Source organism: Lactuca virosa, chromosome 2 (assembly GCF_052849685.1).
Source record: "Lactuca virosa cultivar CGN04683 chromosome 2, Lactuca_virosa_CGN04683_v6, whole genome shotgun sequence".
NCBI lineage: Eukaryota > Viridiplantae > Streptophyta > Magnoliopsida > Asterales > Asteraceae > Lactuca > Lactuca virosa.
The window spans coordinates 261,208,497-261,280,585 of record NC_136427.1 but is presented as its reverse complement, the minus strand read 5'-3'; positions in this window follow the sequence as shown (position 1 = coordinate 261,280,585).

Genomic DNA, 72,089 nt, shown 5'->3' with positions numbered 1-72,089 from the left:
CTTTTATAAATTTTATTGAAATCCTTTTTAAATCGAATTATACAACTAGTAAAGGTGTCCCTCTAGGAAGTTAGGTTAAGATTTTCAAAACAACATTACCATGAGCCCCTATAATCGACGATGTGGACCGATAAATAAACCCAACACGACGCTTCATCGGATGTCGAAAAATAATACTTTTATAATTAAGAAAGTTATCCTGTCGGGATTGTAGCTAGCAATCGCAGGTGGGGGTGTCAGCCCCATATAGAACTATAAATTTCTTTCTAGCTCTCACAAGATTAATGATTATAGGCTCGGGGTTTAGCCGAATTTAATCAGGCTATTGGTTGAATAATAATAGGTCACTAACACGTGTTTGCCTAATATTAAGTATGATTATCGTTTTATCATTTCTTTACTTAATCTTTCTTTGATATTATAATTATTCATATATATATGCTTAATCCTATATATAATAATTATCTTTTATAGATTATCTTTGATAGGCTATGGTACAGGTAAATACATTTCCTATCCTTACGTTTTCTTCCACAACTATCACATTATATATATATATATATATATATATATATATATATATATATATATATAAAAGATAATTATAATGAGTAATAGGATATTAGGGCAGAGTAACGGCAAAATACAATGCCTATCCTAAAACTTGTCTAACATTACTTCTAGGTACTATGTTATCCTATCATTTCCTAGTATTTCGGGTAGCATAACGATTAGGCATAATATCATTGCTTAAAACTAGACAAAGTTTCTACCGGTAATTTATCGTATCGTTTCATGTTATACGTATAAACTACTAATATATTTTGACCAAGCTGTTTGATAAGCATGTATTCCCCCCCCCCCCCTCCCCCCCGGTAAAATTTGTTAAAACCGTAAAAGTGGGGCGGTGAACTCACACTTCGCCGTGTGATACCGCTGGTGTAGGTTGATTCGGGCATGAGACTCTAGGGCACCTCTGGATTACAAAAACTCAAGAGAAAGTGAGAGAAAGTCGAAGTTGGAGGGATGCAAAATGAGGCTGCAGAACCTGTTATTTATAGATGAGGTTTTGACGTGCGCGCGATGCAAATATTTGTGTGCGTCGCATATGATCATCGTGGCTCCATTAGGGTTTCGCCACATGTAACTCACTCCTTGGGCAACATCACTCATAATCAGATCGAATACGGTGTCAGGTGCATGCCGCGTGATGACGCATACCGTGCGTGTACCAAATGGATTTTGAAAAAATCCATATCTTATGCATACGAGCTCCAATCTTAACCATTTTTATATCTATGTGATGATCTCAACTAGTACTACAAATTTCCTTTAGGTTGTATTGGCTAGTTTTGACATTCATCTTTTGGCTAATGGAGGTAAAAATAAATGATTTTACAAAAATCATATCTCTCTCATACGGATCCCATTTTTAGCGTTTTTTTTCCTAAAGTTCCTATCTCGAGGAGTACTACAATTCTCCTTTTTATAACTTTATTCAAAACTTAACCAATCTCTATGTACCTTATTGACATCATAATAATTATTTACGCGACTGATTTTACTTTTTACAAAAATCAAAACTCCTCCAATCGGAGTCATATTTTTACGAATTTTATATCCTTGGAATCACATCGACGAGTACTTTCCAAATGTATAACCATTTTGAAAGACAGTACAACTTTTTGGATGCTTATTTTTTAGTCTAAGCGTCGAATTATCTCTAAATATAATAGCACATTTGATTATATTTACTCATAAAATCAAACCTTACAATGTTAAGGTATTACATTTATCTATCCCAACTATTTCCTAACGGTGGTTGGTGACAAAATTTTATTGGTTGTTACATACTATAAGCCCAAAACCAAACAAGGAACATGAAGTAAGGCTAAATCAAACATTCTAAGGCTCCTATTTATGTATAATCATGATGCATACACTTAGCAACTACAACAATAATGTCAATTTCACATAGCACAAACAAACAATCTCCTAGTGTATCAGGCATCGCAAATCAGGTAATTCCATCATGCAATCTCCAAAGATCCCCTAGCCTATATACCAACATGTAATTCTATCACAAAACATATCAACGAATATTTCTGGGGGATAACTTTCTCTTGATCTCCGGATGATTGTACACATCGCATCCTTCCATTTTATTTTACTTTTAATAAAATGTTGCAAAAATCTTTTGCGGATGCATAGTTTGAGTCTGGAATCACACGAGTGTTCATCTAGATCCCTCAAAGCAGGGCTTTGGTACCAACTTGTAACATCCCAAAAATCAAATAAATTTTTTTGATTTTTATAAAAGAGATAAAACTATATTTCCATCAAACTCAATTACCCAAAAGCATAGTTTTACAACCATATTAAAATCAGAGTATCTCTCAAAAACTTGACAATAACTAGATGATGTGTATAATCATGCCTTCGTGTTCCCCCGATCCTCTGAAGTACCTAAAACATTTAAATCTAAAAATGTAAGTCAAAGCTTAGTAATTTCCTCAACATACCCCACACAACAATACGCATACAATGCATACACACACGAGCCTATAGTATGACTGGATCGCCTTGCAAGGCCTACAGTACACCTGGACCATTCTCCTTGGGCCTACAGTAATTGGACCGCCTCACAAGGCCTACAATACACCTGGACCACCCGGGTATCTTGGCCTACAGTACAAAGCAGGGTCGCCTTAAGCCAACCACAACATGTCGACATACGCAAATAAACAATAACCAACAACAATGTAATTATAACAGATCTAGCAAAATAATAGATCACTATAGCGTAACAACATCCTACACACAAGGATACATATTTAAGTGAAACATCCCAAAAATATAGACCAAAAATTTCTTTTTTAAATCATTTATAATAAAACCATGATTCATCCATCATCATAAAGAAAACCATAAATCATGTATCTCAAAACATCGTGTCAATATACTGTATCAAATCATATAAAAATATCAGAGTCTAAACATCCCAGGCTGTAGCTGTGGTGTGTGCCATGCGATCATCCCGAGCCCTTCCCCTTGCTAGTGGAAGTACCTAAAACCAAAACTGAAAACTGTAAGCACGAAGCTTAGTGAGTTCCCCAAACTACCACATACCATACAAATACCATGCAACTAGGAGATACGGGCCCCGTCCACTCTCATGGAGATTCGGGCCCCGCCAACACTCCGCTGTCTGGAGATTCGGGCCCCGCCCACACTTTGCTGTCTAGGAGATTTGGGCCCTGCCCACACTCCTGTTGGATAAGGTGTCTAAGTCCATAACTATATTTGGTATATACTTGACCCGAGAGTAGCATGGTCCATTTGGGGTGCACTTCACCGGGACAATTTGTAGGATGGATTTTGAGAAGAGGATAATTATGATTTATTAATTTATTATAAGTTATAATATATTAATATGAAATCATATTATTTAATTAGTATTGATCAAGAATTAATTTGGAATTAATTTTGTGATCAAAAAGAGACTAATCAAATATATAGGGATTGATTGTGTAAATCATTCATTCTTATAAAGTGGGCTAATGATCCATGATTCCTTATGTTGGGCTAAACCCATGTGGTGACCCATGGATACTCCATGGAGGTTAAAACCCATGGAGCATGAGGAATGTGGAAACTCATGCACATTAGGGTTTGCATGGTGTAACCCTAATGTAACCACACTATATAAGAAGCCCTTTGGTTCATGAAATCGGCACCTAGAGTTCTTGTAAGAGTGCTAGCTTATTTTGAGTGTATATTATCTCCTCTCAAGTTCTCCCATTTTTTGGTGGTGATTTGTGATTCCACTTGAGGCATTCACATTATTGGTGCTAGGCACTTAAGGCTTCAAGGTTTCAACTACACCAAAAGGTATGTCATCTAACTAGAATTTTGTAGTATAGTTACTCCATTGTATGCTAGTTAGGATGATGCTTTGGAATTTTGAATGTTTGCATGTATATTAGAGAAAACATAGATCCAAATCAACTAGGGTTGCATGTACACCATAGGAGTGTTAGAATGCTCAAAACCCATCAGTGGTATCAGAGCATAGGATTGTTTTCCAATATACTTGATGCTACTTGCTTAGAAATGCTTCAAAAATAGAATTTCTGCTGTCTGGACAGTGGACTCACCGAGTCCCTTCACAATTCTGACCAACTCGCCGAGTTAGTTCATGCACTCAACGAGTTGGTGCTCCAGAGTGCAAATTTTCGAGTTTTAAGGATGGAATTGGACTAGGATCATTATCTTAAACTATTTTTGAGCTTATAAACCTGTTTTTGATGTGGTAATGATCCTACTAATCCAATTTAAAAGATAAATGTCAAAAGTTTCATGTTTTGTATTAGTTTACACGTTAGGCTAATTACATGAAATTTGTTTTGGTTTGAATTGTCTTGTTCATATGAGTTTGATTGAATCTTCTATGAATTATTTGATTATTGTGTTAGTTAAATAATGTTTTAAATGATTTTAATGGACTCCTTAACTTGTCCTCAAGTTATGGATGTTATAGAACATGAAAGGTTTTTCTAATAAAGATGTCATTAAACTCATATATTATGGACTTGAAGAGTTTTGACAAGTTTCAAAACTTGCCCTCAAGTTTTGGAATTTGTAAAGTCTCACTAAATGAAACTTTAATTCCAAACCTTAGAATTTTAAAAGATTAAATTCAACCCTTATACTATCATAATATTATACGTTTAATATTTATATATATGTATAAGACAAGTCGGTTTGACCGTTAGTAGGCGCCATTCACGAAGTCGGTCTATAAGGGGGTATAAGGTTACTGCCTATAAAATGGCAGTTTAATGGGTGTCCACTCTCACCCACCGCTTCCTTGACTGGTGGAGGATCGTTAGCCGAACGGGTAGGACAAAGACTATAATTCTCATTAAAAGTATAATGATAGTAATAAAGTAACTAAACCTTTTATAAATTCCCAATCTTCGTTACTTTAGGAAAATGTGAAATTGATGCTAATCTATGAAATTACACTTTGCACCTTACCAAGTCATTGATGGAGCGTGTGTGGTTAACCGACACATTAACTTGGACTAGTAAGGGTGGCAAAGGGTAACTTAATGTTTATCATAAGGTCAATGGAGCGTGTGTGGTTTACCGGCACATTGATTAAGGTGATAATTGACATTAAGAGTACAAAGTACATTTGCATGGTTATTCACACCTTGTTTGTGATCCTCGGTATCCCAGTCACAAACCTGAAGGGCATAATCGAGATTTAAACGTGCCATTGAATTTTTCATTGAATCTCAAAGGATCTAGGAGTTTCAAATCCAATTAAAACTTAATTAACAAATTTTGTTTTCATGGTGGAAATTGGTAAATCGTCATTTACCTACCTTCAAATATTTTGCAAGTTGGATTACGGTATCCCTCTTCTAAATTGTAAAATATTGTGTTGGGTCCTAGCCTTAATATTTCATTTTGGGTGTTATATTAAGGAATCTTTATCTAATCTAAACTTTGTTTTTCTTTCCTTTCAGATGTCTTCCAACACTGCTTCTGGCTCAAACCCTACCGACTCCTTCTCTCTCATGAACCTTTGTGGGAGAGTCATCTTTGATAGGACTAATTTCAGTGATTGGATTAGGAACATCAGGATGGTCACTCGCTACGAGGACAAAGAATATGTCCTCATCAAGGAACTCAAGAAAATCGATGAGTCTACTGCTACTCCTCAGGAGATTGTTGATTTCAAAGCACATGAGAAAGATGCCACCAAGGTAGCTTGTATCATGCTTGCCACCATGTCTCCTGAACTCCAAAAGTCCTATGAGGACTTCTACCCTTTTTGAGATGCACCAGGACCTGATGGAAAGATACCATCAGAGTGCTCGTCAAGAGTGGTATGAAATCATTTGCTCCATGATTACAACAAAGATGAAGGATGGTGAACCCATCACGGGCCACTTGCAGAAAATGCAAAGGTTTGTGGACCGTCTGCTCAAATTGAATGTGAACTTTGATGAGGAGCTGGCTATAGATATTATTCTACACTCCTTACCTCCATGTTATGATCAGTTCCGCATGACTTATCATATGAACAAGGAGGAAGTCACTCTGAGCAAGCTTCAGAGTCTTTTGAGGACTGCCGAAAGTGGTCTTAAAGGTAAATCTGTTGTAACCACTCCTATTGCTAATGCCCATGTTCTGGCAATTGGGCAAGGTAAGGGAAAGAAGAGGAAGGCTCCTTCCAAGAGCCGCAAGGGAAAGTCTCTTGGTGGATCCTCTTCAAGTGGAACCAAAGGAGGTTCTGCTACTCCCTCGGCCATCCCAAAAGAAGTAGAGTGTTTCTATTGCCATGAAAAGGGGAACTGGAAGTGAAGCCGCCCCAAGTACTTGCAGGATGTTAAGGATGGGAAGGTTAAACCCACCCATGCAGGTATTTACACTATTCTATCTAAAAACTCATCACATTCGAACTCTTGGGTTCTTGACACAGGTTGTGGAATTCACATTTGTTCTGATGTGCATGGCCTAAAAAGAAGTAAGGATGTGGAACACGGGAAGATAAACTTGATCATGGGGAATAGGAAGGTTTCACCTGTCACCAAGATTGGAGTTTACTCTTTATTTCTTATTAGTGGGTTAGAAATAGATCTGAATAATTGTTGCTACTCGTCTGAAATGGCGAGAAATGTTATTTCCTTTCATGGTTTGTACAAACAAGGGTTTAGTTTTTCATTTGATAATGAATGTGGTGCTATTAATGCTTATTATAATGGTGTTTTTTATTTTAAAGCATTACCTTGTAATGGTGTATATGAAACAGTGATGGTTGTAGACAACTTAGGAAATAATGTGTTGCACATTGAATCTTCCAATGAATTGGATAAGGCATCCTTGTAGCATTTTCATCTTGGACATGTCAACAAGAAGCGCATAGGCCAACCCCAGAAGGCTGGAGTTTTGGAGCCATTCGACTTAAGGTCGGATGACACTTGTGAGTCTTGTTTGCTTGGAAAAATGACTAAGTCACCCTTCACTGGTTCTTGTGAAAGGGGTGAAGGTTTATTGGATCTCATACACACCGATGTGTGTGGGCCCTTCAGAATCGCCACAAGGGATGCTAACCGTTTCTATGTGACTTTTACTGATGATTACAGCAGATATGGCTATATCTACTTAATCAAGCATAAGTCATAAACCTTTGAGAAATTCAAAGAGTTTAAGCAAGAAGTGGAGAATCAGCTGGGCAGGAAGATAAACATTATCCGATCCGATCGAGGTGGTGAGTATCTTAGTATCGAATTCTTGGACTATCTTAAGGAGTGTGGAATTGTTTCACAGTTGACGCCACCTAGGACACCACAGCTTAATGGTGTGGCTGAGACGTGCAACCGAACCTTGTTAGACATGGTTTGTTCCATGATGAGTCGAGCTTCGTTACCAATCTCATTCTCGGGGTATGCCTTGGAGACTGCCTCCCATATCCTTAACCGAGTCCCAACTAAAAGGTTGCCAAAACACCTCACGCGATGTGGACAGTGAATGTTCCCTCATTAGCACACATCAAGGTTTGGGGTTGTGAGGCTTTTGTGAGGCGCGAGACTCACAACAATCTCAAACCTCGGAGTGAGCGGTGTATTTTCATCGGCTACCCACAAAAGTCTTTTGGTTATCTCTTCTACAGACCGAGTGACAATGTTGTCTTCGTTGCAAGAAGAGGAGTCTTCCGTGAGAGAGAACTCATAGGCCAAGGAGATAGTGGGAGGCAAATTGATCTTGAAGAACTTCAAGAGTCAAGTGGTGAAGGAACCTCAAACACTATCGATCAACCAGAGGAGGAAACTCATGTTGAGCCGATTGACGAGTCCTTACCTCTGAGGCGTTCCAGTAGAGTTAGAAATACACCTTAGTTTTATGGTTTCATATTACTGCTGAAGGTGATACATTTATCAGTGATAGCACACTGGTAAATTTGGATGAACCTAACAACTACAAGGAAGCCATGGCAGGCCCCGAGTCTGCTAAATGGAAAGAGGTGATGGACAGCGAGATTCAGTCCATGTATGACAATCAAGTTTGGAACTTGGTTGACAATGTATCGGGTCGTAAGACAGTCGGGTGCAAATAGATATTCAAGAAGAAGACTGACATGGATGGAAATGTATACACTTATAAGGCGCGACTGGTTGCGAAGGACTTTACTCAAACTCCGGGAGTTGACTATGATGAGATCTTCTCACCAGTAGCGAAGATTAAGTCTATTAGGGTTATGCTAGCCATTGTTGCATTTCATGACTATGAAATATGGCAAATGGATGTCAAAACCGCTTTCTTTAATGGGAAGTTGGCTGAGGATGTTTACATGAGTCAGCCAGAGGGTTTTGTCGATGCAAAGTACCCTAATAGAGTGTGTAAGCTTGAGAAATCCATTTATGGATTGAAACAAGCATCTCACAGATGGAATCTTTGTTTCGATGAGAAAGTCAAAGAGTTTGGATTTTCGAGAAGTGAGGATGAGTCTTGTGTATATGTAAGAGCTAGTGGGAGTATAGTTAGCTTTCTGGTGTTGTATGTGGATGACATACTACTCATAGGAAATGACATCCCAACCTTGCAGGAGGTGAAATCTTGGCTTGGGAAGTGTTTCACTATGAAGGACCTTGGAGAAGCTACCTATATCCTAGGGATAAGGATATTGAGAGACAGGAGTAAGAGACTAATTGGAATTAGTCAAAGTACCTACTTGGACAAAGTGTTGAAGAGGTTCAACATGAATAATTCCAAGAAAGGTGACTTACCGATCCAACACAATGCCAGACTGACCACAACTCAGAGTCCGAGTACAGAGGCTGAGATAGCTGAGATGAGTCGATTTCCATATGCTTCCGTTGTTGGCTCGATCATGTATGCTATGACTTATACTTGATGGGTTTTCAGCATTCTAACACTCCTATTGTGTACATGCAACCCTAGAAACCTTGGATCTATGTTTGACTAAGATACATGCAAATAATTATTTTTCCAAGGTTCTTATCCTAACTAGCATGACATGGGGTACTTGAATCAAATAAAACTAGTAGAATTACTTACCTTGTAGTAATAGTTGATTGCTTGGAGTTTGAGAGCCTAGCACCAATAATGTGGATGCCTCAAATGGAAGTCACAAATCACCACAAACTTGGAAACTTGAGAGAATAGTCACAAACTTCTTGAAATAGGCCCTCTTAGTTTACACACATCAACTAGTGCAATTTCAAGAACCAAAGCCTCCTTTATATAGTGTGGTGGATTAGGGTTACATCCATGTAAACTCTAATACCCATGTCTTTTCATTTCCATGATATCCATGGGTTAAAGCTCCATGGAGTATCCATGGACTTTCCATGCAAGCCTAGCCCATTCCAAATAAGCATTAGCCCACACTATATAAATACAAGAGCCCATATTTAATTAGTCATACTTTTGATCTCTAAATTAATTCTAAATTAATTATAGATCAACACTAATTAAATAATATGATTTTATATTAATATATTAGAACTTATAATATATTAATAAATCATAACTTATACTATTCTCAAAAGATTATCCGTAAATTGTTCGGGTGAAGTGCAACCCAAATGGACCATGCCGGGTCGGGTCAAGTACATACCAAATATAGTTATGGACTTAGACACTATCTCCAACAGTCTCCCACTTGGATAAGTCTAATAACTATAGTTGCAAGTATGACTTCAGGAACCGATCAGCAATCGTAGCTCTTAAAACTCTGTTGAACTATGAAGCGCCATTTTAGATAAGTGATCATATAATCCTCTGTTCTAGATACCAGCCGGACAAATACATGGAACATGGTCTTGCTTATTGTCCAACATTTGTTTCCCGATTTCTGATTTGTTTGACATAGAACTTAACTGAACACATTAATTTAGTTCTGACCGGGCCTGGTACATAGGTCAAAACAAAATCATCGAGGGGCCCAGGTATCTCTACTACTTGTTGAACTACACACAAAGGCACGGTTTATAACATCGAGTTACCAATGCATTTTCGTGCAATCAATGCATAACCAACTCATAGGCAACAAATCATATCTCTAGGTTTGAAGACTTATATGATATTACCGTCTCACGATCACTCGAGATAAATTCCATGAAGTGATACAAGTGAGCGTGGGTTGAATCCAATACTCAGAACTTATGAGCACTCATGAGTGCTGTGGCCCCGCTTTGTCTAACATCTTAGACCTCTACAAGCCAACCCATGACAGTCTTGATTCATATCTACTTCCAACATATGACCTACTGTGGAGAGTTTGAATAATATGATATAAACCATAACATAATTATTCTGGAAGTCAAAACATGCAAAAAGAAATAATAGTAAATGATTGACAAGAGATAGCAACACTTTACTCATAAATAACAGCTTTTATTTATCATCAAATGTCAATTACATTTTACAAATTTCAAGATTATCTAACTACTAAAACTAATATCATCCTTCAGCCCTATGCTCCGAGCATGCTGGAGATGCTTAGCCCGAGTCAGTCCCTTCGTGAGGGGATCTGTTGGGTTCTCATCCGATGATACCCTCTTTGCCACGAGGATTCCTTCTTCTATTCGATGTCTGATGAAGTGATATTTTCTGTCAATGTGTTTGGATCTCCCATGATCTATTGGTTCCTTGGCTAAGGCAACCGCACTATTGCTGTCACAAAAAATCTCCATTGGCTCCTTTATAGCTAGTACAACTCCAAGGTCTCCGATGAAGTTCTTTAGCCATATAGCCTCCTTTGCTGCCTCGCTTGCTGCTATATACTCTGATTCACAAGTGGAATCAGCCACTGTCTCCTGCTTGGAACTTTTCCAAGTAATTTCCCCTCCGTTTAGAGTAAAGACCCAGCCCGACTGAGAGCGCAAATTATCCCTGTCAGTCTGAAAGCTAGCATCAATGTACCCTACAACTCTCAAGTCCTCACTGCCACCGAGGGTAAGGACCCAGTACTTAGTCCTCCATAGGTACTTGAGGATATTCTTTACCGCAGTCCAGTGTGCCTTGCCAGGGTTCCCCTGATACCTGCTAACCATGCTCAAAGCAAAGGCTACATCAGGTCGAGTACACGTCATAGCATACATGATCGATCCTACAGCTGAAGCATAAGGTATTCGACTCATTTCTGCTATCTCAGCCTCAGTACTAGGGCTTTGTGTCTTACTCAATCTGGCGTTACTCTGGATGGGTAACTCTCCTTTCTTGGAGTTATGCATGTTGAACCTTTTCAACACTTTGTCCACATAGGTGCTTTGACTAAGTCCAATTAGTCTTTTACTCCTGTTTCTCAAAATCCTTATCCCTAGGATATAGGCAGCTTCTCCAAGGTCCTTCATAGCGAAACACTTCCCAAGCCAGGACTTTACTTCCTGCAGGGTTGGGATGTCATTTCCTATGAGTAGTATGTCATCCACGTACAGTACCAAAAATCTGACTATACTCCCACTAGCCTTGATATAGACACAAGATTCATCTTCACTCCTTGAAAAACCAAATTCTTTGACTTTCTCATCAAAGCAAAGATTCCATCTGCGAGGTGCCTGTTTTAATCCATAAATGGATTTCTCGAGCTTACACACTCTACTGGGGTACTTTGTACTGACAAAACCCTCTGGCTGAACCATGTAAACATCTTCAGCCAACTTTCCATTAAGGAAAGCGGTTTTGACATCCATTTGCCATATTTCATAATCATGAAATGCAGCAATGGCTAACAGAACCCTAATAGACTTAATCTTGGCCACTATTTAGCACTAAGGAATAAACTCCTATCTTGGTAACAGGTGAAGCTTTCCTGTTTCCCATGATCAAGTTTATCTTTCCCTGCTCCACATTCTCATTTCTTTTTAGTCCCTGCAAATCACAACATATGTGAATACCACAACCTGTATCAAGGACCCAAGACTTAGAATGAGGTGAGTTATTAGACAATATAATGTATATACCTGCATGGTTGGGTTTTACTTTCCCATCCTTCAAATCTTGCTGGTACTTTGGGCAGTTTCGCTTCTAGTGCGACTTTTCATGGCAATAGAAGCATTCAGCCTCATTAGGGTTAGCAGAAGGAGTGACAAAACCTTTCTTGGTTTTTCTTGAAGAGGAGCCTTCAAGGGTCTTACCCTTGGTACCCTTAGAAGGGTTCTTTCTCTTCTTCCCTTTGCCATGCCCTCTTGCCAAGACATTGGCCGCAGTTGGAGTAGGAGTAGGAGTAGTAACAACCGACTTACCCTTTAGACCACTTTCGGCGGTCTTCAAGAGTCCTTGAAGTTTGCTGAGGGTGACTTCTTCCTTGTTCATGTGATATGTCATGTGGAATTGATCATAACACGATGGCAAGGAGTGCAAAATGATGTCTATTGCTAACTCATCGGGGAAGTTCACATTCAGCTTCAGTAAACAGTCCACATACCTTTGCATTTTCTGCATGTGGCCCGTGATGGGTTCACCATCCTTCATTCGTGTTGTTATCATGGAGGAGATTATTTCATATCGCTCTTGACGAGCACTTTGATGGTAGCGGTCCATCAAGTCCTGGTGTATCTCAAAAGGATAATAGTTCTCCTCGGACTTTTGGAGCTCGGCTGTCATGGTGGCCATCATGATGCATGCCACTTTTGTAGCATCTCTTTCATGTACCTCATATTCAGCAAGCTCTCAGGAGTAGCAGTTGGCTCGGGTACCTTCAGCTCCTTGTCGAGAACATATTATTTGTTCTCATACCGAGTGACCATCCTGATGTTTCTGATCCAATCTGTAAAGTTGGACCCATCAAAGATGACTCTCCCACAAAGATTCATGAGAGAGAAGGAGCTAGTAGGGTTTGAGCCAGAAGCATTGTTATTGGAAGACATCTGAAAAGAAGAGGGAATATATTAGATTATATATAGAGATAGTCCTTAACAAAACACCCAAATGTAATATTAAGGCTAGGACCCAACACAATATTTTATAACTTAGAAGAGGGATGTCGTAATCTAAGCTATAAGATATTTGAAGGTAGGTGAATGACGATTCACCAATTTCCACCATGAAAAACGAAATATTTAATTAGGTTTTAATTGGTTTAAAAACTCCTAGATTCTTTGAGATTCATTGAACTTTCTTCAATGGCATGTTTCAATCTCGAGTGTGCCCTTCAAGTTTTGTGAATGGGATGCCGAGGATCAGAAAACAAGGTGTGAAGTAACCATAAAAATTACTTGGTACCCTTAATGTATTACCCCTCAATCGATGTGCCGGTTAACCACACACGCTCCAGCGATACTATGATAAACATTAAATCACCCTTTACCTACCTTGTTAAGTTCAAGTTAGTGTGCCGGTTAACCACACACGCTCCACTAACGACTTAAACAAAGTGTAAAGTGTAATTTCATGGATTAGCACCTTATTCACATTTTCCTAAAATAACTAAGATTGGGAATTCAATAAAGTTTAGTTACTTTAGTATTATCATTATACTTTTAATGAGAATTTATAAGTCATTGTCCTACCCGTTCGGCTAACGACCCTCTACCGATCAAGGAAGCGGTGGGTGAGAGTGGACACCCATTAAGTTGCCATTTTATAGGCAACAACCTTATACCCCCCTTATAGACCGGCTTCGTGAATGAGGCGTACTAGCGGTAAGACGACTTGATCTTATACATATATAAATATTATTAAACTTATAATATTATAAAGTATAAGGGTTGAATTTTAACTTTTAAAATTCTAGGGGTTGGAACTAAAGTTTTTAATATGACTTTACATGTTCCAAAACTTGAGGGCAAGTTTTGTAAACTTTCAAAATGAAGACTCTTCATTTTTTTTGTAACCTATGTGTTCTTTTAATGGTTATTTATAAATGTGACTTTTGGTTATCCATAACTTAAGAACTAGTTATGGACTCCATTAAAACACATAAAGATCAAGAATTAATCTAATCAATTATTAGCACATAATTTCTATGATCTTCTAAACTCATATGTTTATGAATGTTCATATCAAAAATTTCAAGAATCGTAAGTACATATACAAAACTTGAAATTTTGATACGAGCTTTTGAACAAAACTTCGATTTTCAAGTTTTTTTTTACATCAAGTATCAAATAAACAAACCAGGCTCTGATACCACTGATGGGTTTTCAGCATTCTAACACTCCTATGGTGTACATGCAACCCTAGAAACCTTGGATCTATGTTTGACTAAGATACATGCAAATAATTATTTTTCCAAGGTTCTTATCCTAACTAGCATGACATGGGGTACTTGAATCAAATAAAACTAGTAGAATTACTTACCTTGTAGTAGTAGTTGATTTCTTGGAGTTTGAGAGCCTAGCACCAATAATGTGGATGCCTCAAATGGAAGTCACAAATCACCACAAACTTGGAAACTTGAGAGAATAGTCGCAAACTTCTTTAAATCGGCCCTCTTAGTTTACACACATCAACTAGTGCAATTTCAAGAACCAAAGCCTCCTTTATATAGTGTGGTGGATTAGGGTTACATCCATGTAAACCCTAATACCAATGTCTTTTCATTTCCATGAGATCCATGGGTTAAAGCTCCATGGAGTATCCATGGACTTTCCATGCAAGCCTAGCCCATTCCAAATAAGCATTAGCCCACACTATATAAATACAAGAGCCCATATTTAATTAGTCATACTTTTGATCTCTAAATTAATTCTAAATTAATTATAGATCAACACTAATTAAATAATATGATTTTATATTAATATATTAGAACTTATAATATATTAATAAATCATAACTTATATTATTCTCAAAAGATTATCCGTAAATTGTTCGGGTGAAGTGCAACCCAAATGGACCATGTCGGGTTGGGTCAAGTACATACCAAATATAGTTATGGACTTAGACACTATCTCCAACAGTACTCGCTCTGATGTGGCCATTGCTTTGAGCATGGTCAGTAGATATCAAGGGAATCCTGGCAAGGCACACTGGACTATGGTGAAAAACATTCTCAAGTACCTGCAGAGGACTAAGGACTGGGTCCTTACCCTCGGTGGGAGTGATGACTTGAGAATGGTAGGGTATAGTGACGCCAACTTTCAGACCGACAGGGATAATTTCCGCTCTCAGTCAGGCTGGGTCTTTACCCTGAATGGAGGAGCAATAACTTAGAAAAGTTCCAAGCAGGAGACTGTAGCTGATTCAACGTGCGAATCAGAGTACATAGCAGCAAGCAAAGCGACGAATGAGGCGATATGGCTGAAGAACTTCATCGGAGACCTTGGATTTGTACCAGCTGTAAAGGAGCATGTGGAGATTTTCTGTAACAGCGATATTTCGGTTGCCTTAGACAAGGAACCAAGGGATCATAGCAGGTCCAGACACATCAACAGGAAATATCACTTCATAAGACACAAGATAGAAGAAGGACTCCTTGTGGCAAAGAGGGTATCATCAGATGAGAACCCGACAGATCCCCTCACGAAGGGACTGAGTAGGGTTAAGCATTTACAGCATGCGAGGCGGATTGGGCTGAGGGATGATATTAGTTTTAATGATTAGATAGTTGATTCGAAACTTGTAATAGATAGACTGTAATTGACATTTGATGCTTAAATAAAAGGTGCTTTTTATTTACTAGTATGGTACTGTATCATGTCAATTGCTTACTATTGTTTCATTTTGCATGTTTTGACTTCCAGAATAATTGGATTATTCAAACCATCCACAGTCGATCGTACTTTGGAAGTAGGTATTGAATTAAGACTGTCATGAATTTGGCTTGTAGATTGTCAGAAATGATTAGACATTGTTATGACATTCATGAGTGCTCATAAGGTCTGAGTATTGGATTCAACCCAAGCTCACTTGTATCACTTCATGGAGTTTATCTCGAGTGATCGTAAGACGAGAATATCATATAATCTTCAAACCTAGATATATGAGTTGTTGAGTATGAGTTGGTTGTACATTGATAGTACGAAAACGCATCGGTAACTCGATGTTATAAAACGTGTTGTTGTGTATGGTTCGGTGAATAGTCGGTCCCAGCATATACTGTCAAAGTTTATTTGTTCCTTTTAGTCCTTGGAGGATTAAAAGCGATATCTTGGGCCCCTAGATGATTTTGTTTTGACTTATGTTTCGGCACTTTCATGAACTAAATTGATGTGTTCGATTAAGTTCTATGTCAAACAAATCAGAAATCGGGAAACAAACTGCTAGACAATAAGATTGACTATGTTCCATGTGTTTGTCCGACTAATATCTTGAGAACAGAGGATTTTATGATCATTTATCTAAAATGGTTCGTCTAAGTTCGACAAAGGCATTTAAGAGCCACAATTGCTAGTCGGATCCTGAAGTTATACTTACAACTATAGTTATTAGACTTATCCAAGTGGGAGACTGTTGGATAAGGTGTCTAAGTCCATAACTATATTTGGTATGTAAGTGACCCGAGAGTAGCATGGTCCATTTGGGCTGCACTTCACCGGGACAATTTATAGGATGGATTTTGAGAAGAGGATAATTATGATTTATTAATATATTATAAGTTATTATATATTAATATGAAATCATATTATTTAATTAGTATTGACCAAGACTTAATTTTGTGATAAAAAAGAGACTAATCAAATATATAGGGATTGATTGTGTAAATCATTCATTCTTATAAAGTGGGCTAATGATCCATGATTCCTTATGTTGGGCTAAACCCATGTGGTGACCCATGGATACTCCATGGAGGTTAAAACCCATGGAGCATGAGGAATGTGGAAACTCATGCACATTAGGGTTTGCATGGTGTAACCCTAATGTAGCCACACTATATAAGAAGCCATTTGGTTCATGAAATCGGCACCTAGAGTTCTTGTAAGAGTGCTAGCCAATTTTGAGTGAATATTATCTCCTCTCAATTTCTCCCATTTGTTGGGGGTGATTTGTGATTCCACTTCAGGCATTCACATTATTGGTGCTAGGCTCTTAAAGCTTCAAGGTTTCAACTTCACCAAAAGGTATGTCATCTAACTAGAATTTTGTAGTATAGTTACTTCATTGTATGCTAGTTAGGATGATGCTTTGTAATTTTGAATGTTTGCATGTATATTAGAGAAAACATAGACCCAAAGCATCTAGGGTTGCATGTACACCATAGGAGTGTTCGAATGCTTAAAATCCATCAACTCCGCTGTATAGGAGATTCGGGCCCAGCTCACACTCCGCTGTCTAGGAGATTCGGGCCCCGCCCACACTCTGCTGTCTAGGAGATTCGGGCCTCGCCCACATTCCACTACTAACATGCATACAAGTATCACACCGACAACAAGTACATCTACCAAACAATCACATATCTATACTCAAATAATATTATGAGAATCGGGCCCCGCCCACTCTAGGCTACTACGAGATTCGGGCCCCGCCCACACTCAGATACTAACATATCAGATATACGGTCCGGCCTTGGTGTCGTAGACCCGTTCCTACTGAAGGAAACTCACCTTGCAAGACTTACTACTGAAAACTCGAGCGAGGAATCCCTGTCTGCTGCTCCGGTGACTCTCCGACTATCAATTCCATAATAACACTTAATCAGAATCTGATAATCCTCTCTCAGGTTAAAATGACCATTTTACCCCTGGTCAAAGTCAAAGTCAAAGTCAAGGTCAACTCCCAGTCAACCCAACTCGTCGAGTTATCTTCCAACTCGGCAAGTCCCTGAATGCTTAAACCCGTGGTCAACTGAGTCAACTCGTCGAGTCCCTTAACAGACTCGTCGAGTTCTTGCTGTCATAAAAATCGGGACAACCCGCTTCAACTCGTCGAGTCCTTCCCTGGACTCGGCGAGTTCCCCTGTCTGATTGAGCCATCTCAATGGATTAAGCTCCTACCATTCAGATCTATGTTCCTTAGTTCCTTTGCTCACTGGAAAGGCCATTCTAAGGGTAAAGTTTCCAACTTTACCAGTTCATAACTCTTCTTAAAAGGGTTTAGACAAAACCCTAATTCCTTTAGGACATGGATCATGTCCAAAAAGCCTTAGAATCTCAAATCCACTCATACAAACCTAGATCTAGGGTTTTAACATATGATTACATAAAGTTCCGATATTTCCTTCCATGCATGGTCTTTTAGGGCTAAAAAGGCCATGAACTTGCCTATAAGCTTGCATGGGGCTTCCATGGTCATAAAGTTTGCACCTTTATGCCATGGAACCCTTCCTAGATCCAATATCTGAGATATACAACACTTGGGACGTCCTAATCCCAAGGGCTAAGGATTTTTGAACCAATTCCTCCATAAAATGCAAACAAATGGATCTAAGAGAAGAAGAATCAATTTAGAGACTTGATTACCAGAAAGTGCAGTAAATGAAGTGTGGCTTTTGGATCTACTTCTTCCCCTTTGATCCTTCTATCTTCTTCTTCTCCCACAAGCTTCACAATGCATAAAACACTCAAAAATAGCAAGAACTAGCTCCGAATCACTCAAGGTGGATTAGGGTTTCGAGATTAGGGTTTTGAGGTGATAGAGGCTAGGGTGGAGGCCAGATATGATGTTTAAATAGGATGAAAACCCTGAAGATTAGGGTTTCCTCCTGATGGACCTACTCGCCGAGTCCAGGCTCTGACTCATCGAGTAGACCATTTAAATCCCGCGACCAAGCTGGCATCTACTCGACAAGTTAGGGCTACCAACTCATTGAGTAGCTCTTACAAAATGAATACTTTAAATGGATTAAAAGCGTACCAGGAACGGGGCGTTACGATTCTCCCCCACTTGTCTTAGACTTCGTCCTCGAAGTCTGTTGCATCGGAAAACAACTCTGGGCAGTGCTCCCTCATCTCCTCATCAGGCTCCCATGTCCACTTTGAACCCTTACGGTGCTGCCACTGCACTTTCACTAACCCAACTCGCTTGTTCCTTAGCTCCTTCGTCTTGCGATCTAGAATCGCCACTGGTCTCTCAATGTAGTTCAGGCTGTCATCAACCTGAATATCTTCAAGGGGTACCACCGCTGAATCATCCACCAAGCACTTCCGTAACTGGGAAATATGGAAAGTGTTGTGGATCTGACTAAGCTCGGCAAGAAGATCCAGTATGTATGCTACCTTGCCCACCCAGGCTATGACTCGGAAGGGGCTGATATATACGGGGCCTAGCTTGCCCCGCTTCTAGAATCGTATGACACCCTTCCACAGCGACACCTTCAGGAGAACCATGTCGCCCTCCCGAAACTCCAAGTCTGAACGCCGCTTGTTGGCGTAACTCTTCTGCCGACTCTGAGCGGTCTGGAGCCTGCTTCGAACCTGCTGGATCCACTCGGTGGTCTTGAGTACTATCTCCGTACTCCCCATGACCCTCTGACCGACCTCACCCCAACAGATTGGGGTCCTACACTTCCTCCTGTAGAGCATCTCGAAGGGAGGTCGGTCTATACTGGCGTGGTAACTGTTGTTATATGAAAATTCCGCTAGCAGAAGATACGTATCCCAACTGCCACCGAAATCCAAAACACATGCACGAAGCATGTCCTCGAGAGTCTGAATCGTTCTCTCGCTCTGCCCGTCCATCTGGGGGTGGAAAGCGGTGCTGAAGTGGAGACGAGTACCCATCTCGTCATGAAACCGCTTCCAAAATCGGGAAGTAAAACGGACATCTCGGTCTGACACCACCGAGACAGGCACTCCATGACGTGCCACTACCTCTCGAACATAAATCTCGGCTAACTTATCGGCCGAGATGCTCTCCTGGATCAGTATGAAATGGGCGCTCTTGGTCAATCGATCCACGATGACCCAAATCGCATCAACCCCATGTGTGGTCCTAGGAAACTTAGTGATGAAATCCATAGTAATGTCCTCCCACTTCCACGCAGGGATGTCTAATGGATGCATCTTGCCGTGAGGCCTCTGGTGCTCTGCCTTGACCTTCCTGCAGGTCATGCATCTCTCTACGTACCTAGCTACATCCCGCTTCATGCAGGGCCACCAGTAATCGGGTCGAAGATCTCTGTACATCTTCGTCGCCCCTGGATGGATGGAGAACCTCGACTTATGGGCCTCATCCATCAGAACCTTCCATACTCCGCCCCAGTACGGAACCTAGACCCTCCCATGCAGGGTTAACAACCCTCGGCTGTCATAATCAAATGAGTCCACTCGGCCCACAATCCTCTAGCACTTCTGGCTCTCCTCCTTCAGGCCCTCAACCTGCGCCTCTCGAATCTGCTCCAGCAATGGAGTAATAATTGTCATCCTCAGACAGATGTCTCGAATCGAGGCCGCCACCGCCTTGCGGCTCAGGGCATCGGCCACTACGTTGGTCTTGCCCGGGTGGTAAAGGATCTCACAATCATAGTCCTTCACTACATCTAACCACCGACACTGCCTCATGTTCAGATTCGGATGATCCATGAGGTACCTCAAACTCTTGTGATCCGTATAAATGGTACACCGGACCCCATATAGGTAATACCGCCAAATCTTGATGGAGAATACTGATGGGTTTTGAGCATTCTAACACTCCTATGGTGTACATGCAACCCTAGAAACCTTGGATCTATGTTTTACTATGATACATGCAAAATTGCTAACCTAACTAGCATGGCATGGAGAACTTTGAAACATAATAAGCTAGTATAGTTACATACCTATTAGTAGTGGTTGATTGCTTGGAGTTTGAGAGCCTAGCACCAATAATGTGGATGCCTCAAATGGAGGTCACAAATCACCACAAACCTTGGAAACTTGAGAGAATAGTAGAACACTTCTTGAAATCGGCCACTCTTAGTTCTCACACAAAAACTAGTGCAATTTCAAGTGTCAAGGACTCCTTTATATAGTGTGGTGGATTAGGGTTACATCCATGTAAACCCTAATACCCATGACCTTTCATTTCCATGAGATCCATGGGTTAAAGCTCCATGGACTTACCATGCAAGCCTAGCCCATTCTAAATAAGCATTAGCCCACACTATATAAATACAAGAGTCCATATTTAAATAGTCATACTTTTGATCACCAAATTAATTCTAAATTAATTTTAGATCAATACAAATTAAATAATATGATTTCATATTAATATATTAGAACTTATAATATATTAATAAATCATAACTTATACTATTCTCAAAAGATTATCCATATAAATTGTTCGGGTGAAGTGCAACCCAAATGGACCATGCCGGGTCAGGTCAAGTACATCTCAAATATAGTTATGGACTTATACACCTTATCCAACAATCTCCCACTTGGATAAGTCTAATAACTATAGTTGCAATTATGACTTCAGGAACCGACCGGAAATCGTAGCTCTTAAAACTCTCTTGAACTAAGAAGCGCCATTTTAGATAAGGGATCATATAATCCTCTGTTCTAGATATCAGCCATACAAATACATGGAGCAATGTCTTACTTATTGTCCAGCAGTTTGTTTCCCAATTTCCGATGTGTTTGACATAGAACTTAATTGAACACATCAATTTAGTTCTGATCGGGCCCGGTACATGGGTCAACACAAAATCATTGAGGGGCCTAGATATCACTTCTAATCCAAGAAGGAACAGATAAACTTCAACTCATATGTTTGTTCTACTACTTGTTGAATCATACACAAAGGCATGTTTTATAACATCGAGTTACCAATGCGTTTTCATACAATCAATGTATAACCAACTCATAGTCAACAACTCATATCTCTAGGTTTGAAGACTTATACGATATTACCATCTCACGATCACCCGAGATAAATTCCATGAAGTGATACAAGTGAGCGTGGGTTGAATCCAATACTCAGAACTTATGAGCACTCATGAGTGTTGTAGCAACTCTTGCTATGTCCAACATCTTAGACATCTACAAGCCAACTCATGACAGTCTTGATTCATATCTACTTCCAACATATGACCGACTGTGGAGAGTTTGAATAATATGATATACAATAACATAATTATTCTGGAAGTCAAAACATGCAAATTGAAATGATAGTAGACGATTGACAGAAGATAGCAACACTTTACTTATAAATAAACAACAACTTTTATTTATCATCAAATGTCAATTACACTTTACAAATTTCAAAGCTATCTAACTACTAAAACTAATATCATCCTTCAGCCCTATGCGCATCGCATGCTGGAGATGCTTAACCCTACTCAGTCCCTTCGTGAGGGGATATGCTGGGTTCTCATCCGATGATACCCTCTTTTCCATGAGGAGTCCTTATTCTATTCGATGTCTGATGAAGTGATATTTTATGTCAATGTGTCTGGATCTGCCATGATCTCTCGGTTCCTTGGCTAAGGCAACCGCACTATTGTTGTCACAGAAAATCTCCATAGGCTCCTTTATAGCTGGTATAACCCCAAGGTCTCCAATGAAGTTCTTTATCCATATAGCCTCCTTTTCTGCCTCGCTTGCCGCTATATACTCTGATTCGCAAGTTGAATCGGCCACTGTCTCCTGCTTGGAACTTTTCCAAGAAATTGCTCCTCTGTTTAAGGTAAAGACCCAGCCTGACTGAGAGCGGAAATTATCCCTATCATACTGAAATCTAGCATCACTATACCCTACTACTCTCAAGTCATCACTCCCACCGAGGTAAAGGACCCAGTCCTTAGTCCTCCGCAGGTACTTGAGAATGTTCTTTACCGCAGTCCAGTGATCCTTGCCAGGATTTCCCTGATAGCTGCTGACCATGCTCAATGCAATGGCCATATCAGGATGAGTACAAGTCATAGCATACATGATCGAGCCTACAACGGAAGCATATGGGACTCGACTCATCTCTGCTATCTTAGCCTCTGTACTCGGGCTCTGAGTCTTACTCAGTCTGGCGTTACTCTGGATCGGTAACTCACCTTTCTTGGAGTTCTGCATGTTTAACCTTTTCAACACTTTATCCACATAAGTGCTCTGACTAAGTCCAATTAGTCTTTTACTCCTGTCTCTCAAAATCCTTATCCCTAGGATATAGGCAGCTTCTCCAAGGTCCTTCATAGCGAAACACTTCCCAAGCCAGGACTGCACTTCCTGCAGAGTTGGGATGTCATTTCCTATGAGTAGTATGTCATCCACATACAATACCAAAAAGCTAACTATACTCCCACTAGCCTTGACATATACACAGGACTCATCTTCGCTCCTCGAAAAGCCAAACTCTTTGACTTTCTCATCGAAACAAAGATTTCATCTGCGAGGTGCTTGTTTCAATCCATAGATGGATTTCTCAAGCTTACACACTCTATTACGGTACTCTTCGTTGACAAAACTCTCTGGCTGACTCATGTAAACATCCTCAACCAACTTTCCATTAAGGAAAGCGGTTTTGACATCCATTTTCCATATTTCATAGTCATGAAATGCAGCAATGGCTAGCATAACCCTAATAGAATTAATCTTCGCTACTGGTGAAAAGGTCTCATCATAATCAATTCCTGGAGTTTGAGAAAAGCCCTTTGCAACCAGTCGCGCCTTATCAGTGTGTACATTACCATCCATGTTGGTCTTCTTCTTGAAGATCCATTTGCACCCGACTGTCTTACGACCTGGTACATTATCAACCAAGTTCCAAACTTGATTGTCATACATGGACTGTATCTCGCTGTCTATAGCCTCTTTCCATTTAGCAGCCTCAAGGCCTGCCATGGCTTCTATGTAGCTGTTAGGTTCATCCAGACTTACCAGTTTGCTATCACTGATAAGTGTATCACCTTCTGCAGTAATATGGAAACCATAGTAATTCTCAGGTGCATTCCTAACTCTCGTGGAACGCCTCAGAGGTACTGACTCATCTGTCGGATCAACATGAGTTTCCTCCTCAGGTTGATTGCTAGGGTTTGAGGTTCCTTCACCACTTGACTCTTGAATTTCTTTAAGGTCAATTTGCCTCCCACTGTTTCCTTGGCTCATGAACTCTCTCTCGCGAAAGACTCCTCTCCTTGCTACAAAGACCACATTATCATTGGGTTTGTAGAAGAGGTAACCAAAGGATCTCTGTGGGTAGCCGATGAAAATACACCTCTCACTTCGAGGTTTGAGCTTATCGTGAGTCTCGTGCCTCACGAAAGCCTCGCAACCCCAGATCTTGATGTGGTCTAGATTGGGAACTTTTCCAGTCCACATCTTGTGAGGTGTTTTGGCAACCTTCTTGGTAGGGACTTGATTAAGGATATGGACGGCAGTCTCTAAGGTATACCCCCAAAATGAGATTGGTAGCGAAGCTCGACTCATCATGGAACGAACCATATCCAGCAAGGTTCGATTGCGCCTCTCAGCAACACCATTAAGCTGTGGTCTCCTGGGAGGTGTCAATTGTGAGACAATCACACATTCCTTAAGATAGTCAACGAACTCTGTACTAAGATACTCACCACCTCGATCGAATCGAAGCATCTTAATGTTCCTGCCCAACTGATTCTCCACTTCCTGTTTAAACTCCTTGAACTTTTCAAAGGTTTCTGACTTATGCTTGATTAAGTAGACATATCCATATCTACTAAAATCATCAGTAAAAGTCACATAGAAGCGGTTAGCATCTCTTGTGGCGGTTCTGAAGGGTCCACACACATCAGTGTGTACAAGATCCAACAAACCTTCACCCCTAGCACAAGTAACAGTGAAGGGTGACTTTGTCATTTTCCCAAGCAAACAAGATCCACAACTATCATCCGACTTTAGGTCAAATGAATCCAAGACTCCATCCTTTTGGAGTTGGCCTATGCGTTTCTTGCTTACATGTCCAAGACAACAATGCCATAATGATGCTTTATCCAAGCTAGTGGAAGAATCGATACACAACACATTATTTCCTAGGTTATCCACAACCGACACAGTTTCATACACACCATCACTAGGTAATGCTTTAAAATAAAGAAAATTATTAAAGAAAGCATTAATACCACCACATTCATTATCAAATGAAAAGGTAAAACCTTGTTTGTACAAACCATGAAAGGAAATAATATTTCTCGCCATTTCAGACGAGGAACAACACTTATTCAAATCTAATGCTAACCCACTACTTAGCAACAAAGAATAAACTCCAATCTTGGTGACAGGTGTAACTTTCCTATTCCCCATGATCAAGTTTATCTTCCCATGCTCCACATTCTCACTTCTTCTTAGTCCCTGCAAATCAGAACATATGTGAATACCACAACCTGTATCAAGGACCCAAGAATTAGATGGGTGAGTTATTAGACAATATAGTGTAAATACCTGCATAGTTGGGTTTTACTTTCCCATCCTTAACATCTTGCAGGTACTTTGGGCAGTTTCGCTTCCAATGCGAGTTTTCATGGCAATAGAAGGAGTGACAAAACCTTTCTTGGTTCCACTTGAAGAGGAGCCATCAAGGGAATTTCCCTTGGTACCCTTCGAAGGGCTCTTCCTCTTCTTTCCTTTGCCTTGCCCGATTGCCAAGACAGAGGCCGCGGTAGGAGTAGGAGTGGTAACAACCAATTTACCCTTAAGACCACTTTCGGCGGTATTCAAGAGTCCTTGAAGTTTGTTGAGTGTAACTTCCTCCTTGTTCATGTGGTATGTCATTCGGAATTGATCATAACACGAAGGTAAGGAGTGCAAAATGATATCAATTGCCAACTCCTCTGGGAAGTTCACATTCAGTTTCAGCAAACGGTCCACATACTTTTGCATTTTCTACATGTGGCCCGTGATGGGTTCACCAGCCTTCATCCGGGTTGTTATCATGGAGGAGATGATTTCATACCGCTCTTGACGAGCACTCTGATGGTAGCGGTCCATCAAGTCTTGGTGCATCTCAAAAGGGTAGTAGTCCTCATAGGACTTTTGGAGCTCAACTGTCATTGTGGCCAACATGATACATGCCACTTTGGTGGCATCTCTCTCATGTGTCTGGTATTCAGCGATCTCCTCAGGAGTAGCAGACGACTCATCAAGTTCCTTAAGCTCCTTGTCGAGGACATATTCCGTGTCCTCATACCGAGTGACCATCTTGATGTTCCTGATCCAATCCATAAAGTTGGATCCATCGAAGATGACTCTCCCACAAAGGTTCATGAGAGAGAAGGAGCCAGTAGGGTTTGAGCCAGAAGCAGCATTGTTTGAAGACATCTGAAAGGAAGAAAGACAAGTTTAGATTACATATAAAGATAGTCCTTAATAAGACACCCAAATGTAATATTAAGGCTAGGACCCAACACAATATTTTATCACTTAGAAGACGGATGTCGTAATCCAATCTATAAAATATTTGAACGTGGGTGAATGACGATTCACCAATTTCCACCATAAAAAACGAAATAAATTATTAGGTTTTAATTGGTTTTGAAACTCCTAGATTCTTTGAGATTCATTGAACTTTTCAATGGCATGTTTCAATCTCGAGTGTGCCCTTCAGGTTTTGTGACTGGGATGCCGAGGATCACAAAACAAGGTGTGAAGTAACCATGCAAATTACTTGGTACTCTTAATGTTTATCACTCAATCGATGTGCCGGTTAACCACACGCGCTCCACCGACCTATGATACACCTTAAGCCACCCTTTTCCTACCTTGTTAAGTCCAGGTTAGTGTGCCGGTTAAACACACACGCTCCACTAACGACTTAATCAAAGTGCAAAGTGTAATTTCATGCATTAGCACCTTATTCACATTTTCCTAAAGTAACTAAGATTGGGAATTTATAAAAACATTTAGTTACTTTATAATCATCATACTTTTAATGAGGATTAAAGTCATTGTCCTACCCGTTCGGCTAACAACCCTCCACCAGTCAAGGAAGCGGTGGGTGAGAGTGGACACCCATTAAGCTGCCATTTTATAGGCAACAACCTTATACCCCCCTTATAGACCGACTTCGTGAATGAGGCCTACTAACGGTAAAACGACTTGTTCTTATACATATATAATTATTGTTAAACTTATAATATTATAAAGTATAAGGGTTCAATTTTAACTTTTAAAATTCTAGGGGCTGGAACTAAAGTTTTACCAAAGTGTGTGAGACTTTACATGTTCCAAAACTTGAGGGCAAGTTTTGTAACTTTCAAAACTTTTCATCTTTCATAACTTATGAGTTAATGGTTTATTAAAATGAGAGACTTTTCATTTTATGTAACCTATGTGTTTCTTTAATGGACTTTAAAAGAATGACTTTTGGTAATCCATAACTTTAGGACAAATTATGGATTCCATTAAAACACATACTGGTGAAGAATTAAACTAACAAGCAAGTTGCAAATAATTCCTATGATCTTCTAAACTCATAAGTGTATGAATATTCATATCAACAATTTCAAGAATCATAAATAAATGATACAAGACTTGAAATTTTGATAATAGCCATTGAAAATGGATTAGCATAACCATTACACCATCTAAAACAAGTTTTATAAGACCAAAATAGTTTAGGGTAATGTTTCTAGTCCATTTCCAGCAGCAAAACTCGAAAATATGCACTCTAAGCATTCTACTCATCGAGTGCATGAACCTACTCGACGAGTAGGATGATTTTACACATGGACTCGTCGAGTCCCCCCATGGACTCGGCGAGTTCATTCAGCAGAATGCATATTTTTCGACTTTTTTCAACAATTTGCATCAAGTATCAAGAAAACAAGTCTAGGCTCTGATACCACTGATGGTTTTTGAGCATTCTAACACTCCTATGGTGTACATGCAACCCTAGAAACCTTGGATCTATGTTTTACTATGATACATGCAAATTTGCTTTTCCAAGGTTCTTAACCTAACTAGCATGGCATGGGGAACTTTGAAACATAATAAGCTAGTAGAGTTACATACCTTTAAGTAGTGGTTGATTGCTTGGATTTTAAGAGCCTAGCACCAATAATGTGGATGCCTCAAATGGAAGTCACAAATCACCACAAACCTTGGAAACTTGAGAGAATAGTAGAACACTTCTTGAAATCGGCCACTCTTAGTTCTCACACAAAAACTAGTGCAATTTCAAGTGCCAAGGACTCCTTTATATAGTGTGGTGGATTAGGGTTACATCCATGTAAACCCTAATACCCATGACCTTTCATTTCCATGAGATCCATGGGTTAAAGCTCCATGGACTTACCATGCAAGCCTAGCCCATTCTAAATAAGCATTAGCTCACACTATATAAATACAAGAGTCCATATTTAATTAGTCATACTTTTGATCACCAAATTAATTCTAAATTAATTTTAGATCAATACTAATTAAATAATATGATTTCATATTAATATATTAGAACTTATAATATATTAATAAATCATAACTTATACTATTCTCAAAAGATTATCCATATAAATTGTTCGAGTGAAGTGCAACCCAAATGGACCATGCCGGGTCGGGTCAAGTACATCTCAAATATAGTTATGGACTTAGACACCTTATCCAACAAATACCACTGCCCCTAGCTTTAAATCGTGCATTGGATAGTTAGCCTCATGAGGCTTCAACTGCCTCGAAGCATAAGCTATCACATAACCCCGCTGCATCAAAACTGCTCCCATGCCTGTGATCGACGCATCACAGTAAACTACGAAGTCATCTACACCCTCTGGCAGGGTCAGAATCGGTGCCTCGCACAGCCGCTGTCTGAGGGTCTCGAAGGCTGCCTGTTGCTCAGGCCGCCAGCAGAAAACCACCGATTTCTTAGTCAGTCGGGTCAACGGAACTGCAATCTTGGAGAAGTCTTGAATAAATCTCCTGTAATACCCTACCAGACACAGGAAACTCCGAATCTCAGTTGGAGACCTCGGAATCTCCTACTGCATCATGGCCTCTATCTTGGCCGGATCAACCAGAATACCCTTCTGGTTGACGAGATGCCCAAGGAACTGCACCTCGCGCAACCATAACTCACACTTGGAGAACTTCGCATACAGTCTCTCCCTCCTCAGTGTCTCTAGCACCTCCCTCAGGTTCTCCTCATGCTGCTCCTGAGTCTTGGAGTAAACCAAGATGCCATCAATGAAAACTATTACAGACCGATCCAACATCGGTCTGCATACGCAATTCATGCGGTCCATGAATGCGACTGGAGCATTGGTGAGCCCAAACGACATCACCACAAACTCATAATGACCATAGCGAGTCCTAAAAGATTTCTTATGCACATCATCATCCCTGACTCGCATCTGGTGATATCCTTGTTGGATATAGTGTCTAAGTCCATAACTATATTTGGTATGTACTTGACCCGACCCGGCATGGTTCATTTGGGTTGCACTTCACCCGAACAATTTATGGATAATCGTTTGAGAATAGTATAAGTTATGATTTATTAATATATTATAAGTCCTAATATATTAATATAAAATCATATTATTTAATTAGTATTGATCTATAATTAATCTAGAATTAATTTAGAGATCAAAAGTATGACTAATTAAATATGGGCTCTTGTATTTATATAGTGTGGGCTAATGCTTATTTGGAATGGGCTAGGCTTGCATGGAAAGTCCATGGATACTCCATGGAGCTTTAACCCATGGATCTCATGGAAATGAAAAGACATAGGTATTAGGGTTTACATGGATGTAACCCTAATCCACCACACTATATAAAGGAGGCTTTGGTTCTTGAAATCACACGAGTTGTGGTGAGTAAAGTAAGAGGGCCGATTTCAAGAAGGTCATTACTATTCTCTCAAAGTTCCAAGTTTGTGGTGATTTGTGATTTCCATTTGAGGCATCCACACTATTGGTGCTAGGCTCTAAAACTCCAAGCAATCAACTACAACTACAAGGTAAGTAATTCTACTAGCTTTATTTGATTCAAGTTCCCCATGCCATGCTAGATAGGATAAGAACCTTGGAAAATAATTATTTGCATGTATCATAGTCAAACATAGATCCAAGGTTTCTAGGGTTGCATGTACACCATAGGAGTGTTAGAATGCTTAAAACCCATCAGTGGTATCAAAGCCTAGGTTTGTTTATTTGATACTTGATGCAAAAAAAAAAAAAACTTGAAAATCGAAGTTTTGTTCAAAAGCTCGTATCAAAATTTCAAGTTTTGTATATGTACTTACGATTCTTGAAATTTTTTGATATGAACATTCATAAACATATGAGTTTAGAAGATCATAGAAATTATGTGCTAATAATTGATTAGATTAATTCTTGATCTTTATGTGTTTTAATGGAGTCCATAACTAGTTCTTAAGTTATGGATAACCAAAAGTCACATTTATAAATAACCATTAAAAGAACACATAGGTTAAAAAAAATGAAGAGTCTTCATTTTTAATAACCATTAACTCATAAGTTATGAGAAATGAAAAGTTTTGAAAGTTTACAAAACTTGCCCTCAAGTTTTGGAACATGTAAAGTCATATTAAAAACTTTAGTTCCAACCCCTAGAATTTTAAAAGTTAAAATTCAACCCTTATACTTTATAATATTATAAGTTTAATAATATTTATATATGTATAAGATCAAGTCGTCTTACCGCTAGTACGCCTCATTCACGAAGTCGGTCTATAAGGGGGGTATAAGGTTGTTGCCTATAAAATGGCAACTTAATGGGTGTCCACTCTCACCCACCGCTTCCTTGATCGGTGGAGGGTAGTTAGCCGAACGGGTAGGACAAGGACTTATAAATTCTCATTAAAAGTATAATAATAATACTAAAGTAATTAACTTTATTGAATTCCCAATCTTAGTTATTTTAGGAAAATGTGATTAAGGTGCTAATCCATGAAATTACACTTTACACTTTGTTTAAGTCGTTAGTGGAGCGTGTGTGGTTAACCGGCACACTAACTTGAACTTAACAAGGTAGGTAAAGGGTGACTTAATGTTTATCATAGTATCGATGGAGCGTGTGTGGTTAACCGGCACATCGACTGAGGGGTAATACATTAAGGGTACCAAGTAATTTGCATGGTTACTTCACACCTTGTTTTGTGATCCTCGGCATCCCAGTCACAAAACTTGAAGGGCACACTCGAGATTGAAACATGCCATTGAAGAAAGTTCAATGAATCTCAAAGAATCTAGGAGTTTCTAAACCAATTAAAACCTAATTAAATATTTCGTTTTTCATGGTGGAAATTGGTGAATCGTCATTCACCTACCTTCAAATATCTTATAGCTTAGATTACGGCATCCCTCTTCTAAGTTATAAAATATTGTGTTGGGTCCTAGCCTTAATATTACATTTGGGTGTTTTGTTAAGGACTATCTCTATATCTAATCTAATCTATTCCCTCTTCTTTTCAGATGTCTTCCAATAACAATGCTTCTGGCTCAAACCCTACTAGCTCCTTCTCTCTCATGAATCTTTGTGGGAGAGTCATCTTTGATGGGTCCAACTTTACAGATTGGATCAGAAACATCAGGATGGTCACTCGGTATGAGAACAAATAATATGTTCTCGACAAGGAGCTGAAGGTACCCGAGCCAACTGCTACTCCTGAAGAGCTTGCTGAATATGAGGTACATGAAAGAGATGCTACAAAAGTGGCATGCATCATGATGGCCACCATGACAGCCGAGCTCCAAAAGTCCGAGGAGAACTATTATCCTTTTGAGATACACCAGGACTTGATGGACCGCTACCATCAAAGTGCTCGTCAAGAGCGATATGAAATAATCTCCTCTATGATAACAACCCGAATGAAGGATGGTGAACCCATCACGGGCCATATGCAGAAAATGCAAAGGTATGTGGACTGTTTACTGAAGCTGAATGTGAACTTCCCCGAGTAGTTAGCAATAGACATCATTTTGCACTCCTTGCCATCGTGTTATGATCAATTCCGCATGACATATCACATGAACAAGGAAGAAGTCATCCTCAGCAAACTTCAAGGACTCTTGAAGACCGCCGAAAGTGGTCTAAAGGGTAAGTCGGTTGTTACTACTCCTACTCCTACTCCAACTGCGGCCAATGTCTTGGCAAGAGGGCATGGCAAAGGGAAGAAGAGAAAGAACCCTTCTAAGGGTACCAAGGGTAAGACCCTTGAAGGCTCCTCTTCAAGAAAAACCAAGAAAGGTTTTGTCACTCCTTCTGCTAACCCTAATGAGGCTGAATGCTTCTATTGCCATGAAAAGTCGCACTGGAAGCGAAACTGCCCAAAGTACCAGCAAGATTTGAAGGATGGGAAAGTAAAACCCAACCATGCAGGTATATACATTATATTGTCTAATAACTCACCTCATTCTAAGTCTTGGGTCCTTGATACAGGTTGTGGTATTCACATATGTTGTGATTTGCAGGGACTAAAAAGAAATGAGAATGTGGAGCAGGGAAAGATAAACTTGATCATGGGAAACAGGAAAGCTTCACCTGTTACCAAGATAGGAGTTTATTCCTTAGTGCTAAATAGTGGGTTTACATTAGATTTTAATAAATGTTATTATTCGCCAGAAATGGCAAGAAATGTTATTTCCTTTCATGCATTGTATAAACAAGGTTTTACCTTTTATTTTGATAATAATAATGGTAGTATTGATGCTTTCTTTAATAATGTTCTTTATTTTAAAGCATTACCTTGTGATGGCGTGTATGAAAGTGTATATGTTGTAGATAATCTAGGAAATAATGTATTGTGTATTAACTCTTCCACTAGCTTAGATAAAACATCCTTATGGCATTGTCGTCTTGGACATGTAAGCAAGAAACGCATAGGCCAACTCCAAAAGGATGGAGTCTTGGAGTCATTCGACCTAAAGTCAGATGATAGTTGTGAATCTTGTTTGCTTGGTAAAATGACAAAGTCACCTTTTACTGTAACTTGTGCTAGGGGTGAAGGTTTGTTGGACCTCATACACACGGATGTGTGTGGACCCTTCAGAACCGCCACAAGAGATGCTAATCGGTTCTATGTGACTTTTACTGATGATTTTAGTAGATATGGATATGTCTACCTAATCAAGCATAAGTCAGAAACCTTTGAGAAATTCAAAGAGTTTAAGCAAGAAGTGGAGAATCAGTTGGGCAGGAACATTAAGATACTTCGATCCGATCGTGGTGGTGAGTATCTTAGTACTGAGTTCCTTGACTATCTTAAGGAATGTGGGATTGTCTCACAAGTGACACCTCCTAGGACACCACAGTTGAATGGTGTAGTTGAGAGGCGCAATCGGACCTTGTTGGACATGGTTCATTCCATGATGAGTCGAGCTTCACTACCAATCTCATTTTGGGGGTATGCCTTAGAGACTGCCACCCATATCCTTAATCTAGTCCCTACAAAGAAGGTTGCCAAAACACCTCACGAGGTGTGGACTGGAAAAGTTCACAATCTAGACCACATCAAGATTTGGGGTTGCGAGGCTTTCGTGAGACGCGAGACTCACGATAAGCTCGAACCCCGAAGCGAAAGGTGTATTTTCATCGGCTACCCACAGAAATCATTTGGTTACATCTTCTACAGACCCAGTGATAATGTGGTCTTTGTAGCAAGAAGAGGATTCTTTCGAGAGAGAGAATTCATGAGTCAAGGAGACAGTGGGAGGCAAATTGACCTTGAGGAAATTCAAGAGTCAAGTGGTGAAGGAACCTCAAACCCTAGCCCTCAACCTGAGGAGGAAACTCCTGTTGAGCCGACTGAAGAATCTATACCTCTGAGGCATTCCACCAGAGTTAGGAATGCACCTAAGCATTATTATGGTTTTCATATTACTGCAGAAGGTGAGACACTTATCAGTGATAACACACTGGTAAATCTGGATGAGCCTAACAGCTACACGGAAGCCATGGCAGGCCCTGAGGCTGCTAAATGGAAAGAGGCTATGGATAGCGAGATACAGTCCATGTATGACAATCAAGTTTGGAAATTGGTTGACAATGTACCTGATCGTAAGATAGTTGGGTGCAAATGGATCTTCAAGAAGAAGAACGACATGGATGGTAATGTACACACACTTATAAGGCACGACTGGTTGCAAAGGGTTATTCTCAAACTCCGGGAGTTGATTATGATGAGACCTTTTCACCAGTGGCCAAGATTAAGTCTATTAGGGTTCTGTTAGCCATTGCTGCATTTCATGATTATGAAATATGGCAAATGGATGTCAAAACCGCTTTCCTTAATGGAAAGTTGGCTGAAGATGTTTACATGGTTCAGCCAGAGGGTTTTGTCAGTACAGAGTACCCCAGTAGAGTGTGTAAGCTCGAGAAATCCATTTATGGATTAAAACAGGCACCTCGCAGATGGAATCTTTGCTTTGATGAGAAAGTCAAAGAATTTGGTTTTTCAAGGAGTGAAGATGAATCTTGTGTCTATATCAAGGCTAGTGGGAGTATAGTCAGCTTTTTGGTACTGTATGTGGATGACATACTACTCATAGGAAATGACATCCCAACCCTGCAGGAAGTAAAGTCCTGGCTTGGGAAGTGTTTCGCTATGAAGGACCTTGGAGAAGCTGCCTATATCCTAGGGATAAGGATTTTGAGAAACAGGAGTAAAAGACTAATTGGACTTAGTGAAAGCACCTATGTGGAAAAAGTGTTGAAAAGGTTCAACATGCATAACTCCAAGAAAGGAGAGTTACCCATCCAGAGTAACGCCAGATTGAGTAAGACACAAAGCCCTAGTACTGAGGCTGAGATAGCAGAAATGAGTCGAATACCTTATGCTTCAGCTGTAGGATCGATCATGTATGTTATGACGTGTACTCGACCTGATGTAGCCTTTGCTTTGAGCATGGTTAGCAGGTATCAGGGGAACCCTGGCAAGGCACACTGGACTGCGGTAAACAATATCCTCAAGTACCTACGGAGGACTAAGGACTGGGTCCTTACCCTCGGTGGCAGTGAGGACTTGAGAGTTGTAGGGTACAGTGATGCTAGCTTTCAGACTGACAGGGATAATTTCCGCTCTCAGTCGGGCTGGGTCTTTACTCTAAATGGAGGGGCAATTACTTGGAAAAGTTCCAAGCAGGAGACAGTGGCTGATTCCACTTGTGAATCAGAGTATATAGCAGTAAACGAGGCAGCAAAGGAGGCTATATGGCTAACGAACTTCATCGGAGACCTTGGAGTTGTACCATCTATAAAGGAGCCAATGGAGATTTTTTGTGACAGCAATAGTGCGGTTGCCTTAGCTAAGGAACCAAGAGATCATGGGAGATCCAGACACATTGACAGAAAATATCACTTCATCAGACATCGAATAGAAGAAGGAATCCTCGTGGCAAAGAGGGTATCATCGGATGAGAACCCAGCAGATCCCCTCACGAAGGGACTGACTCGGGCTAAGCATCTCCAGCATGCTCGGAGCATAGGGCTGAAGGATGATATTAGTTTTAGTAGTTAGATAATCTTGAAATTTGTAAAATGTAATTGACATTTGATGATAAATAAAAGCTGTTATTTATGAGTAAAGTGTTGCTATCTCTTGTCAATCGTTTACTATTATTTCTTTTTGCATGTTTTGACTTCCAGAATAATTATGTTATGGTTTATATCATATTATTCAAGCTCTCCACAGTCGGTCATATTTTGGAAGTAGATATGAATCAAGAATGTCATAGGTTGGCTTGTAGAGGTCTAAGATGTTAGACAAAGCGGGGCTACAGCACTCATGAGTGCTCATAAGTTCTGAGTATTCGATTCAACCCACGCTCACTTGTATCACTTCATGGAATTTATCTCGAGTGATCGTGAGACGGTAATATCATATAATTCTTCAAACCTAGAGATATAATTTGTTGCCTATGAGTTGGTTATGCATTGATTGCACGAAAACGCATTGGTAACTCGATGTTATAGACCGTGCTTTTGTGTGTAATTCAACAAGTAGTAGAGCAAACATATGAGTCGAAGTTTATCTGTTCCTTCTAGGATTAGAAGCAATATCTGGGCCCCTCGATGATTTTGTTTTGACCTATGTACCGGGCCCGGTCAGAACTAAATTGATGTGTTCAGTTAAGTTCTATGTCAAACAAATCAGAAATCGGGAAACAAATGCTGGACAATAAGCAAGACCATGTTCCATGTATTTGTCCGGCTGATATCTAGAACAGAGGATTATATGATTACTTATCTAAAATGACGCTTCATAGTTCAACAGAGTTTAAAGAACTACGATTGCTGATCGGTTCCTGAAGTCATACTTGCAACTATAGTTATTAGACTTATCCAAGTGGGAGACTGTTGGATATAGTGTCTAAGTCCATAACTATATTTGGTATGTACTTGACCCGACCCGGCATGGTTCATTTGGGTTGCACTTCACCCGAACAATTTATGGATAATCGTTTGAGAATAGTATAAGTTATGATTTATTAATATATTATAAGTCCTAATATATTAATATAAAATCATATTATTTAATTAGTATTGATCTATAATTAATCTAGAATTAATTTAGAGATCAAAAGTATGAATAATTAAATATGGGCTCTTGTATTTATATAGTGTGGGCTAATGCTTATTTGGAATGGGCTAGGCTTGTATGGAAAGTCCATGGATACTCCATGGAGCTTTAACCCATGGATCTCATGGAAATGAAAAGACATGGGTATTAAGGTTTACATGGATGTAACCCTAATCCACCACACTATATAAAGGAGGCTTTGGTTCTTGAAATCACACGAGTTGTGGTGAGTAAAGTAAGAGGGCCGATTTCAAGAAGGTCATTACTATTCTCTCAAAGTTCCATGTTTGTGGTGATTTGTGATTTCCATTTGAGGCATCCACACTATTGGTGCTAGGCTCTAAAACTCCAAGCAATCAACTACAACTACAAGGTAAGTAATTCTACTAGCTTTATTTGATTCAAGTTCCCCATGCCATGCTAGATAGGATAAGAACCTTGGAAAATAATTATTTGCATGTATCATAGTCAAACATAGATCCAAGGTTTCTAGGGTTGCATGTACACCATAGGAGTGTTAGAATGCTCAAAACCCATCAATCCTGACCGTAGATCAATCTCGGAGAACCAAGATGCTCCCTGGAGCTGATCAAACAAATCATCTATCCTCGGAAGTGGGTAACGGTTCTTCACCGTTACCTTGTTCAACTCCCGGTAGTCTATGCACATACGATGTGACCCGTCCTTCTTCTTCACAAAATGGATCGGGGCTCCCCATGGTGAACTGCTCGGCCTGATGAAACCCTTGTCTAGAAGCTCTTGCAGCTGCGTAGACAACTCCTGCATCTCGGGAGGAGCCAACCGATATGGTGCCTTGGCTATCGGAGCCGCACCAGGGACCAGGTCAATCCTAAACTCAACCTGTCTCTCCGGAGGTACCCTAGGTAAATCCTCCGGGAATACGTCCGGGTACTCTCTTACCACCGGTACATCATCAACGGTCGCCTTACCCTTATCCCGGCTATCCATGACATAGGCGATGTAACCTGTGCATCCCTGCTGAAGGTGGCGCCTCGCCCTCGCCGCTGAACATAAAATCAATCCGCGTTGTGGCCTCTCGCCCTGAATAAATAGCTCTCCCCCACTAGGAGAACGAACTCTCACTAGTTGTTTCTCACAGTCAATCACTGCCCCATTGGAGCTCAACCAATCCATACCCACTATAACCTTATTCCCATGCAGGGGAATAAGAACCAGATCTACTGAAAACTGCTGATCGAATAATTGTAGCGTACATCCTCTATGAACCGTCGCAACCCTAACGGTCCTATCATCGGCTATCTCTACATCAAGTGGGCAATCCAGCTCCCCCGGAGCTCTACTAAATCGCTTGCTAAGTGCGAGCGACACAAAAGGTCGGGTAGCCCTCGAGTCAACCAATACCATAGCTGATATTTCGTTCACTAAGAACGATCCTATACACAAACACGCAAACATGAGTAATAATAAGAAATAATAAAGAGATAATGGAGAAGATACATACCTGTAACCACATCAGGCGCTGCACGTGCCTCCTCTGTTGTCAACTGGAAGGCTCTGCTCTTCGCCTCTGGCGCCTCTGTCTGGCCCTGACGGCCGTCTGTAATCCTCAAAGTGGTAGGAGCGGGTGCCACCACCTGTCCTGCTGATGCTAGACTCGGACACTGGGACTTATTGTGTCCCCTTTGATTACAATGAAAGCAAATCAGATCAGATGTTGTAGTGGTTGTGATAGTAGCAGTACAATCCCTGCTGACATGTCCAGTTCGGCCGCACTTGAAGCATCCCGAACTACCCGCCCTATACGGCCCCTCATGCCCCCTTCCGCACTTGCCATAGCAGCCTCGGCCCTGCTGTCCCTTCCCTCGGGAATCTACCATGGGCTTTTTGCCCGAGCCCTCTGTGCCAGACACTACCTCTGGCTTCCTCTTCCTCTCCATCTCCAAATCAATCTCCCTCTCACGAGCCCTTTCTATCATATCCTCCAGCGTCTTGCAGTTGGATCGGCTCACAAACTGTCTGATATCACTCCTCAGCATCTCATGGTATCGGGCCTTTTTCATCTCCTCGTCCGCCACGTACTGCGGAACTAAAAGCGCCCTCTGCCTAAACTTGGTGGTAATCTCCGGCACCGTCTCAGTCGTCTGTCGGAGATCCTGGAACTCCCTAGCAAGCTGCTGCATCTCAATAACAGGTGCGAACTCGGCCCTGAACCTGGTCGTGAAATCACTCCAGGTCATCGCATCCAACACTGCATCATCACCAATAGCTCTCCCAACCTCCTCCCACCAGTCACGTGCCCTGTCCTTCAGAAGACAAGACGCAAGCCTAACCTTGTCCCCCTCGGGACATCTGCTGGTACGGAATACGTTAGCAACATCAGTCATCCATCTGCTGCTAGCAATGGGGTCCCGAGCCCCATGATAGTCGGGAGCTCCATATTTTCTGAACTCCCTAAAAGTCAGTGTGCGCGACCCCATCATGGTCGCTATCTCAGTGCGAAAAGCGCTCAGCTTCTCATCCAGAAGCTCTAAAATACCCTCCTTGACCGATCCAAAGATCACAGGAGTCTACTCTAGGATGTTGCGTGTAACCTCAGACGAAATAAACTCCCTCGTCTGCTCATCCATCTGCTCGGATTCAAAGCCCGAGCCTGATCCCTCACCTGAAGTGCCCGTCGGCCCAGGACGTAGAACCACCATACTTAAAATACACCATAACAAACATCAGTATACTCATCAAATCTCGAGGGATCTAACATGCTACAAGTTTCCTGGATTCATCTCAGCCTTTCCTGATTCGAGTACGGATCCTCTGCTTTCAGTAGTACGGGCCCATACTACCTTCAACATATATCCGTACTTTCCTCAAGAACTGCCTCGACTCCACCAAGTCCCTTCTACAACTACTGTTGATCTCATGCTAAACTCATCCTAGGCTTTCCCTAGGGTAATCACCAACCCACTCTCCGCTATCATCTGCATAAGAAGTCCCTGCTACCTCCCCCTAACTAGCTCGTGAATACTATTACATATCACTAAGACTAGATAACTCTTCGAATGAGAGATCCTACCCTACAACGGTTGGACTCAAACAAGAGCTGCGCAATAGAGCTAGACCTAACATTCTGAAATTATTTAGTCCTCGCCATATGTAACGTAACATATTCACTTTCTAGTTAGTAAAAGATAACTAGAACTCCTAAAAGCACAAAGCAAGCAACATTCGAGCATTGAGTAAACATAATCAAACGTATCTCTTTCAGGCTATCCCTGACTAATCTATACTAGCATGCAGTTCATAAAACTGAGATTCATATAACAGGCACATAAGGCATCCTTCCTAAATCCTTAGTCCTAAACTAGAATGCAATTCTCATAAAGCCGATACACATATAATAGGCATATAAGGCATCCTTCCTAGATCCTTAGTCCTAATCTAGCATGATGTTCTCATAAAGCTGATAATCATAACATAACATAAACTTGTATGGGTAATTTGGGGAGTACTTACTTGAGCTCGGCTAATTGCATGCACCACACCCTTTTATCTTTTTCAAAGTTCTTTTCTCTTTTCCAAAATTCTTTTCTTTTTCTCAAGTTCTTTTTATAAAAATGATTTTCCTTTGAAAATTTTCATACCAATTCCTTAGTTTGAGTTCAGACACACCCGAGAGCGTGCCTGAATACCTCAAACCAAGGCTCTGATACCAACTTGAAACATCCCAAAAATACAGACCAAAAATTTCTTTTTGAAATCATTTATTATAAAACCATGAGGTATCCATCATCATAAAGAAAACCATGAATCATGTATCTCAAAACATCGTGTCAAAATACTATATCAAATCATATAAAAATATCAGAGTCTAAACATCCCAGACTGTAGCTGTGGTGTGTGCCATGCAATCATCCCGAGCCTTTTCTCTTGCTAGTGGTAGTACCTGAAACCAAAACTAAAAAATGTAAGCACGAAGCTTAGTTAGTTCTCCAAACTATCACATACCATACAAATATCATGCAACTAGGAGATACGGGCCCCATCCACTCTCATGGAGATTCGGGCCCCGCCCACACTCCGCTGTATAGGAGATTCGGGCCCCGCCCACACTCCGCTGTCTAGGAGATTTGGGCCCCGCCCACACTCTGCTGTCTAGGAGATTCGGGCCTCGCCCACACTCCACTACTAACATGCATACAAGTATCACACAAACAACAAGTACATCTACCAAACAATCACATATCTATTGTAACGCCCGTAGATCCGGGCTAGTCAATTTAGTGACGATAAGCATCAAAAATGACTTTTTGATGGAAGATTATGTAGAAGGATTAATCTTAACTAAGTTGTATCAGAGTCTAAACATCCCAGACTGTAGCTGTGGTGTGTGCCATGCAATCATCCCGAGCCTTTTCTCTTGCTAGTGGTAGTACCTGAAACCAAAACTAAAAAATGTAAGCACGAAGCTTAGTTAGTTCTCCAAACTATCACATACCATACAAATATCATGCAACTAGGAGATACGGGCCCCATCCACTCTCATGGAGATTCGGGCCCCGCCCACACTCCGCTGTATAGGAGATTCGGGCCCCGCCCACACTCCGCTGTCTAGGAGATTTGGGCCCCGCCCACACTCTGCTGTCTAGGAGATTCGGGCCTCGCCCACACTCCACTACTAACATGCATACAAGTATCACACAAACAACAAGTACATCTACCAAACAATCACATATCTATTGTAACGCCCGTAGATCCGGGCTAGTCAATTTAGTGACGATAAGCATCAAAAATGACTTTTTGATGGAAGATTATGTAGAAGGATTAATCTTAACTAAGTTGTAGTATATGTTACAAGGATTTCGTACATATAAAGAACGCCGAAATCCGAGTTATAACGAAGAAGTTATGACCTGTCGAAGTTTCGCGACAGAACCGACACGACACAGCGCGACGTAAATAGTGAAATTACGTTAGAGCGATATTTAGCCTTAGCGATCTAAATGAAAGTCGTAGAATACGTTAAACCGAGAGCGTGCATAAAAAGAACGTCTAAACCCGACTCCGTATGAAGAAGTTATGATTTTTCGAAGTTTCAGCATTAGCAGTATGTAGCCCGAAGTTCGAATATGAGATCGAGTGATTTCTAGCCGAAACGATCTAAACGAGAATCGAAGATCTCATCGATAGTAGTCCAACGGTAAAAAGACAGACGAAAACGGACGTCAGACGAAGAAGTTATGGATTTCTAAACTGTTTTGTGATTTTAGGACTTGAGGACTGCGGGACAATACTTGGGACAAGTATGAGTAGGTGTGAATAGTAGTAGAGATCTATACTACTGGAAGCACAGGACTCACGCTTGGATCAGGGAAAGTCACAAGGTTACCAAGAAGCTAGTGATTGGTCTCGTTTTATTCAAGTATGTCGTTACCATTGTTTCGGTAGTGACTAAGAAGATGATTGATATTCTGACCCTAGCGGTCATATCAAATTGAGTCCGACTACGATGAGTTTGTTACGTGGTTCATAGAACCAAGTTCGAGGTAGCATCTGACTCAAGTCATAAGATTGAAATCAATGCGATCGATAGCATCGTGCTCGTTGTTAAGGAAGCTTGTAGCTAGAAATACTACATGTAAAAATGTGATTATATCACATTAGAATATGAAGGAAGGTATATTCCATTCTGGAATTTGACTCTAAGAGACTTGTGTCTAAGCGTTGCATCATACGATGAGAGGTCATTAGAACACGACCCATCGGTATGTTACAATAGATAAAGGAAAGCATTTATCCTAAGAAGAAGAAGGAGTCCACAATAAGGACTTATTTTGTAACTTGAAGGTTATGATTGAAAGTCCAACATAGTACGAAAAGCAGATGCAAGATTGAGCATCGTCTGCAGTCAAGAAGCCCTAGAGTTAGATACTCTTTCAAGGAAACATAGAAGTTACGGTTATTACCTAGGATGAAGAGATAGCATAAGGAATCATTATACAAGTCCTATTTTTGTTGATGATTCCGGGACGTAATCATCCTAAGGGGGAGATAATTGTAACGACCGTAGATCCGGGCTAGTCAATTTAGTGACGATAAGCATCAAAAATGATTTTTTGATGGAAGATTATGTAGAAAGATTAATCTTAACTAAGTTGTAGTATATGTTACAAGGATTTCGTACATATAAAGAACGCCGAAATCCGAGTTATAACGAAGAAGTTATGAACTGTCGAAGTTTCGCGACAGAACCGACACGACACAGCGCGACGTAAATAGTGAAATTACGTTAGAGCGATATTTAGCCTTAGCGATCTAAATGAAAGTCGTAGAATACGTTAAACCGAGAGTGTGCATAAAAAGAACGTCTAAATCTGACTCCGTATGAGGAAGTTATGATTTTTCGAAGTTTCAGCATTAGCAGTATGCAGCCCGAAGTTCGAATATGAGATCGAGTGATTTCTAGCCGAAACGATCTAAACGAGAATCGAAGATCTCATCGATAGTAGTCCAACGGTAAAAAGACAGACAAAAACGGACGTCAGACGAAGAAGTTATGGATTTCTAACGAAGTTTTCGTGTTCCGGCCTACTAAAAATAATATAATAAAATATATTAAAAATAAAGTCAAAATTAGCCGACGAAGTCTAAACGAGAGTTGTAGAGCATAATTTCACCTACGCGTGGATATAAAGAACGTCAAAAACGGAGCTCGTATGCGAAAGTTATGAATTTCTGAAGTTCGGGGCGTGAACCCCAAGGCTGTGTCAGAGCTCACGAGGTGAGCATATGTGGCTCACGAGGTGAGCCAGTTCACGAGGTGAGAATTAGTGACTCACAAGGTGAACAGATGATGGACGTCTTCCAGGGCAAGTGGCCGTGACGAAAGCAATGACGTATCGGGCTCACGAGGTGAGCCAGTTCAAGAGATGAATATTAGAAACTCACGAGGTGAACTCAGAAAATTCACCCTATAAATAGAAATCGAGGGTCAGCCGAGTTTGGTTGCTCATCTCTTACTCTCCCACTCCCGATACCCTCTCTAAGCCCTATTTTAACCCCCCGAAGCCCCGGTATCATCCCGAGACCCGAAGCGAGTCCCGAAGCACCGAAGATCCCGAGAAGAAAAGAGTTTCGGAGCCGAAGCTCTGCCCGCGAGAAACTCGGTTTTTGTGAAGATCTTCCAGATCTACCAAAGAATACTACTTCTACAAGCCGTAGTGCTGTCCGATCATCTTCTGATCAAGTGAGTGTGTAGTTACTTTCTTCTAACGCATAATTATGAAGTATTTTATATGAAATATGTGTTATGTGTATATTTTGTTGTTATATGTGTGAATGTATATTCACTTTCTTCTATCTCATAGATATGATTTCTTCTCTATGAAATACGTGTTATGTGTGTGTGCCTCATCTGTTATGTGGAATATGTATTGAATGAACATGCTATACAGGTTTTAAACTATGTATAAAAATATATATTTTTATCTACTAATATGTTGGGTAGAACATGGGTGGATAGTTGATGTGTGATAAACAGATGAGAGGCCTCGTTGTTGTTGCTGATTCAGTCATCTAGCGGAGTTTAGATGACGACCACAGACTTTTCTAGACAGTCCAGTGGAACGCTAGCAGGCTCATTACCTGTAGGTGTTAATGAACTTGGGTGTTCATTTGCTGTACTCCATCCCCCTCATGGTTGCCTTTAGGACATCTATTGTTAAGGAAACCCCTTTGCAGTAATGTCCGTCCCGATGAAAATCCTAGATTAGGTCCCTTGTAATAGCTGTTGTTTTAGGGACATAAAGTGAGGATAACGGGAATAGGTAATCGGGTTATTGTTGGTTGATGAACTAAATATATTTATTTATTGTGGGTCGAAAACCCTATATGCTCACCAGGATCCCAAGCCTGACCCACTCAGTTTTCTTTGTATTACAGGTAGTGGCGCCAGAGCATAAGTTGGATGACTTGTCAAGTTATTTTTGGATTATAGACATGCTGTTATATATAACTGTTGTAAGGTCTGTATTGTAATGTTTATGCTTTTGGTCTGTTTATCGGAACATGACATCCCGAGTTTTGTTTTATAATGAAAATACATTTCTTTATGAAATGCTTTGGTAAATCTTATTTTATCATATTTCGTTTTGGGAACAAATTCCGCAACTCTTTTAATCAAAGGATTACTCTGAAATTGTTTTAAAAGCATAAATTAAACCGGTCTTTTCTGGCCGTGATTTTGGGGATGTCACATCTATACTCAAATAATACTATGAGAATCGGGCCCCGCCCACTCTAGGCTGTTACGAGATTCGGGCCCCGCCCACACTCAGCTACTAACATATCACATATACGGGCCGGCCTTGGTGTCGTAGACCCGTTCCTACTGAAGGAAACTCACCTCGCAAGACTGACTGCTGAAAACTCGAGCGAGGAATCCCTGTCTGCTGCTCCGGCGACTCTCCGGCTATCAATTCCATAATAACACTTAATCAGAATCTGCTAATCCTCTCTTAGGGTAAAATTACCATTTTACCCCTGGTCAAAGTCAAAGTCAAAGTCAAGGTCAACTCCCAGTCAACCCAACTCGGCGAGTCCCTGAATGCTTAAACTCGTGGTCAACTGAGTCAACTCGTCGAGTCCCTTAACAGACTCGTCGAGTTCTTGTTGTCATAAAAATCGGGACAACCCGCTTCAACTCGTCGAGTCCTTCCCTGGACTCGGCGAGTTCCCCTGTCTGATTGAGCCATCTCAATGGATTAAGATCCTACCATTCAGATCTATGTTCCTTAGTTCGTTTGCTCACTGGAAAGGCCGTTCTAAGGGTAAAGTTTCCAACTTTACCCGTTCATAACTCTTCTTAAAAGGGTTTAGACAAAACCCTAATTCCTTTAGGACATGGATCATGTCCAACAAGCCTTAGAATCTCAAATCCACTCATACAAACCTAGATCTAGGGTTTTAACATATGATGGACACATAAAGTTCCGATCTTTCCTTCCATGCATGGTCTTTTAGGGCTAAAAAGGCCATGAACTTGCCTATAAGCTTGCATGGGGCTTCCATGGTTATAAAACCCTTCCATGTCCAAGATCTGAGATATACATCACTTGGGACGTCCCAATCCCAAGGGCTAAGGATTTTTGAACCAATTCCTCCATAAAATGCAAACAAATAGATCTAAGAGAAGAATAATCAAGTTAGAGACTTGATTACCAGAAAGTGCAGTAAATGAAGTGTAGCTCCTGGATCTACTTCTTCCCCTTTGAGCCTTCTATCTTCTTCTTCTCCCACAAGCTTCACAATGCACAAAACACTCAAAAATGGCAAGATCTAGCTCGAAATCACTCAAGGTGGATTAGGGTTTCGAGATTAGGGTTTGGAGGTGATAGAGGTTGGGGTGGAGGCCATATATGATGTTTAAATAGGGTGAAAAAACTGAAAATTAGGGTTTCCTCCTGATGGACCTACTCGCCGAGTCCAGGCTCTGACTCGTCGAGTAGACCATTTAAATCCCGCGACCAAGCTGGAATCTACTCGACGAGTTAGGGCTACCAACTCGTCGAGTAGCTCTTACAAAATGAATACTTTAAATGGATTAAAAGCATACCAGGAACGGGGCATTACATTAAGTATAAAGTATAGTAAGCAAACTCACCTTACAGGCTAGCAGACTATCCATACAGCTCACACGAAACAAGCAATGGTGCTACGAGCCACTTATATAACAATCTGAGGTACATTCTCAATTGATTGCCCCAAACCCCCAAGTTCACTAAAAGTCAATCTTGGTAAAAATTTCAATGGTTAACGGTCAAAGTCAACAACCAAAAGTTAACATAGTTGGACAGCACATCGTGGCCAAGAATTTGCCACGACGTGGCAGTCTTAGGACAAAATAGTCGCGAGAACCCCAATCGCCACGATATGGTGAGCATATCGCCATGTCATGGGAACTATTCCTATCGCCATGTCATGGGAACTATTCCTGGACAACTAAATAGATTAATCCCCTAATTCATTAAGCCACACATTCATCTCTTCCAAAAGGCTTTCTTACAAGTTACACCAAAAGACCTCATAAAAATCTTTGCTTTATGTCTAATGCATGTCTTGAACTTTAGTTAGGTAAAAAATGGTGAAAATGAGGTCAACACTTCATGCATGGAATCAAAACTCTCTAATACTTCATATTTGGACAAGATACTACAAAAAGGGCCTCAAGGATCCATAAAGTTGCAAAATTTATGGACTCCATACACTCAAACCACGTTATCTATGAATAAAAGCATAGATCTAGAAGGATATCATGAAAAGGTAGAAGCATGAGGACTTACAAAAGTCTAAAATACATGCAAGAAGTAGAGGAGGAGATTGCTTGCTGGATCTAAGCACCAAGGACATCTTCTTTTTCTTCAAAACCACCAAAAAGCTTCAAAAGGTCAACAATGAAGTCTATGGCTTGTTTAGATCGAAAGGGAGGTGATGGATGTTGGATTAATGTCTAAGTCCATAACTATATTTGGTATGTACTTGACCCGACCCGGCATGGTCCATTTAGGTTGCACTTCACCGACACAATTTATATGGATAGTCTTTTGAGAATAGTATATTTATGATTTATATTAATATATTATAAGTTCTAATATATTAATATATAATCATATTATTTAATTAGTATTGATCAAGAATTAATTTATAATTAATTAAGTGATCAAAAGGAACTAATTAAATATGGACTCTTAGATATATATATGTGTAGTGGACCAAGTTCATTTAGGTTGGGCTAAGTCTTCATGGATAGTCCATGGAGCTTTAACCCATGGATCCTAGGAAATGAAAGGTCATGGGTATCAGGGTTTAACCCTAATCCTCCACACTATATAAAGGGTCTTATGGTTCATGAAATTATGCTAGTGGCTAGTGTAGATACACTAAAGAGGGCAATAACCGATTTCATAGTGTGAGCCAAGTATCCATATTCTCTAACGGTTTTCCAAGGTGTTTTGGTGATTTGTGATTCCACTTGAGGCTTCCACACTATTAGGGCTAAGCTCTTAAATCTTGAAGACATCAAGCTACATCAAAAGGTATGTCATCTAACTAGAACTTTGTAGTATAGGTGCTTCATAATATGCTAGTTAGGATGAAACCTTGGAATATTTAATATTTGCATGTATAATAGAGAAAACATAGATCCAAGGTTTATAGGGTTGCATGTACACCATAGGAGTGTTAGAATGCTCAAAACCCAACAGTGGTATCAGAGCCATGGGTTGTTTTCTGTTATATTGATGCAAATGTTTTATTTTCAAGTTGAAAAAAAAAGGAAAAAAAACATGACGGTTGTCAAATTTTAAGATAATTACTTGTTTTTGTGAAAAACTAATTATTTGTAAAATTTGAATCATTTGCTATATGAGTTGAATTAGGTCAAATTTAGTAAAAGATAAAATGATATGATTATTTTATTAGTTTTAAAAGTTTGATCTAAAGAGTTTTTTGAAACCTCCATAAGTTATGGATATGAAAAGGTTTTTAAAAAAATTGATTCAAATTTTTTTATAGAGTTACAAAACTTGGTCTTAATGTTTTAAAGAATTCCATAACTTGTTCTTAAGTTATGGAACATGAAAAGTTTCATCATAAAACAAGTATTTAACTCCATAAGTTATGGAATCCAAAAGTTTTCAAGAGTTACAAAACTTGCCCTCAAGTTTTGGAATTTGGAAAAAGTTTTTTATGATAAAAAAAAAAGAATTGAATTCTAAAACTCTTGGGTTCATAACTTAAACAATTAATTAAATGGTTTTAATTTTGAATTTAATAATTGGAATTATGATGTTTTTATTGAATAATTCAATTAACTCTTATGGACTTTATTAATAGATAATTAAAGTGTTTAATTAAAAGAGAATTAATAATTCCATAATGACATGGTTTAAATTTAATTAAATTAAGAGTATAATTAATAGATTAAACCACCAAGTATTTTAAATGTCTAAAATACACCCTTATACTATTATAATATTAAAAGTTTAATATATTATATGTATAAGAGCAAGTCGTCTTACCATTAGTAGGCCTCATTCACAAAGTCGGTCTATGGGGGTATAAGGTTACTGCCTATAAAATGGCAGTTTAATAGGTGTCCACTCTCACCCACGGCTTCCTTGACTGGTGGAGGGTCGTTAGCCGAACAGGCAGGACAAGGACTATAATTCTCCTTTCATTATAAGTATAATGATAAATACTAAGTAACTAAACACTTATACATTCTCAATCTTAGTTACTTAGGAAAATGTGAATAAGGTGCTAATCCATGAAATTACACTTTGCACTTTGTTTAAGCTGCTAGTGGAGCGTGTGTGGTTAACCGGCACAATAACCTGGACTTAACAAGGTAGGCAAAGGGTAACTTAATGTTTATCATAGTATCGTTGGAGCGTGTGTGGTTAACCGGCACATCGATTGAGGGGTAAATATTAAGGGTACCAAGTATATTTGCATGGTTACTTCACACCTTGTTTTGTGATCCTCGGCATCCCAGTCACAAAACCTGAAGGGCACACTCGAGATTGAAACATGCCATTGAAAAGTTCAATGAATCTCAAAAGAATCTAGGAGTTTCAAAACCAATTAAAACCTAATAATACATTTCGTTTATCTTGGTGGAAATTGGTGAATCGTCATTCACCTACCTTCAAATATTTTATAGCTTGGATTACGGCATCCCTCTTCCAAGTTATAAAATAGTTTGTTGGGTCCTAGCCTTAATATATCATATTGGGTGTTATATTAAGGACTTAAATCAACTTTACGTGAATTTCTCCTATTGTTGATGTCTGGTTTAGACAACAATGATCTTCCCAAACCAAGCTTTCCTAATGAATATGACTTCCCGAGTTTGGCTCATGGAAGTCATACTTCTCTTCCTCCACCTCCTCCAATTATTCTCCCTAACCCACAAGTTCAAGGTCACTCAAGCCCTAATGGCAAGCAAGGTCTATGTGTGATCACATCTTAGAGATGAAGTCACATATTGACAAGCCGGGAGAGTTGGGTGTCAAAGTCTTGAGAAAGTTGGATGTTCAATCACTTTCTAAGTCACATAGTGAGTTCCTTTGGGACTACTATGAAACAGACTATGACATGAACCTTAATGATCATATCTATTTGCTTGGTGCTGCTGAATCAGCAATGATTTGGAACGATAGTAAAGCAAATTTGATTAGAAGATCAACTTCCCAAAAACTTTATGGACAGTGACAATGGTGACACTGGAAATCCAGAAAAAGCATTCTCTTCCCAATGGAAAGGGATTGGCCATAGTCAACCCGGTTGACCAAATGGTAAAGAGAAAGGCTAAGTCTGAGATAGTCCCATTACCAAAGGGTCCATATGTTTATTTTGCCAAAGGAAGGGGCGTTGATTGCAAAGCTGCCAAATTTACCTAAGGATGTTAAAGTGAATAAGTTTGACTCTACATCAGGTAGAGCCCATTATCTAACTCTGTTAAGTTCTATTCTGAGATCCTCATTACATGATGTGACTGGGTCACATGTTGATGTTTTAAAAATCAAAGAATAGAGAGAAATCTTCAAGGAAGTATATGCTGATTCTGATCGCGAAGGTGGATTTCGATCGCATCAAAATTTTGAGCAGTTGCTTAAGAAGTTATGATATATTGCTAAGGAATAGATAACAACAATTTTCCATGTGGATTGTAAGGATAAGTTTTTCCGCAAAGTCTTAAAATAAAAGAAAATTGTTTAATTTTATTTATTTGAAGTATCCTTACAATGGCATTTGTGGAAAATTGTTGCTTATATGATTCCACTGACAGTAATATTGGAAAATGGATTTGATTCTTTCATTTGTGGTAGTGTCTAAATTTACCAAATCAGGAAAGTTCCTCATCGCCCAAGTTTCAATTGAACCGAAACTTGGAATCATGCAAGTTGAATAGTATCATGAATGAGAACTTTCAAGCATTGGAAAATCAAGACTAATTACTTGTTCACATGGATGTGTGAGTCAAGTGAAGGACTAAAGGGATCGAGTACACACTCTTGTGCACTGGTCATGTCCACCACAAAGCTCGTTAAGACTATTTGATTTACTAAAGTTTAGTAAATATGGTTATACTTACAAGTTTAAGTATAATTCTGAAACATTGGAAAAGTCTCAATGTATGGCAGAACGAATGAGAAGAATCAAATTAGGCAGAAAGATAAAAGTTTCTCAAATATGAAAAGATGGGAGAGTACTTTAGTATCATGTTTGTGATCATCTTAATGATTTAGAAATCATATCACAATTAGTCCTCTAAAGGTCATCTTAGTGCATTCTTATGACTAAGAAGAGGAGTCATCAATTGTTGAAATTGTTAGATCAGGAAGATGAGTCATACTTCGTTCCAAAACAATTCTTAGAGTCATACTCCAAGATTGTAACTTGAGTGACATATCTTAAAGAAAGGTTTAAAACACTTGTCAAATGTAAGAGTAAAAGTGTCCTACTCTTGTACATTTGAAATTGGTAAGTTGTGATGTTTTGGATAAAACAAAGACCAACTAAGGCCAATGGTGTGAAGTGTTTGTCTTGATAAAGAATCCGCACTATCTCTTGAATATTTGGCAAGATAGTCTTATATGTCAAGAGGATAGTGGGAGTCTTAAAGATCCTAAAAAGAATTTCAAGAACTAATCAAGAATAAAACCTAAGGTTCTTCACTAGCACACGACTTGAGGTTTATAACCTATCGTGTTGACATATTCTGTGCCCATTCCAGTTAAAGTTGGCTTTGCATAGGAGTTCTGAAAGTTCTTAATTGGTTGCATAACAACTTGGAAGCAATGGCAGGCCTTGTACTGCCAGGTGGCAAGAAGTTAAGATTGCATAAGTTCAGTCCATATGAGTTTGGATTTGTCATTATCCTTGTCTTGTGACTATGGTTTTGACGATTCACTTGGATAAGAACACATACACCATAAAATCTAAGGGTCATAAGGTTTCTCTCTGATTCATGAAAATGATGGTGAGGAAACACTTCCACCAAATAGATTTGAAGCAGATGGCAAAAGGTCTAAACAATTGAGACTATGATTACGACATCCCTTTTCATAGTTCTGAAATTGTTTAGACACACATGCATGTTATCTAAGGAAAGGTGTATGATTTTGATAAAGTTTTATCAAATCATCTCGTATCAGAAATCTGAACTTTGGTAAGAAAGTCAATAAAGTATTGATTTCTAGAAGTCCAGCTGATTTCTGAGTACATGTCAAAGCTAGTGGGAGCATAAGTGTTATGCTAATAATCATCATGTTAGTAGGAGCATGATAATTATTGTTAGTGTTGCAAGTTAGCAATGTTAATTATAGAAAACAAAAGTTTCAATTCGTGAGGCTGCAGGGATTGAAAAAGTTGTTTTGCTATAATTAAGGGAGAGGATATACTTCATTTCATTTCTAAAGGCTTAGATTGAGACCTTAATCATCTTTAGTCAAGAATATATATATATATATATATATATATATATATATATATATATATGAATTTCATGTTGGATTGGTTCAACTTAAGGAAATTCTATATATTGCGTTCTCAAAATTCGATTATGATTACGGCATCCCTCTTCATAGTCAAATTTTGAAAACATGGAAAATAAAAATATTGTAGCAAAAGACTGGTCTAGAATCATGTCTTTATGTGAGACATCATGAATCGTGTACCATTTGCTTTGGGTGCAGGATCGATTGCATGTGCTATAATATTTGTCATTTCTAAATTTTTCCAAATGCCCAGAGGCATTAAGAAGGGAAAAGGTCTAGAATTGGATATGACTAAAATGATTAAGCAATTGTCGAGGACAATCTGAGGTTTACCAAAGATTGGTTGCTCAGGGACAGTTGGAAGTATAGTGCTAATTTTGGAAGGACCATATTGACATATTCTGAAAAGAGGCATCTCTTATTCAGAAGTGATAGTCAAAATGAGAATATGGAGTTGTCTCCATAGGTGGAAGTTATCTGTGTAAGATTAGAAAACTTAATGCAAGAAGCATGTCCAAAGCAATGTACTTTGAATATGAGACTTAGTTTCCATGGAGTTGATCTCCATTGGAATACCTTATAATGACTGTTGACAAGTCTTTGTGACTTTGTACATATTCATTACAGGAGGGTCAGTGCATATAAGTTTAAAATCTAAACAAATTTCGATAAATGATAGGAATTTGAAATTCTTACATTTTTCGATAAGGATTTGGGAGTGTGAAATTAGAATCATTGAAATTATGTTCAATTGGTTTATTTCACAAAGTAAGGATCATAGACAAACATAGAGTGCATACTTGGTGTATGGCAAAGCTATTGTTTAAGAAAAACATAGTGTACATGCTTGGAGCATGGGATAACTAGTGTTTTTAATTCAAGTATAAAGTTGATAAAACCGAAACAATGAATAATGAATAATCAGTATGGTGATAAATAAAAGTGTTTATTTATATTCATAGGGTTTGATACCATATTTGATTCATTTATTCTTGTGTTTCACTTTGCATGACTTCCAGAATAACTAAGTCGCTCTTCCTGAATGATTAAGTTATTCAAACCATCCACAGTCGGTCATATGTTGGAAGTAGATATGAATCAAGACTGTCATGGGTTGGTTTGTAGAGGTCCAAGTTGGTGGACAAAGTGGTGCTACAACACTCATGAGTGCTCATAAGTTCTGAGTATTGGATTCAACCCGCGCTCATTTGAATCACTTCATGGATTTTATCACGAGTGATCATGAGACGATAATATCTTATATTCTTCAAACCTAGAGATATGAGTTGTTACTATGAGTTGGTTGTACATTGATTGCACGAAAACGCATTTGGTAACTCGATGTTATAAAACGTGCCTTTGTGTATGATTCAACAAGTAGTAGAACAAGCCATATGAGTCGAAGTTTATCCATTCCTTTTACCTTCGGGATAAAAGCGATATCTGTGGGCCCCTTGATGATTTAGTGATGACACATGTGAGTGCTTGGCCAAGCCAGGACTGATTTGATTTGTTCAATCAGTCAGTCATCATAAATCGGAAATCGGGAAACAACAAATGGACAGAGATAATGATTGATAATCCATGTCTCAGTCCATATGATATCTAGAATGGAGGAATATATGATCCCTTATCTAATGGACAAGTCATTGACAAAGGTCAGAGTTCATTGACAAGATCAGAGTTCGACAGCGGCTTTAAGAGCTACGATTGCCAGTTGGTTTTTGAAGTCATACTCAATAATAGTTTTAGACTTATCCAAGTGGGAGACTGTTGGATTAATGTCTAAGTCCATAACTATATTTGGTATGTACTTGACCCGACCCGGCATGGTCCATTTGGGTTGCACTTCACCGACACAATTTATATGGATAGTCTTTTGAGAATAGTATATTTATGATTTATATTAATATATTATAAGTTCTAATATATTAATATATAATCATATTATTTAATTAGTATTGATCAAAAATTAATTTATAATTAATTAAGTGATCAAAAGGAACTAATTGAATATGGACTCTTAGATATATATATATGTGTAGTGGGCCAAGTTCATTTAGGTTGGGCTAAGTCTTCATGGATAGTCCATGGAGCTTTAACCCATGGATCCTAGGAAATGAAAGGTCATGGGTATTAGGGTTTAACCATAATCCTCCACACTATATAAAGGGTCTTATGGTTCATGAAATTATGCTAGTGGCTAGTGTGGATACACTAAAGAGGGCAGTAACCGATTTCATAGTGTGAGCCAAGTATCCATATTCTCTAAAGGTTTTCCAAGGTGATTTGGTGATTTGTGATTCCACTTGAGGCTTCCACACTATTGGGGCTAAGCTCTTAAAGCTTGAAGACATCAAGCTACATCAAAAGGTATGTCATATAACTAGAACTTTGTAGTATAGGTGCTTCATAATATGCTAGTTAGGATGAAACCTTGGAATATTTAATATTTGCATGTATAATAGGGAAAACATAGATCCAAGGTTTATAGGGTTGCATGTACACCATAGGAGTGTTAGAATGCTCAAAACCCAACAATGGAGGCTAAGGTTGAGCACACATTAGCCATCATATCCCTTAAATAGGGCTTAAGGCCCGAAAAATTAGGGTTTTACATGTTGCCCGCCACCACATCATGGCCAACACCATGACACGTCTTGGTGCCTAAATAAAAGTCATGTTTCCTTCGGACGAGGCCATATCATGGCTATTACAAGACCATGCCGTGGCCACCAAGGATCTCATGTTTTTAAGTCTTAAATGCCAAAATCACAAGAGCAATTATACGTATAACTTGGTGTTACAATTAGATGAATGAGTTCATTGAAAAACTATGTTGAGTCCTTCCATTCAGGGAAAACTTAGAAAACTTTTGTAACTTCAATAGTATACTTAATCAAGCTAATAGACTCTAAATCACATTAGAACACGAATCATATTCTCCAAGATATTTAACTATGCTTAGAATAAAGTTAAATATTGGGATGGTAGTATTCGTGGAATTCACACAAATTAAATTTAGTCAGACCCATGAATAAAGTATTTTCTTTAAGCTAAGCATGAATAGTCATACTTGACGAAGAATTTCATTCATCAACATCCAATAAGTAGAAAATTGCTACAATTTCACCATGGTCTATATCAATCTATGATGAGTCTTTATGCCCAAGAGACATTATAGAATGATATTTGCTAATGACATGTGATCATATAGGGTCACACCTTATAGCAATTTTCTACTTATTGATTATTTATTAGAGTAATTTGATTATTAATAAATATAATCAAAACTTGTATTTAATTGGAAAATTATTATTTTATGAAAATAATATTTTAACAACTAATTGAGAAATTATTATTTCAAGGAAATGATAATAAAAGAGAACAAAACTAGTTATATTCATAAGGTATGAATATACATGTTATGTACAAATTAAATGGACATTTTGAGTAATCATTTAGTTGGAATATAACTAGCTAATTTGTAATAAAGGGTGAAACACAATCTTTGGCCTTGAAATTTGTCTCAAAACCATTAACTCCCATATGAGTTGGAGTTAGTGTGTTGTCTTTTCCTTTCTTCACTCCATACATGTTATAGAAGACCATGCTTTGACTTGTTGAAAGTATGGTGCTCTAGTACATGTCTCTTGTTATTTAAAAGGGAGTAAGATATCAAAACTAACTATTTTTTTTATCACAAGTTCTCTTCTTTTTGGCTGCCAAATTTCATGGTTTCAATCCTTCTCTCTCCTCTCTTCTTTCTTTCAATTTGGTGCAGGAACTAAGTGTTCGTAAGTTGTTTCTCCTTTAAGGCTTATTTAGTATAAAAATTAATGGCTTAAGAACCACTTCATACAAGTGAAGCTAAGCATCTTTGGTGGTGTATCATTGCTTGATAGATATCCATAAAGAGCTTCTACTTTGGAACTTCTTGTCATCTTCATCAACTTCGAACCTCCCGAGAGGAATAAAAGTCTTCAAAGGTCATAAGACTTTCTCCGTCTATGATTGTGTTAATATTTCCATGCTTTTCAAAATGATCATTGGTGGGTTAAAAAGAGTTTTAAGTTTATTCTATTTTTAGACTTCCGTTGCCACTTTTAGCGTTTTAGGAAAACGATTTTGAGGAAAACCCAACAGTTGCCATAAATTTATGCGTCTCCTCTATTCTTATACATCAGTATCAAATACTAGATCCCCAATTGCATGGAATCTAGTCTGCCTCTAGAATAATGTTAAAAGGGTTCTTCAACCGCGGTATTACATCCTCTCCAAGGCACAAACATACAAAAATAAGGATTTGATTCATACTAATCTTTATACATCGGTATCAAATACTAACAATTTTCCCCATCATCTTTAATTCCATATTCATTTCCTCACACCTAATCTTTATTTGGGATCATCCTTAGTCTTATGATGTTTCTCTACAATGCCTTCTACAATCATATCTCTAACTAACAAAGTAGACTCATTAAATAAACTATTACAACAACTAAACTATGTCCTTTTAATATCTTTCTCTTTTGCTAAAAATCATATGTTGTCGTCCTTAATATACCTTATGATTCATATACTTATTTTCATTCTCTCTCTAGATTTAGTGAGTTTGTAGATTCCTTTTCTCCTTCTTTTGAGTCCAATATCTTGTATGTCTATTTGTATGCCATATATTTTACTTTATCCATTGTTTTCTTTGTTGGGTTATGTGAGTCCTTTATATAACGAAAATGGACAGCGGAAATAATAACTAATCCTAACAAGTAAAGGACTTATGTTTACCAGATCTAGGCAACTAATACATAAACAAAATCAAGATGAACAAAAAACATACACATAAATTCTTTTACTTATTTGATTTTTCCGGTTGATCAGACTTGGAGGATCCAACATAGAATCCCTCTCTTGTAATCGCATCCAAGAATCAAACAACTGACTGGAAAACACCCCAAGTAGTAGCATATCAAAAATCACCACCATCTGAATCTGGATCAACTGTATGCGACACGTGGGTGGAGCTACGTGTCGTGCGGAAATCGATTAGGGTTTTTCTGGATCTCTGAGAGCACCTCCGAATTCTCTATGGTTTTTGACTAATTTTCTCTTTCTCTCTCTCTCTCTCTCTCTCTCTCTCTCTTTTTCTCTTTCTCTTTCTCTCTTTTTCTCTATGGCTTAAACCCTAATAGATAAATATCAGGTATCATAATAATTATCTTTATCTTAGTTAATTAACCCAAAAGGATATTGTTATTTGTAGTAATATGACCGACTGATTGTGGCTATGGGCACCATTCTCCAACATTCTTTGCTTCACATTTGTCCTCCTTATATCTTTCATTTTCCCTTACTCTTCTCTATCATCATTACATATTAAAACTCCTTAAAGCAAGATTGTTTTGCCTAGACCATAACTTTTAATTCCTTACTCCACCGCCATGAATCTTTATGCTCCTTGGTCTTCCCTATTGAAATCCCAAGGGAGTTTGTGCCTACCTCTATGATGGTTTCAGTTATACTATACTATATTATTTATATATTTATCGTGTGAGTGGCTCTAATATCCAATTTTGCAGTAAACCTATCCCTAAAATCCCCAGCTACCTCTCCATTTACATTTTCCAAAAGAATCATGGGTCTAGCTACCTTACATCTATGTGCACTCTTACTTAAACAAAAGACTATGAAAAACAATTGGTGTTGCGAAGCACAAATCTCATCCAAAAACACCTTGCAGTCAATACATGTCCATTGGCCTGTACCAGGAGGTAGTCAATTTGGGTGTAATGTCCCACACTTTGAAATATAATCAAGTGTGCATCCATATTTATAAAGAAGAAGACCACCATATCATGTGTAATTACAAACTTAAGTAACATACGACCCTCGTCGTTCCTATTACCCAAATTGAAACAGTCGTGCACTCCCTCCTACTCATCAAATTCCCTTTCACTATGACCAATAAATTAGGTCCCCCTAATAATACTTGTTGGTCCTTCGGGATGCTCATATGAATATCATTTAACTATTCCCCAAAACTACGTTTTTCCACTTCTCCAACCCGACATATAGGATGTAAGCATAAGCACATATGACAATTATCACTTCATTTTCTATTACAATATTGATCATCATGATCCTATCATGGCATATTTAAAGCAAACATATAAATTGATAAAAAGATAAATATATAAACATGGCATATTTTGATATAGTTTAAGACATAAAATTTACAAATAAAGTTACATCATTATATTATAAGAGTATATTGAAATGTTTTTCCTATAAATTTCATTTTGGCTATGTAATTATTTAAATTATAAATACTTATATTCAAGGTGATTAATTATTAAATTATAACTATTAATCATAACTAACTAACTAATTTATTTATTAAATATATAAAATAGTTATAGAATCAATTTTAAAAGGGAAATTGAGTTATTAAGGTAATTACCTTTTGTTTTGTTCACATCTGGGTAAATTTTTTTTTCTTGTATACATATAGGTAACTAACTTTTTGGAAGTGTTCACATATGACCATTATTACCGAATATAATCGGTCATAATGGTCATATGTGAACACTTCCAATAAATTTGTTACCTAGATGTGTACCAATCCAGACGTGAACAAAACGAAAAGGTAATTAACCTCTAATTAAGGTCATCAATCATAATCTTTGCAATATTAATATATTTAGTTAAATTTCCTTAAAACAATATTTATGATCATTTATGAGTATTTAAATTGGTCACAATGGGAGCCCTTTTTGGTAGCATAATTATCAAATAACTCTATTTATATGAGACAAGAACAATGTTATCGATGTATATATTTTTGTATTTTAAATCCATGTAATACATGGAACAAACTTCATTGAAAATAATGTTCTATTTCATGTTATTGGACTCCATCTCTACTACTTTTAGTCTTTAGTAAATTTTAATTTTTATATTTAATATTTTAAACAATAAAATTCTATAAAATGACGATGTATTTTTTCCGTGTCAAATTTGGAGGTTTTTTTTAATATAAAAGTAGTGTATTTTAAAAAGATATTTATCAAAATGACGTGGTTTTAAAAATATTTACCATTTAGGTTAAATTTTATAGAAATCAAATTTAGAATGTAAAATAAATAAATAAAAAGAAATTGAATTATTAGGGTAATTACCTTTTCGTTTTGTTCATATTTAGATAAAAAAAAATTGTACACATCTAGGTAACGAACTTGTTGGAAGTGTTCACATATGACCATTATGACCGACTGTAACTTGCTACAACCTGTCATAATGGTCATATGTGAACACTTCTAACAAGTTTGTTATCTTGATGTGTATAAAAAAAAATCCAGCTGTGAACAAAACGAAAATGTAACTATCCTGATAAGTCAAATTTTCATTTTAAAATATTATATATATATATATATATATATATATATATATATATATATATATATATATATATATATATATATATATATATATATATATATATATCATCTGAACACTAACAATATATTAAAATATTGAAATTTAAACCATGATATGTGGAACTTTTACACTTAAACTACTATACTTTGAACTAACAAATTATATGGATAGTATTGGTGAAATTGCACAGATATGGAACAAATTATATGGATGGTATTGTTGAAATTGCACAAATATGGTACTAACAAATTATATGTATGGTATTGATGAAATTGCACAGATATACTGTAGATGGTATGAATATACCAATATCTATTAATAAATTATTATATAATAATAATTTATAAACATCAGCTTTTAAATAGTTTGCAACTGAAAGCAACCATATCATCTATTTGTCTTTATGTGAAGTTTATTCAAAACCAAAATGAAGTAAAGTTTCTAACGCTATTTCCAATTTTGGTACGAGTTTCTTAATAATGAAATGGTTTTATAAAATATCACTGAATCATTAAAAGAAAAGGCGTAACACAATTTGAATTACAGTGAATTCTTGCCAAAAAAGAATACATTTTTTACAAACAAGATATCATTTCTTAATGTTATCGTTACAGAATATAACTATATTGATTATGTTCAAAACATTTCTTGTTCTTAAAGGAATTTTTTATATTTCAAGAAAAAATAATCAAATGTTTAAGATTGATAAATAAGCATATTAAAATTGTATTGATATATTTATGTTGTCAAATGTATTGAATAAATTTAAGTCTAGAAATGGATCATTTTGTAAATATATTTGACATAAAAAAAACTTTCTAAAATAGGTATAAACCTTAATTTCCATAAAAAGGGAAAGGGAACACCATGGTCCCATCAGGAACCTTCATCGATCCTGTGGGGCGCACTTGCTTTCCAAGATACGAACCACCATCCCACCATTAACACCAATTTCCCAACTCCACTGCCTTTTGATTGGTTGCACTACACTTTGATTGGTTATGGAGCTGATAAGATTTCAAATTACTCTCAGCCTCCACATACGCTTTATGTATGTATAGGTCAGCTGTCGTGTATGCTTTATATGCGTCTTCGGAAACATGATAAACATACGTGACATTGGCAGACATATCCATTCAACACTCCCATCTTAGAAAATATTGGGAGGGAAATTTGAGTTAAGATTCTCTATAACGTTAACTATATATACTCTTTCTAGCTGGAACCGAATTTTTTAGATAAATTCCGTTAATTATGTGTTGTTTTCTGGAAAGTAGGGCTATTTGGATCTATTTTGTTAGTATAATCTGCGGGAATTTGTACATGGCCGTTCCCAATAGAGGGCAACGTGGACAACCATCTAGGGCTCATCGTTCCAAGAGGCCAAACAAATTCGGTGTTGATATTTTTTTTACACACCAGTCTATTTTTTTAAACTAAATATTAAAAATCGTGCACACAATCATTACTTTCTATTCTAAAAATAAGCATATATACATTTTTTTGCCAAACCAAACCATCGTTTGCTCCTTTTTTTTTTCTTTGTCCTTTTCTATTTATTCTTCTTCTTTTAAAAATTATGTCTTATTTTTATTGTTTGTTATATTATATTTTGAGATTTACTTAGTAAAATATAAATGATCAACTTATTTAAAAATATAGAATTAATTATATAAATTACAAAAATATAGAATTAATTATATAAATTATGTAAAATCATTATTTATTAATATTATGATTTATTATTTTGTTTATCTTAATTTTTTTATTTAAAAATGTTTTAATTTTCTTGTCGTTTTATTATAATAAATATAATAATTATATTTATATTAAATTATATAAACTGTTATTTCTATTAAAAACAAATATATGTCTATGCATTGTTTAATGAAATTATTTTAATTAATGGATATTTTTTTCTGAAAAAAATAGAACACCTGCAAATACATTAATTGTTATGCTAAATTATTCTTAGAATATATATATATATATATATATATATATTTTGGATTGTCTTTTTTTAAATATAAAATGAAAATAAAATATAAGTAAAAAAAGAAGTGTGTCATTAAGAAGTTGCAAAATAAAAAGAAAGAAATCAATTTTTTTTATTGCTGAACCATATATATATATATATATATATATATATATATATATATATATATATATATATATATATATATATTGTGTGGATATAGGAATCAATGTGAGCCAATCATTTCAAAACCTAAATAAGGTAAATTTTTAATGTTATCTATTAATTAATTTTAGTAATTAAATAAATATTTAATTAATCTCTTTAATTTAGGCAAGATAGTTTAAAAATTAATTAAATAAGGTAAATTTTTAATGTTATCTATTAATTAATTTTAGTAATCAAATCTATTTGTTTAATAATTGTATATTTAAGGATGTTATTTAGACTATTATTCTGTAAAAATATGTATGAATCTATATTTGCATTACAATGTTTGAATATATAAGGATCAAGTTATATTTCAACTGAATGTTCAAGAATTTTGTTTTTCTACAAGAAGTTACTTCAATCAAATTATGTACTCTATCAGAATATATTCTGGCATTTTCATAGAATATCGTTCTAACAGAACTGCATTCTAAAAGAATAAACTCAAGTAAAATTAAAAATTATGTTAGAATTAAAAATGAATTAATTAAAAAAAATCAGAATTTAAAATTAAAAGGATCAATATCCCTTAAAATCCGAAATTTTCATTAATTAAACACGTGTTTCCTAATTTAAACATGTGTCTCCTAATTTAAAGATAAGTAAATCATTATATAAAATAACTAAAACCATTGTTCTACATTCATCCTTACATACACACAATAATTAATTAGAATACAATAACCTAATCTCATATATATATATATATATATATATATATATATATATATATATATATATATATATATATAAAGGGGATATGGAATATACATTACAGCACCACCTAAGCTTAGGTACTAAGCCTATATTATATATATATATATATATATATATATATATATATATATATGTGTGTGTGTGTGTGTGTGTGTGTGTGTACAATTTGATTACAATGATAAACTATATAAATATAGTTTATAAGACTTTAACCCTTTTGTAACATGTTGAGCAAAAGGGTATAATTATATAAAAAAACATATATAATTGTTTCATTCCAATTTATTATCATAGTAAAAATGATAATATTCATACAAAGGATTTTTCAGTACAACGAAACATTTTTATAAACTATAAGAGGTATAGTTTATGGGACATACACTCTATTTTACCATTTCTGGATACAATAGTAAAATAATTATTTAAAGGCATAATTATTTTACACCACGTAACTACTATGGAAGGATAATACTTCCACATTACAAAATGCCTTTTCATTATACTACACGTAAACCGTTAATGCGGCTTTGGGAGACATTCATTCACTATACTTACCACAGTACATACTACACGTAAACCGTTAACTACTATACGGGACTAACAATCGCGCACCTAAACTGTAAACTACAGTTAGACCAGCAGGTCTGGGGTGACAAATGCCGTACTATTCCGACGTCTGAAGAACGTCATAGCAGGCCATCAAGTTATTAGCATGGTTATAATAACTCACAAGGGGTATTAACAAAACATTTGGTTTATGGGGCTAGTATACATTCAAATGATTTTATTTAGATAAAATTACATTATACTATTTTCCAGTACAATACAATTTATATTTCTAGAAACATGCATTTAAATGGTTTTATAAAGATATAAAACTACATTATACTACTTCAGAATACAGCAATACTTATACATTTTCAGTCTTAGGGTGTTTAAGACTACAATTCACATTAAAAGAAAATATTGGATTTTCTGGAAGAACACACTAACATCTGGATTTTCAGGTATGTTATTTTTAATTATTTATTTTTGAGGATCATTGATCTACTCGACGAGTTGGTGCTATAACTCGTCGAGTAGAAGCCGGGTGGCCGCGTGAGTTTAATGAACTACTCGACGAGTCCAAGAGTAGACTCGCCGAGTAGGCGCTGTAAGTGGAAGCCCTAGATCCCCTGGTTTGGGACCTATTTAAAGGCACTTATAGCCTCATTTGCGGCCACACCTCTCTGAGAAGAAACCCTAATCGCCCCTTGAGCTTGTGAGAGAGTCTTGAGCCTTACTTAAGAGTTGTGAGTGCATTTTGGTGAAAGAAAAGAAGATTCCAAGCTAGGATTGAGAAGAGGCTAATAGATCTACTGCTTATTCGTCCAAGAGCTTCCATTAAAGGTATCAAGTTCGAACATTTCCCTTTTATTTGAGTAGATCTCTCATCTTGAAGATTAGGGCTTCTTTTCCTTTCTTTTTGGGACTTTGAGGATTTGGGGTTCATGAGGAGGCTTGAACTCCAGATCTGGACCTTAGGAGGTCTCTAGCACCCAAAGGTTCCTGCTTTATTCAGCCTTGATGGTATTTATGAGTGAAAACCCCATTTAAATCATGTTCTTGGCATTTCATGCCCAAAATGCCATGCATGGACACCAAGTTCAGACCTTTACGTGATTATTGGGTGTTAGAAGGCCAGATCTATAAGTTAGAGAAACAGATCTGACCTCAGGAGGTCGTTTGAGCATTCTCATGGATGAAACTCGCCGAGTCCATGAGCGGACTCGACGAGTCGGATCGTGTTGCACCACGATTCGTGATCAGTGGTAACCGTCGAGAAAAAGGTTAACTCGACGATTCGAGTGAGGCCTTAGGAGGATTCAGAGGACACGTATGGACTCGCCGAGTCACCCGAGTGCACTCGACGAGTCTGGTCAAAGTTGGACCGTTGACTGGGGTTGACTTTTAAGGTTCGGTCAACTTTTGGACAGTGGACCATTGGGGGGGTAAAATGGTCTTTTCCCCTTCTGAGAGGATATAGGGAGAGATTAGTCTAGCCTTTGAGAGCCGTATTAATTAGATATAATTACTTTATGTGATTAGGCGGAGGCTAGATCAGATATTCGAGTTCGAGACTTTCCGAGATTTCCCGAGGTGAGTCTTCTCACTATACATTACCTCGAGTGGTAACTGTGTGCAGACCGGAGGGTCTTATGTGTTATGTTTATGTTGAGTTTATTTGCTTGTGATATATGTATGCCATGTGTTATATAGACCTGACCGGAGGGTCCTACGATTTAGACCGGACCGGAGGGTCCAACGATTTAGACCGGACCGGAGGGTCCAACGAGCTAGACCGGACCGGAGGGTCCAACGAGCCACGGGACTGGAGGGTCCCGCTGAGACACATTGACCGGAGGGTCATACCGAGTTATAGCCTCGAGTGGCTTATGTGTTGTATGTGGTATTTTGAGGAACTCGCTAAGCGTTTATGCTTACCGTGTTATGTGATATGTGTTTCAGGTACCAGCGAGGATCGCAGGAAGGCGCCGACATGATTTGTACACACTGGCAGAGGATTATGTTTTGAGATTCTGGGATATGTTTTATTATGATGACATTTGACACATGAGATTTTGAGAATATTATATGAGTTTTATCATGTATGAAAAATGAAAAATTGTTTTAAAATTTACGTCGTTACAGGCCTATAGTTAAGATGTTCTAATTCGAAAACATCTTTAAACCTTATGGCAGAAAAATGTCACCACGTAAATCTCTCAGGCGTGTCAACAACACACCACCAACTCCACCACCTCCACAGATGGACACTGCAGTTTTCCAAGCTGCGGTAACAGCAGATGTGGCAGCCGCCATGGCACAAATCAGCACAAATAGTGCCAGTGGGACTGGAGGCGGTACCAACAATACCAACCAAGGTGATAGCCAGGGATACCCGAGGGAATGTTCCTACAAAGACTTCAGGAATGGCAAACAAAGTCTTTCGATGGCACCGGAGGTGTCATTGCTTTAACAAGGTGGTTCGAGAAAACAGAATCGGTGTTCGAAATTTGCGCATGCCCAGAAACTAGCAAGGTCAAATTCGCAGCCTGCACATTCATGGATAGAGCCCTCTCCTTGTGGAACGACTATGTCAAATCGCTGACTCTCCCAGTGGCTAATGCCATGAGCTGGGAAGACTTGAAAATTCTGATGCTAGCAGAATACTGCCCGAGGGGTGAAGTATAAAAGCTAGAGCAAGAGCTCTGGAACCTGACGATGAAGGACTCCGACGTCGCAGCTTACACTGCTAGATTTAGCGATCTAGCAGTATTATGTCCCGGTATGGTCACCCCGGAGATTAAAAATGTGGAGCGATACATCTGGGGACTATCTCCCCAGATTCAAGGAAACGTGATATCTGCAAACCCACTTACTTTTGACAGTGCCAAGTGCCTGACACAAACACTTGTGGATCATGGAGTCCGCCAAGGCTTTATTACACCCACTCCCAAGCAACCCAAAGGAAGTGACAACAAAAAGAAGTTTTGGACCAAAAGGAAGGGCCAGTCATCACAAGAGCCCACAAAGAAACAACAAACTGTGGCAGTCCATGTTGCTACTGTTCCTGCCGCTCCAGCACCCGCCAAGCAATATGTTGGAACCCTCCCAAAATGCAACAAGTGCAACTTTCATCATTATGGAGCCTGTCGAGAGATGCACTGCAATAATTGCAATAGGAAGGGGCACACTGCCCGTTTCTGTAAGGCACCGACGCAACAAACCACCCAAGCCACTAATGCCGGAGTGAGCATGGCTTGCTATGGATGTGGTGAAACAAGGCATTACAAGAGGGATTGTCCAAAATCAAGGAATGTCGGAGGTGTGGGTAGAGTTCTAACAATGGGGCACGAGGAGGTCGTGAATGATCCTACCATGGTTACCGGTACATTCCTCCTCAACAATTCATATGCATGCATACTTTTCGATAGTGGTGCAGAGAAAAGTTTCGTGAGCCATAAATTTAAACACTTACTAAAACAAAATCCTCAATCACTAAAATACACATTCACCGTAGAAATGGCAAACGAAAAGGCAGAGAGCACTGACTATATATACATAGGATGTACCCTCACACTAAACAACTATTCTTTCCAAATCGACCTAATGTCGGTCACAATAAAAAGTTTTGGTGTCATCATTGGCATGGATTGGTTAAGTCCTCGCCATGCCGATATCCTGTGTTACGAAAGAATTCATTCGCCTTAATCTGCCAAATAGCGAAACCCTCGTCATTTATGGCGACAAACCCGACACGAACCTTCAAATCATTTCTTGCGTCAAGGCTCAAAAGTATCTTCGCAAAGAATATTACGCCTTCTTAGCCCACGTGGTGGATAAGAAACAAGAGGTAAAAGACATCAAGGATATTCCCGAAGTTTGTAACTTCCCCGACATATTTCCCGAAGATCTTCCAAGAGTACCACCCGAACGCCAAGTCGAGTTCAGAATCGACTTGATTCCCGGGGCTACCCCCGTAGCCAAATCCCCATCCATTTAGCACTGACAGAACTGCAGGAATTGTCCAGTCAGCTGAACGAACTGCTAAGCAAAGGATTCATCAGACCAAGCTTCTCGCCTTGGCGAGCATCGGTCTTGTTCGTAAAGAAGAAGGATGGATCATTCTGCATGTGCATAGACTACCGAGAACTAAATAAACTCACCATCAAAAACCGATATCCTTTACCTCGAATCGAAGACCTTTTCGACCAACTACAAGGATCAAGTTACTTCTCAAAGATAGATCTAAGATCCGGGTACCATAATCTGCGAGTCCAGGAGGGAGATATTCCCAAGACCGCATTCAGAACTCGCTACGGTCACTACGAATTCATTGTAATTCCCTTCGGATTAAAAAATACACCCGCGGTATTCATGGACCTGATGAATCGGGTATGCCGACCTTACTTAGAAAAATTCATGATAGTATCCATCGATGACATACTAGTCTACTCACGAAGTAAGGAAGAATACAGTCAACACCTGCAACAAGTCTTGGAAACATTAAGGACAGAGAAGTTGTATGCGAAGTTATCGAAATACGAATTCTAGATTTGAAAGGTGGATTTCCTAGGCCATGTGGTCCGTGAGGAAGGGATACATGTGGATCCCTCCAAAATCAAAGCAATCGAAAACTGGATGACACCAAGAACTCCAAATGAAATTCGTCAATTCTTAGGCCTCGCTGGCTACTACAGAAGGTTCATACAAAACTTTTCCAAGATCGCAAAACCACTCACCACTTTGACTCAGAAGGGGGTAACCTTTAACTGGGAGGAGAAACAAGAAATTGATTTCCAAACACTAAAGCGAGCCCTATGCAGCACCCCGATCTTGTCCCTCCCAGAAGGGACAGAAGATTTTGTGGTTTACTGCGATGTGTCCAAGCAAGGGCTAGGTTGTGTGCTTATGCAACGAGGAAAGGTCATTTCCTATGCTGCGAGACAGCTTAAAACTCACGAGGTCAACTATACCACATACGACCTCGAACTGGGAGTAGTAGTGTTTGCTCTGAAGATCTAGAGGCACTACCTTTATGGTACAAAGTGCACAATCTTCACGGACCATAAGAGTCTTCAGCATATCTTCGACCAAAAAGAACTTAACATGAGGCAACGACGATGGGTAGAACTACTAAATGATTACGAATGCGAGATTCGCTACCATCCGGGCAAGGCCAACGAGTAGCAGATTCCCTTAGTCGAAAAGAGTACCCGGGCCACCGAGTAAAGTCATTAACCATGACCATCCATTCACACCTATCCATGCAGATCAAAGAGGCTCAGCTGGAAGCCTTGAAACATGAGAATGTGGCAGGTGAAGCCTTGCGAGGAACGGATAAAAACCTTGAAGTCAAGGATGACGGAGCTCGTTACTTCATGGATCGAATCTGGATACCGAGATTCAGCGGATACAGAGACATTGTTATAAACGAAGCTCACAAGACCAGATACTCCGTTCATCCTAGTTCAGACAAGATGTACCTGGACCTCAAGAAACTTTATTGGTGGCCAAACATGAAGGAAGAAATCGCTACCTATGTGGGCAAGTGCCTGACTTGCGCCAAGGTCAAGGTAGAATACCAGAAGCCCTCAGGTTTACTACAACAACCAGATATACCCGAATGGAAGTGGGAGCGGATAACCATGAATTTCATAACCAAGTTGACCAAGACAATGGGGGTCTTGACACCATTTGGGTAATCCTTGATAGGTTAACCAAATCCGCACACTTCCTACCAATATAAGAGACCGACAAGATGGAGAAGCTAACCAGGACGTACATTAAAGAGATCGTACGATTTCATGGTGTGCCAATATCCATTATCTCCGACAGAGATAGTAGATTTACCTCACGGTTTTGGCAATCACTACAGAAGTCCTTAGGAACCATTCAAACGTACCATCCTCAAACTGATGGGCAAAGCGAGAGAACCATTCAAACATTGGAAGACATGTTGAGAGCTTGTGTGATAGACTTTGTTAAAGCTTGGGATACCCATTTACCACTCATCGAATTCTCATACAACAATAGTTATCACACTAGCATCAAAGTTGCTCCGTTTGAAGCCCTCTATGGCCGCAAGTGCAGATCACCTCTGTGTTGGGCTGAAGTGGGTGACACACAACTAGCCAAGAGGCAAGTTCCTAACAGCACTCTCACCGACCCTAAGATCATAAGGGAGACAACAGAGAAGATCGTCCAAATTCGGGAACGACTAAAAGCATCTAGGGATCGGCAAAAGAGCTATGCAGATATGTGACGCAAACCCTTGAAGTTCCAGGTTGGTGACCGCGTTCTGTTAAAGGTCTCACCCTGGAAAGGAAGGATACGTTTCGTAAAACGTGGAAACTAAATCCAAGTTATATCGGGCCATTCGAGATTCTTGCTAGAATCGACCCGGTGGCTTACAAACTTCAACTACCGCAGGAACTCAGTAACATACATCCCACCTTCCACGTGTCTAATCTAAAGAGTGTCTGTTCGACGAGAATCTGGTAATCCCACTCGATGAAATCGAAATAAACAAGAGTCTACACTTCGTAGAGGAACCTGTGGAAATCATGGACAGGGAGATCAAGAGAACGAAACAAAGCTGTATACCAATAGTGAAGGTCTGCTGGAACGCCAAACGAGGACCTGAATTCACTTAGGAACGAGAAGATCATATGAAACAAAAATACCTGCATCTCTTCCCTAGTTCATGAGTGCCCACTTTAGAAATAATTTCGGGACGAAATTCCCTCTAACCGGGGGATAATGTAACAACCGGTTATTTCGGGTCAATAAAAGCCAAGCAAGTCAAACCAAAGTCAATCAAGTCAAACAAACTTCATATAATTAAAATTAAATCATAAAAATTCACCTTGCTTTGGAAGTTTTCCGTTTTAAGAATCCAAAATCAAAAACCACATGCTAACCGAAATCACCATTTGTGGAACACTTAGGACCGAAATCAATGTCATGGCCGAGAACCATTTGGACTGAGAAACCCTTAGACTGAGATCTTGCGAGGTCAAGATCTCCTTTGGACCAAAGACTTGTTGTTCTCGGTTAGAGTTTAGACCGAAAACAAGGGGATTTCGGTGGTTTTGAGGCCGAAATCTCAATTTGGATAAGATAATGCTTTTCCCAATGTGATAAATTACACATTTCAATGCATATGTCACATCACTTTTACCCCATATATATATACATGATCGAAAACCTTCCTCATAATTCTCATTTACACTTCAAAAACTATCCCCATTTTCTCTAAAAAACGAGATCAGTATCTTCAAATCTTCATATATCTTCAAGAACACCTTCAAATCTTCAACAATTTTACCCAGAAACACATTCAAACTTCCCAGGAAAGCTAGTCCTTCAATTGATTTTTAGGAAACTTTATAAGTATTCCTTGTTTAATCAAGTATTTTATACAACACTTACATGTAAATTTAACTAATTTACACACAATATCGTGTGTTAAATACTCGTAGGACACGAACACTTTTAAGTGTTCTAACATGAAGATTATCACTTTCACTTCGTTATCCAGCCAAGAACGCACATGAGGTGAGTTCATACCCCTATATTTTTCACGATTTTTCTATGTTTTAGGGGGGGGGGGGGTACAAGTAAAACACAAGAAAACCTGTGTTAATATTCAAACCGTTACATTAGTTATTTTTACAATATATATATATATATATATATATATATATATATATATATATATATATATATATATGTGTGTGTGTGTGTGTGTGTACAATTTGATTACAATGATAAACTCTACAAATATAGTTTATAAGACTTTAACCCTTTGCTAACATGTTGAGCAAAAGGGTATAATTATATAAAAATACATATATAATTGTTTCATTCCAATTTATTATCATAGTAAAAATGATAATGTTCATACAAATGATTTTTTAGTACAATGAAACATTTTTATAAACTATACTAGGTATAGTTTATAGGACATACACTCTATTTTACCATTACTGGATACAATAGTAAAATAATTATTTAAAGGCATAATTATTTTACACCACGTAACTACTATAGAAGGATAATACTTCCACATTACAAAATGGCTTTCCATTATACTACACGTAAACCGTTAATGCGGCTTTGTGAGACATTCCTTCACTGTACTTACCACAGTACATACTAAAGTTCCTGTATTATAACCAGAGTCTACTGTAGGGAGAGCGTGACACTTGTTGTAACATCCATAAAATTCGAGCCAAATTAAAACTTTTTGAAACATTTCAAAACCAATAAGTATTACACTTGTATTTCCAAAATGGTTTATTATCAGAGTTTCCCAGAGACCATAAGTCCAAAACACGAGGATGTGTACGATCACGCCTTTGCCTTGCCGAGACATCTGAAACACCTGAAACAATAAACTGAAACCGTAAGCACAAAGCTTAGTGAGTTCCCCCAAAATACCAACACCTTACAAATATAACCATATCATATAACAAATACAGAACAGCATGCATAATTAGCCGTCAGCCTGACTGGATCGCCTCGCAGGCCTTCAGTCTATCTGGACCGCCTCGCAGGCCTTCAGTCTATCTGGACCGCTCTCCGAGCCTTCGGCCTGACTGAATCCCTTTGCAGGGTCTTCAGTTTATCCGGACCGCCCTGGGTATGTTGGCCTACAGCACAAGGCAGGACCGCCTCAACCCAACCCCCAACCAAACAAACATGTGCATATAAATATCATACGCTAGCTCATTTCATATAACAGTCAAACCGATCTAACAGATCACCAATCATAGCAACATCCCAATAACCGGGATACAGACCTAACCGGTCACTAACATAGCATCATCCTATAACCAGGACAATCATGTGCACATAGATATCATATAACACTAGCATGTATATATATAACAGTCAAACCAATCTAACAGATCACAAAGCATAACAACAATCCTATAACCAGGATATCGACCTAACAGGTCACTAACATAGCATCATCCTATATACCAGGATACCGACCCAACCGGGTCACTAAAGCATAGCATATCACCATCCTAACTACCAGGATGTAAACCAGTAAGCATAACATGCAATAATCCGAATACAATCCATAAAGGGCCGGCCTTGGTGCCTTAGAACTTGTTGATATAATGAGGATAACTCACCTGGCACTGCTGAGGTCCTGCAGATACACTCCAGCTGCTGATTGACAGATTCCCGAACTGTCAACATCAAACAATACCCAATTAATAATCGGGTTCCAAGTTCAAAGTCCAACTCATACTCCAAAAGCCCAAAAGTCAAGTAATGGGCCGAAGCCCAACATATGGCCCAATTTTCCAAATTGGGCCCAG